This window comes from Zootoca vivipara, chromosome 3 (assembly GCF_965207765.1).
Source record: "Zootoca vivipara chromosome 3, rZooViv2.hap1.1, whole genome shotgun sequence".
Taxonomy (NCBI): Eukaryota; Metazoa; Chordata; class Lepidosauria; order Squamata; family Lacertidae; genus Zootoca; species Zootoca vivipara.
This window is the reverse complement of record NC_142586.1, coordinates 6,300,070-6,372,158: the sequence shown is the minus strand read 5'-3', so window position 1 is coordinate 6,372,158 and position 72,089 is coordinate 6,300,070. Positions and strand designations below refer to the sequence as shown.

General features: G+C 44.0%; 1 long non-coding RNA gene across 1 annotated transcript; it reads right to left on the bottom strand.

Moving 5' to 3' along the window:
• Positions 1-37,537: 37,537 nt before the first annotated feature.
• Positions 37,538-60,920, bottom strand: LOC148686146 (uncharacterized). Its single transcript, XR_015948828.1, has 2 exons — positions 60,270-60,920; positions 37,538-38,989 (listed from the first exon to the last, which is right to left on the bottom strand). It is a non-coding gene; the product is annotated as an uncharacterized LOC148686146 (long non-coding RNA).
• Between the last annotated feature and the right edge of the window lie 11,169 nt (positions 60,921-72,089).

Genomic DNA, 72,089 nt, shown 5'->3' with positions numbered 1-72,089 from the left:
CTATACATTCTTAGGACGGCAGACTTCCTTTAATTTCCAGTTTATGACTCAGTTATAATACGTATATAAAAGTTATTTTTCTTCACAAAACCAGATGGGGCAGGAAGCTATTTCTCTGTAGCATGTTCTGCAGGTGAACATAGGGACATAAGAAGAGCCTGCTGGATCAGTCCATCTAGTCTAGTATCCTGTCCCCAAACTGTCCAATTGAATGCCTGTGGGAAACCAGAAAGCAAGATTCAGGCAGAAGAGCACGCTCACCTCCTACAGTTTCCAGCAAATGGTATTCAGAAGCATTGCACCCTTGTGCAAATGAATTGAAACAAAGCCTGTTTTCTATCTTACTTGTAATCCTGTACTCAAAACAAACATGAAAAATCAGTTGATCATTATGGTGTCGGAAGCCTGCTGCCAATAGAAGGAATGATGCGCTCGCCACAATATGTTGAGGTTCTACAAAAGAGAGTTATTCCAGAGCTGGAAAAGAGGTATCCTGACAGTACTGGGATATTGCAGCAGGACCTAGCCCCCTGTCACACATCGAAAGTGGTGAAGAAATTCATAACAGAGCAGAAAATACAGGTACTTGATGGGCCAGGGAATTCCCCGGACGTAAATCTCATGGAGAATTTGTGGGCTATACGCAAAAGTCGCCTCCATGCTGTAGACCTGTGGTCTTCAACCCCCGGGCCACAGACCGGTACCGGTCCGTGGATCAATTGGTACCGGGCCGCCCAAGGAACATTTAAATACAATTAAATTAAAATTATTAAATCAAAACAATATAAATAAAATATAAACAATCAATGCCCCCCCCCCTCAGCAGGCCGCAGTAAAATTATCAAACGTTGACTGGTCCGCAGCGATAAAAAGGTTGGGGAGCACTGCTGTAGACTGTACGACTATGGAGAAGCTCATTCAGGCGCTGATTCAAGTGTGGTACAGGGATCCAAAAATCAACAGTGATTGTTCAAAACTAGTAGACTCCATGCCAAAAGGTGTTCAAATGCTGCTTAAAAATAGCGGAGGTCATAACCGTTACTAATGTACGTATTTGTGAGTTTTGTTCATGTATACAGTGGTACCTCGGTTTAAGTACACAATTGGTTCTGGAAGTCTGTACTTAACCTGAAGCGTACTTAACCTGAAGCAAACTTTCCCATTGAAAGTAATGGAAAGTGGATTAATCCGTTCCAGACGGTCCACGGAGTACTTAAACTGGAGCGTACTTAACCTGAAGCGAACTTTCCCATCGAAAGTAAAGGGAAGTGGATTAATCCGTTCCAGACGGGTCTGCGGAGTACTCAACCTGAAGCGTACCTAACCCGAAGTATGACTGTAATTGGTTCTGGAAGTCCGTACTTAACCTGAAGCGTACTTAACCTGAAGCGAACTTTCCCATTGAAAGTAATGGAAAGTGGATTAATCCGTTCCAGATGGGTCCGCGGAGTACTTAAACTGAAAGTACTCAAAGCGACGCGTACTTAAACCGAGGTATGACTGTATGTGAGTTTTGTACAATAAACTACATTGTTTGTTTCAATTAATTTGCTCAAGGGTATACTGCCTCCAGCTGTGAAGGCCTAGCCTAGCCATGAGCTAGCAGTCATTGATAGCCTTATCCTCCATGAATTCTCTTTATCCTCCATGGTGCCATCTACGCATAAATTTAGGACTATCTAAATCACTTTAACTACTAAAATATGTACCCTAGCTTATTTCAGTTGACCATTGTTGTGAGTTAAGTAGTTACAACAAAAGGGATTGTGTGTGCATATATAAGGAGAGCATGGATAGCTTAGTTGGTAGAGCAAGAGACCTCTTCATCTCAGGGTCATGGGTTTGAGCCCCATGCTGGGCAAAAAGATTCCTGCATTGCAGAAGGTTGAACTAGTTGACCCTCCTGGTACCTTCTAACTCAACAATTCTATGATATATGTAGCCTCCTAAGCATCTTTCCCATTCAACAGCGGGGACACACTGAATGGGGCAAGACACAGGGGCAGGTCATGTACGTGCTCTCACACAGAGATACAATGTTTGCGTGCCGAGGCACCAAGAGGACCCCCCAATAACTCACACAGACACCATAATTTTTGTTAAGATTTTTGGCATTAAAATTTGGCCACAACTTTTTTATTAAAATACAATCAAAATGTGAGTGGTTGCTTAGTCATTGGTTCCCAGCCATCTGTCTCCCGCCTGGGACAGATCTGACTCCCTCTAGCCTAGTAGGGGAGTCAGTAAGTAAGCACCCCCTGAGAAAGGACGGGGCAGGGGGCACAAGCCCTTCTTTGTCCTCTTCCCAGATGCTCCCCGAGGCTCATGCGTGGTGCTCACCCCAGAGCTTGGAGTGCAGTGACTGAGGAAGGAGCAGAAGGTGAGCTGAGCTTGGGAGACACTCTGTAGGTTTTGTGGTTTTGTCTTTTGGGGCTGTGTGTGAGTAAGTTTGTGTGCTTATTTGTTTTCTTACTTGTTTGTGTGCTTGTGCTGGTTTTCTAGGGCTGCTGCCTCTTGGATTTGGGTGACTGTCCAGGCTTGTGTGGGTGTTTGTTTCTGGCTGTGACCTTGTTTGTTTCTGGCTGTGACCTTTCACCTAGAAGTGTGAGTCAGGAAGTTCAGGTGATTAGCTGTGGGCGGAGCTAGTCAGAGCTTGGAGTGCAGTGACTGAGGAAGGAGCAGAAGGTGAGCTGAGCTTGGGAGACACTCTGTAGGTTTTGTGGTTTTGTCTTTTGGGGCTGTGTGTGAGTAAGTTTGTGTGCTTATTTGTTTTCTTACTTGTTTGTGTGCTTGTGCTGGTTTTCTAGGGCTGCTGCCTCTTGGATTTGGGTGACTGTCCAGGCTTGTGTGGGTGTTTGTTTCTGGCTGTGACCTTGTTTGTTTCTGGCTGTGACCTTTCACCTAGAAGTGTGAGTCAGGAAGTTCAGGTGATTAGCTGTGGGCGGAGCTAGTCAGAGCTTGGAGTGCAGTGACTGAGGAAGGAGCAGAAGGTGAGCTGAGCTTGGGAGACACTCTGTAGGTTTTGTGGTTTTGTCTTTTGGGGCTGTGTGTGAGTAAGTTTGTGTGCTTATTTGTTTTCTTACTTGTTTGTGTGCTTGTGCTGGTTTTCTAGGGCTGCTGCCTCTTGGATTTGGGTGACTGTCCAGGCTTGTGTGGGTGTTTGTTTCTGGCTGTGACCTTGTTTGTTTCTGGCTGTGACCTTTCACCTAGAAGTGTGAGTCAGGAAGTTCAGGTGATTAGCTGTGGGCGGAGCTAGTCAGAGCTTGGAGTGCAGCGGCGCGCGCCTATCGGCGCGCGCAGTTTTACCCATCTTTTTGACCTAGGGCAGCAAGTCTCATACGTTTGTTAGGGGGGACCTAGGCCTCTTCCTCTTTCCCCCTTGACCTCAAGGTTTTCAAGATGGAGGTGGAGGGAACAACCATTGTCACCTGCAATTCCTGTGCAATGTTTGTTTTCTTGCCAAAGGATGTGGGTAGCTACACTTGCAACAATTGCAAGTTGGTTGCCCTACTAGAAAACAAGGTTGCCCTTCTGGAAGAGAAGGTGCAGCAGCTTCAGGGGCGTGTATCTACGCTCCAGAGAATTAAAGAGCTGGAGCTTTTCTTGGATGCAGCAGAGCACACTGTCTGCACCAAGGAGGAGACAGGGGATCTCCCTGAGGAGGAGGTCAGTTCCCCAACACAGCAGCCAGATGTATGGAGGAACGTGACTCATAGAAGTAGAAGGCCCAGGGATCGCTCTGAGTGCTTAGAATTAAACAACCGTTTTGAAGTGCTCATGGAAGACGAGGAACAGACTCCACCTGAGGATCTCTCCCTCATCACAGTTGATGAGGAATATGAAGACGAGCAACCAAGTCAGTCCTCTGGAAATATGCAGGTAACCTTGGAAGGGACAGCACATAGAAGAATCCCAACCAAGCCTCTGAAGAGGCGTGTAGTGGTGATTGGGGATTCCCTACTGAGGGGTACAGAAGCAGTGATCTGTGGGCCTGACAAGATGTCTCGAGAGGTGTGCTGTCTACCTGGGGCCAAGATCAAAGATGTAACAGAACGGCTGCAAGGAATAATAAAACCCACCGACAAATACCCCTTCCTTTTGGTGCATGTGGGAACCAATGACACTGCAAGCCATAGCTTACAGAAGATCAAAAATGATTATGAGGCTCTGGGCAGGAAGTTGAAGCAATTAGATGCACAAATTGTCATCTCTTCTGTCCTCCCAGTTGAACGACATGGCCCAGGGAGAGAGGGAAAAATAGGGGAAGTGAACAACTGGCTTCGCAAATGGTGCAAACAGGAACGGTTTGGATTCCTAGATCACGGTCTGCAGTTTCTTGATGATGGACTTCTGGCAAGTGATGGACTGCACCTCACAAAAGTTGGGAGGAATGTTTTTGCCACAAAACTCAAAAACCTCATCAGGAGGGCTTTAAACTGACTTATGTGGGGGAGGGAGACAGTGGTCCTGAAGGTAGGAGTCTATCAAATGCTGAAGATGATCATCCAAATGTCAAGGACCAAATGGAGCAAGCAGCATGCAGACCTAGTGGTGGGACGAAAATATCCTTAAATAAGAGACATGGGGGAATGATCAACGGTCTTCAATGTCTGTATACTAATGCACAGAGCATGGGAAATAAACAAGATGAACTTGAGCTCTTGGTACAGCAAACTAAATATGACATAATAGGCATCACTGAAACCTGGTGGGATGAGTCTCATGACTGGAATGTAGTAATAGAGGGATACAATCTATTTAAGAGAAATAGACCAAACAGGAAAGGAGGAGGAGTAGCTTTATATGTTAGGGATATGTATACCTGTGAAGAGATCCAGGATTTAAAACTTCAAAGCCAAATTGAGAGTATCTGGGTCAAAATTAAGGGAGAGAAAAACAACAGTGATCTCATTGTGGGAGTTTACTATAGATCCCCAAGCCAAACTGAGGACACAGATGATGCCTTCCTGGAACAGATGGCCAAGCATTCCAAAGGAAGTGAGATAGTAGTAATGGGGGATTTCAACTATCCTGATATTTGTTGGATGTCAAACTCAGCCAAGAGCATAAGGTCGAACAGATTCCTCACTGGCCTTGCAGACAACTTCATTGTCCAGAAAGTGGGAGAAGCAACAAGAGGATCAGCCATTTTAGATCTGGTCCTAACCAATAGTGATGACTTGGTTAGTGGGGTAGAAGTGGCAGGATCATTAGGTGGGAGTGACCATGCTCTTCTGGAGTTTATTATCCAGCGGAAAGGAGCAACCAAGCATACTAAGGTCCAAATTCTAGACTTTAAGAAAGCCGACTTCAGAAAACTTAGGGAAACGCTGGGTGAAATCCCATGGACAGTAATACTAAAAGGGAAGGGAGTTCATGATGGTTGGGAGTTTGTTAAAAGGGAGATATTAAAAGCACAACTTCAGGCAATACCAATGAGACGGAAACATGGAAGGTGCCTAAAGAAGCCAGGCTGGCTATCTAAAGAACTTTTGACTGAGTTAAGATTTAAAAGGGATATGTACAAAAAATGGAAAAGGGGGGAAATCTCCAGAGAGGAATTCAAACATATAGCCAGCACGTGTAGAGACAAAGTCAGAAAAGCTAAAGCACAGAATGAACTCAGGCTCGCCAGAGAGGTTAAAAGCAACAAAAAGGGCTTTTATGGGTATGTCCGTAGCAAAAGGAAAAACAAGGAAACAGTGGGGTCACTCAGAGGAGAAGATGGTGAAATGCAAACAGGGGACAGAGAAAGGGCAGAACTCCTCAATGCCTTCTTTGCCTCAGTCTTCTCCAAGAAAGAAAACAACGCCCGACCTGAAGAATATGGAGCAGATGATTCAGCAGGGGAAACACAGCCCAGAATAAGTAAGGAGGTAGTACAAGAATACTTGGCTAGTTTAGATGTATTCAAGTCTCCAGGGCCAGATGAACTACATCCAAGAGTATTAAAAGAACTGGCAGAGGTGATTTCAGAACCACTGGCAATAATCTTTGAAAATTCCTGGAGAACAGGCGAAGTTCCAGCAGACTGGAGGAGGGCAAATGTTGTCCCTATTTTCAAAAAGGGGAAAAGAGAGGACCCAAACAATTACCGCCCAGTCAGCCTGACATCAATACCAGGAAAGATTCTAGAGCAGATCATTAAGCAAACAGTCTGTGAGCACCTAGAAAGAAACTCTGTGATCACTAAAAGTCAGCATGGGTTCCTGAAAAATAAGTCATGTCAGACTAATCTGATCTCATTTTTTGACAGAATTACAAGCCTGGTAGATGAAGGGAACGCTGTGGATGTAGCCTATCTTGATTTCAGCAAGGCCTTTGACAAGGTGCCCCATGATATTCTTGTAAAGAAGCTGGTAAAATGTGGGCTAGACAATGCTACCATTCAGTGGATTTGTAGCTGGATTACTGACCGAACCCAAAGGGTGCTCATCAATGGCTCCTCCTCATCCTGGAGAGTAGTGACTAGTGGGGTGCCACAGGGTTCTGTCTTGGGCCCAGTCTTGTTCAACATCTTTATCAATGACTTGGATGATGGGCTTGAGGGAATCCTGAGCAAGTTTGCAGATGACACCAAGTTGGGAGGGGTGGCTAACACCCCAGAGGACAGGATCACACTTCAGAATGACCTTAACAGATTAGACAACTGGGCCAAAGCAAACAAGATGAATTTTAACAAGGAGAAATGTAAAGTGCTACACTTGGGCAAAAAAAATGAAAGGCACAGATACAGGATGGGAGACACCTGGCTTGAGAGCAGTACATGTGAAAAGGATCTAGGAGTTTTGGTTGACCACAAACTTGACATGAGTCAGCAGTGTGATGCAGCAGCTAAAAAAGCCAATGCAATTCTGGGCTGCATCAATAGGAGTATAGCATCTAGATCAAGGGAAGTAATAGTACCACTGTATTCTGCTCTGGTCAGACCTCACCTGGAGTATTGTGTCCAGTTCTGGGCACCACAGTTCAAGAAGGATACTGATAAGCTGGAACGTGTCCAGAAGAGGGCAACCAAAATGGTCAAAGGCCTGGAAACGATGCCTTATGAGGAACGGCTTAGGGAGCTGGGTATGTTTAGCCTGGAGAAGAGAAGGTTAAGGGGTGATATGATAACCATGTTCAAATATATAAAAGGATGTCATATAAAGGAGGGAGAAAGGTTGTTTTCTGCTGCTCCAGAGAAGCGGACACGGAGCAACGGATTCAAACTACAAGAAAGAAAATTCCACCTAAACATTAGGAAGAACTTCCTGACAGTAAGAGCTGTTCGGCAGTGGAATTTGCTGCCAAGGAGTGTGGTGGAGTCTCCTTCTTTGGAGGTCTTTAAGCAGAGGCTTGACAGCCATCTGTCAGGAATGCTTTGATGGTGTTTCCTGCTTGGCAGGGGGTTGGACTGGATGGCCCTTGTGGTCTCTTCCAACTCTATGATTCTATGATTCTATGATTCTATGATTCTAAACAGACAAACATGTGGAGCCCGGAATTCCTTTAACGGAATGCTTCTCTATGGCAGCAGCAATCACATGAGGGTCAGGCCCAGCCAAAATCCGTACCCCTTGACCAATTTATTTGAACCAATGACTAACCGCAACCTTACAAGTTGTGACTAATTGCAGCATGGTAGGCAAAAACCACCTGACAACAGCCAATCAGCCAAGTGGCAAAATTCCTACCAGGCCCCTGAATGCAGGCGACAGGCACTGCAAGGTCAAAGCAAAGGGGCCTAAAGAAAGCAGAGGGTGGGCAGGAGATTCGAAGCGAGCAGCAAAGAGATAGCACAAACTGCTCCTTCGGTTTAAACATAGCAAGGGCTGTCAATCAACAAATTGCAACAAGCAAAAATCCCCAGCAACAATCAAACCTCCAAACAAAGCCAAAGATCATCCAAACAGACCCACCCCCAAAGACCTGGGTCGGCTTGTTAGCCCTGCCGCAACCCATGCTCTCTCCTATGGAGAGAACCTGCTTTGTGTTCAGGCCTGAAAAATGCCTACTGTGTACTAAAGACTATATCCAATGAGACATTTGTTTCCTCACCCTGTGCCCCCAAATTTTCCGCTCTGAAGAGACCCCCAAATCACTCTGGGGATGATTTTGAAGGCATGGGGGTACTGGAGGGGGCCGAAGAGGAAGCTCTGTTGTGTCACTAGGTACAGCCCTCACTTTCAGGGATAACTAGCAGCAGCCTGATTCAGTCAAGCATATTGTATATACTGAAGCCCTTATCTGAAAAGTGGGTGTATATGTACGCGTGTGTGTTTGTGTGTGTGTGTGTGTGTGTGTGTGTGTGTGTGTGTGTGTAATAAAACACTTTAAGCAAATGTATATATTGTTGCTGTTTTGCGTCATTCTTTATCTGACAGGTGCTTTAAAAGATACATCTTTTTTGTGAGCCTATTGCTGGGGGACTATCTGGGTAATTCCTATATAGGAAGCAGCCCTCAGTTCAAATTAAGCCTATACAAAACTCCACAGTTAAACATTGCGACCATATTTATGCTGAAAGCAAGTGAGCAACGGTTTTCAAAAATTTCATCTTGTTTTACTACACCTAGATTTATTATTATTATTTTATGGTTTAGAGCTCAAGATATTCCCTTTTACCACCCTGACTGGGGAGATGAATTCCACTGGGAATGTAACTGAGACAAGCACACTTAAGTGTGGGCAAAAGCAGTTTCATAAATCCAAAACGACGCATACTTATGCACTTAATGTGTGACCTCAGTTTTTCCACGTAAATAATGTCATATTTGTGAGGAAGGGGGCCCCTGTGAAATTTTCATGAATAGATCCATTATGTTGCACCTGACCTGTAATCATTTTAGCCACTGCGATTTGTATGTAACCAAATGTTTTACAATGCTAAATCACATTAAGACACTCCATTTCACAGTGAGTCAGGCTGCAATAAGTTTAATCAACTTGCACTGATTCTACCAAGAAGGGGGGGGGGAGTTCCTTCATGAAGACTGAAGTGTCAAGGGATTTTTAGTTCAAGCTTTTCAGCAGGGGAGGCCATTCCAAAATATTTTCAGAGCCCCTCAGCTCCTTACACTCTAAAAAAGTGATCATTTAGGATTTTTTTTAATTGCAACAATATATACTTTCTGGCAGGAAAGAACTGTGTTAATGGTGGCGGGGGGGGGGGGACTGGAGTCCAGAGAGACCTCCTGGAACAATTTGAGGAAGGTCTAAGTTATTTGAGGGCCATATTGGTCTCCAAGAAAAATACTCAAGAGAAACCCGAAGTCCTCTGAGGGGAAATATTAGCAGATAGTCATGAAAGGAAAACTTGATTATTAATTATGCCTCCTTCCCGTTTTATTTTTCAGTTTAATATGTCCTGTATAGTTCGACATTGATAAAAATGACAGGAAATGTTCCTGCTCACTTGAAATTATTGCTGCGACCAGCCCCACATCTGCTTCACGAGCCCTCATGAAATGTGAGCCATGAATATCTAATAATGCTATTCATAGCTTGGGTTGGCACTTGAGACATTCCACACTCCATTCAGGGTGTTTCATATAATTATTCTCCACAGACTTTCACTTCAAGCCTTACAAAAATATAAACTTCAATTTGGTTTTAAAAATCATGGTTCATCCTCTTGGGCATGCCCCTCTAAGGAAGCCAAGCTTCTTTGACTCCTCAGCACGATCATATTGTTACCTCATTGTTAAGACATATGATTTCTGTGTCCTCCCTGCCCCCCCCCCCACCTCATGGTTATGCAGTTGCCAACGTTTTCTGGCAGGGCTCATGTGTCTTTAATAATTGCCTGACAGGCAGAAACACAGCGCAGGAAGCTTTTCCTGGCACGGAAATGCAGCAGGGAACATTTCACCTGCTAAATTTCTCCAGCTGTTAGACACAGAAGCCCTGCCAGGAAAAGGTAGTTGGCAACCCTTCGGGGTTCCGAGCCTGGAATAACAATTCTGAACTCGCTTCAGCTGGTGGTTTGCTTATGCAAACAAAAACTGAACCCAAATGGGTTTGAATTAAGCTTTGCACAGCTTGTGTGTTTAGGGTGACGGAAGGAAAGCAACCTGCTTGTGTGTCCTTAAGAATGTGAGGACATCCATATTAGCGTCACCCAGGCATTCTTCCAAACCGTGGGGGCCATGGATCAGAGCCTTCAATGCCCCTTTCATATCATGGGAAGGTCCTTAAGATAAGATGACCATTCAGCACTCGACGGTTAATGTTAGCAGTTTAAATCTTCGATCTTGGAACCAATGCACCAGACTTGATGGGGGGCAGGACTAGGAAACCACTGGCATAGATAACATTTGAGGGATATCCCAGGTACCCAGACCCTCTCGGAGATCCAGAGAGAGAGGGCCCAGGCCACCTCCAGCTTTGGAGGGCCCTAGCTGTAACAAAAAATAAATAAAATGATGGCACAAAGAAACAAATTTTAAAAGTGAGTGGTCTGTTGAGCTGAGAGGGCACATTCACCTCTGTCGAATCCTGCGCCATCTGAACCAATATATCTTCACTAAACTTTATGTATTGTTAAAGCTCTTTAACATGACAAAAATCTATATTTGTATGTATTTTGCATGTTCACACCTCTTATTTGCTTAAAAATGGCAGCCTCTTGTGACCCATTCTGGTTCGATGTGCATATACAAGCAAGTTTGCAAAACTGACCAAATCTTTTTTTCTTTCTTTAATAAATTGGAAGCCCCCTTTGAGCTCGAGGCTTTGGGCCAAATGGTTCTCCTTTCCCACACTTGCCCCTGCAGCTACTCTACATCGTATAGTAGCAATCCTGATCATTAAGAAACTTGCAGTTGGGAAGCCTTGCGACTATTATGCAGCACAGCAGGGTGGTCATGCCTGATAAAAGTGGTCCTGTAGCTTCTTCTTTTTTGCACTTTTCCCTTTTGTTAACACCCCAGTCGCAGAATAAGTATAAGGCAGCAGCATGCTTGGCAAGCCCTTTTAGTAAAATGTAGCTTTTCAAAGGTTTTTGTGAAAGACAGAACACTCCTTGCATGAGCCAATTTGAGTTTCTGTCCTGTTCTGCTTTATTTATGCAGGAATCTCAACTTAAGCATTATTGTTTTATTATTTATTTATTCAACTAATACCCAGAGGTTTCAGGGCGGTTCAAACAAGGCCACAACATATAAAATCAAACCAAAAGCAATAACCCAATAACCCGCCCCCCCAAAAGCCACATTCTAAAAGGGTATTGGATGTCAATAAGAACAACCAAAAGGTAAAGGTAAAGGTACCCCGACAGTTCAGTCCAGTCGTGAATGACTCTGGAGTTGCAGCGCTCAGGGGCGTAGCGAGGTGCTGCGACACCCGGGGACGTGGCATCACTACGTAACGACGCCTGTGATCCCCTCTACGGTGTACGCATGTGCAGCGGGATGCTGCACATTCGTGCTATGTACAGGGGGATCGTGCCACCCTGCGACTTCTAAACGGAGCCTAAATGGAACGTTCAGGCTCAGGCGCCGATCGCGGGGCGGGGACGCGGGCCCTGAGTGCCACCCCTCCCTCCAGCAGGCACCCGCGCGGCACCCGATCTCTCGGCCGGCGCACCTTCAGCTTTTTTGTTTTTGTTTTTCGAGGCTGCCGTGCAGAGGCGAGGGGCGGGGACCCCGAGTGACACCCCCTCCAGGGCGGTACCCGGGGCAGACTGCCCCCCGCCCCCCACTTGCTCCATCCCTCAACTCACTTTACAGGCCGAGGGAGCTGGCATGTGTTCACTTCCACAGACAGTTTTTCCGGGTCATGTGGCCAGCATGACTAAGCAGCTTCTGGCGAAACCAGAGCAGCGCACGGAAATGCCGTTTACCTTCCTGCCATGGCGGTACCAATTTATCTACTTGCACTGCGTGCTTTCGAACTGCTAGGTTGGCAGGAGCTGGGACGCTCACCCCATCGCGGGGATTCGAACTGCCAACCTTTTTGATCAGCAAGCCCTAGGCTCAGTGGTTTAGACCACAGCACCACCTGCGTCCCAAGAACAACCAAAGGCCTGGTTAAAAAGGAAGGTTTTTGCCTGGTGCCTAAAGGTATATAACAAAGGCGCCAGGTGAACTTCCCTGGGGAGAGCATTCCATAGACAGGGAGCCACTGTAGAGAAGGCCCGATCTCGTGTTGCCACCCTCCAGACCTCTTGAGGTGGAGGCACACAGAGGGCCTCAGAAGATGATCTCAGGGACCGGGTAGGTTCATATGGGAAGAGGCAGCCCTCGAGGTATTGGAGTCCTGAGCATCCATGGCAGATGGCCATCCAAATTCTGCTTTAAAATCTCCAAGGAAGGAGAGTCCACCACTTTCCAAAGGATCCACCACCTTCCGAGGGAAAATGCTGTTATGCAGAGAGAATGTTCCTTGTTAATACTGCAAGCAAAAAAAACCCTTGTTTGAATCAGAAAATGAATGAATGAAAGAATTGGAACTTTTCTGGATCGCTAGTTTGGCTTTAATTAGAATCCAACACGCTGCAAATTATAGGCAGAGGCTCAGTTTGTGAAATCCTAGGAGGGACAGAGTTCCATATGGCAGGCAAAGGTGTGCACACAAAACTCTTCCAACACAGAACGGCAGCACATCTTGAGAAGAGATTATTAATAATGTGAGAGTAATGATTATAGATTCTGTGCAAATGCTAACGGCTCCCACCAAAGGCCCCTTCAGCAATATCTTGCAACATGAATAACACTTTATATTTGTTTCTTTAAAATTGTTTAATTAGTTAATTACATTGGGAAGAAGTTCTTTGGGATCGTTAAGTTCAGGTTTTAAAACACAGAGATCTGAAATAATTGCCATCCGAGGGAGTCGGCAAACGTTTAGCCGCTTGGTGACCAAAACACAAATAATTACTTTGAGCAAAGAAGCTGCACTAGAAATCCATTCAGCAGATGTTGTGATTCAACATCCGGAGCCAGCTAGGCTACAGGTGAATATCCAGAGGCAATTGTTTGTGTCTTTTCCTATTAGCCTTTTCCAGGTGAACAGACATAAAGAGTGAAAACATACACAGAAATTACACACATCACTGAGCCCAATAGGTTTTTCTTCTTCTTCTAATGTCCTCTCAGCATGTATCTGTATAAAGTTGTCCAGATAATACAGTATGATGGAATTAAGTTAAGCTGCCTCTCATCTCAGAAAATGCTGTATTTGTATTTTTGAACTTTCTACCCCAAATGGAATCTCTTTAACAGTCCAACTTTAAAGCACGGCAAATTGGGATCCTTTCTCCCACACACCACACAACATCTATAGTTTCCACACCAGGAACATCCCTGCAGAGGACTAGCATCTGGAAGCAATGACAAGCCAGAGATAAGAGTTTAGAGTTGAAGATGACCACAACTTTACATGGCACATCCCTGGCTGGGCATCACATGAGTCAGGCTGACTACTGGCCAATGTCACCTCCCAACCCACTTGCTAGGTAACTAGGAGGAGATGCATAAGATATGGATCCTTTAAGATGCCTTCTCCCTCCAATGGAAAAGCTGTGACAGAACTGACATAGCCAATAAATCAGGCATCCCCAAACTGTGGCCCTCCAGATGTTTTGGCCTACAACGCCCATGATCCTTAGCTAACAGGACCAGTGGTCAGGCATGATGGGAATTGTAGTCCAAAACATCTGGAGGGCCAAAGTTTGGGGATGCCTGCAATAAATGAACAGACCCAAAGATCCTTGTAATATGGAAGGCACAAAATCTTGGCCCTTCGCTCCATTAGGCTCATGAGTATAATTCCTTCTCAGTGCTGTTAACCAGCAACCCAAGCTGTGCACAGCAAGGATGACCACACTCAAGAAAGGGTGGGTGGGGAAGTCACATCTGCAACCCAGGCCAGACCCCGTGGACTGGCAAGGGGCTGAAGGGAGCAAGATTATGCCCCCCCCAGGTGATGCCCCTGGTTCGCACACCCCAAGAGCCAGATGAAGTTGTCTATTGGTTCCAAACTTCAGTGTGGAAGTGTGATCCAAGTACCAGCTAGTTTCCGCCTGACACTACAATGCAAGCATAGAGTGGAGGTGAACTTGGTTTTATCACCTTAAAGGTAATGAGCTTCTTAAAATGGACAATTGCCGCTACCCTACCCCAAGACTTATATTCACTAGGAAAGGACCTGGGGAACAGAGGGCATGGAGAAAGCAAATCATACAGGAATGACTTGAACAAACAGATGCAACCAGAAAACTCTGGAACATCATGGGGCTCAAGGCAGATGCTATAGGGAGGACATAAAGGTAAAGGTAAAGGGGCCCCTAACCATCAGGGCCAGTCGTGTTCGACTCTAGGGTTGCGGCGCTCATCTCGCTCTATAGGCCGAGGGAGCCAGCGTTTTGTCCACAGACAGCTTCCGGGTCATGTGGCCAGCATGACAAAGCTGCTTCTGGCAAACCAGAGCAGCGCACGGAAACGCCGTTTACCTTCCCGCTGGAGCGGTTCCTATTTATCTACTTGCACTTTGATGTGCTTTTGAACTGCTAGGTGGGCAGGAGCTGGGACCGAGCAACGGAGGCTCACCCCGTTGCAGGGATTCGAACCGTCGACCTTCTGATCAGCAAGCCCTAGACTCTGTAGTTTAACCCACAGCGCCACCTGGGGAGGACATAGAAAACAGTTATTGGTGGCAACTATGGTCAATGCATCTGAACGTAAAACAGAGGTGGAAATCTGGAGAGAAGACTGGTAGCAGGTGAGCAGAGGAGGAGAAACGGGGAGAAGAGAACAGAAAAAGAAAAGGGTAACCATAATATCACCTAAAAGCATTGGGCAGTTTATCAAACAAGAGTGTTAACAAGATTAATTTCCTGCCAACATGCTTTAACCTCTCTTTGGTTTTCACAATGAATTATTGAAAGTATGGCTTTAAAAGTTAGTACACAGGTAGGTTTCTTTTTAAAATGTGAAATGCGGCATCACATTGTAATCTACGTTAGCAATTGTGAATATATTAAATGTAAAGTAAGGCTAAATAAAAGTCTCAGACCACAATCCAGCAGAGTCACAGAGTCGCATAGACATCCGTGCTAAATTCCCACTGGGTCAATGGACACCTCTGAAAGTAAAACCCAAAGTGAAGTTGGAATGTCATATGCTGCCAACCAAACTGCAATTCTATATTTTTAGTCATAGCAGTGAAGACTAACTTCCCAAACCAGTGAGGCAGTTCCTCTGTTCCTAAGTTGCTTTGGGGGAGAGGGTGTTTGTGCAAAGCATCCCTGGACCTAGTGTCACAGCCAGTGTTGGAATATACAAGGGATGCGGAGCCTGTGGCTCTCCAGATGTTTTGGACTCAAACTCCCACTAGTCACGGCCAGCCTGGCCAATGGTAAGGGATGGCAGGAGTTATAGTCCAACAGCCTCTGAAGGGCCACAGGGTCCTCTCCCCTGGAATTCACAAACAATATATTTCTCTCATCTTCATTTTCCAGTTTGCTTTTGTGGGTGCCTAAATAGCTTATTTTTTTTCTTTCTAAAGAACAAGAAAGTGCACTGACATGGCATTTAAGCCTCTAGTGTTTTGTGTTATTCCCCCACCCCACCCTTTGCAGTATTGACATTACGGTGCTTCAGAAAGTTTAGGTGTAAGAAAAGAAACTTGCCAGGGGCAGGATAGAGTCCTCCTCCATGGCTCCTCCAGTTTTTTTCTTTAACCAACTTGTGTAGGGGGGGAATCCGATGCAATGATGGAGGTGTTGGCGCTGCTACCAGCAGAAGCTGATTGAAAGAAAGAAACAGCCGTTGCAGTTCCAGCAGCACGTAATTCCCTCCTCGTTCATCTCAGAAAGTTGCTTTTTCAACTGACTGTGAGGAACTCCTCTGGAGTGTAGCTTTGAATCTGAACAAACACAAACCTGTGCTCATGTGATGTCATGTCCTTCCACTTTCGTTAATTTTACAAGTCATGCAGAAAAATCTCACTCACAACAATTAAAGGGGTGAAAAGATCTAAAGGCTACTAATTAGAAAGAGTACTTACCAGAAGTAGACTTAAATGCACTTGATTTTTAAAAGGGTTTCATAATACATGGCTTAAAGGTGAGGTCCAATTTCAGGAATTAAAGAAAATGTTGGCTCTAAGTACTGTCATTTTTTTAAGAACAGCTTTATCGAAGGGCAACTTTCTATGAGATTAGTCCCACCTGCTGCATTTTTGGGTTGTCAAGTATGTTAAAGGAACCCTATCAGGAAAAGATAACCTTAAAGCCATCATAATCTTTGTTATCACTTTAAAAGTCAACAAGACCTCTGCCCAATTTACGAATCAGAGTGAGCAGCTGAACACTCAATGCAAGGTGGCAGCTCCATGTCAAGTTTGTTAAGTTGCATTCGGGATCTATTCGGGATCAGATCTGTGCTGAACTCTAAAGCGCAGCAGGAGGCCTTGTCATATCTAATCCTAACTTCTTAAAAGGGTAAACAGAGTCACTGCGAACAGTGTGAAAAACAAAAGGACAGCAGAGTGCTCTCCCCAGCAGGAGCTACAGTCATAATTCTCTTCTGTGTTCATATATATTCATTTCTTGAGCCTCAACGAAAGTGTTCAGCTCGATCCTATAGTACAACTAATTTAGCCACAAGGTTGTCCGTTTCTTTGAAAACAAATACTCCTCCCTGCATAAGAGACAAATTGTAGGGTCGGCATTAAACAGGCATCCCCAAACTTTGGCCCTCCAGATGTTTTGGCCTACAACTCCCATGATCCCTAGCTAACAAGGCCAGTGGTCGGGGAAGATGGGAATTGTAGTCCAAAACATCTGGAGGGCCAAAGTTTGGGGGTGCCTGGCATTAAACAACCACCATGAAGGTTAATGGCCAAAGTGAATCTGGAGGTATTTTAGCTCCAATTCCCCATTCATCATCTATAGGATCAACAAAATTGAAGGTGATTATTGCTGCTACAAGCTAAGATCAGTTTTAAAAGATGTTTGCATCTGTAATCTGTAAAACAAGAGCAGCTACACTGAGATTTAGCTTTTTTCCTTAGATTAATATCTGATTTTCTACCAAAGAAGATACATGACACGTTCTGTTAAGTTTCTAATTGTATCTACCATAAACCTCCACTACGCTGAAATATGATCTCTAATAATTTTTTAGCTTGAACTTCCTACACATAATCCATGTGACTACATGGGCTTCACTGAAAACAGTTAAAGCAATTCGTTTCACTTACGTAGAAGAATAAATCAATGCTTAATTATCTGTGGTTTATTATTAACAGCACTGGTGAGCTGACCATATGCCATGACTTCATCTTTTTGCAAAGAAAAATAATAATAATATACTGGTTGTTTTCATTATTCCTTTCAATGCTCAGAAAGGTTTTCAATGAAAGGAAGAGTTTTGGTGTGTTCTTTTACAATGTAACCCAATGATAAAGAATAAAGATTAATAATAATCATTCACTGCCATTGCATTAAAAAAATTCCTGTCATGTTGTTATATAAAGAACATTAATTTCCCATTTTTATAGGTGCTTTTTATAGGTGCAGATGGTGAAATTTTTCATGGGTTCCTTCTCAGGGTACATGTTTGTGTGGCATAACTTGTTTCATACAAACATTTCAGTTCTCAAAGAAGGTGGCACATACAGAGTTCTGAGATATATGAGATGGATATATATGAGATGAATGTCAGGAACAAAAAGACAGAGCTCCGTTTTTATTTTTATTTTAGATTTAATTGAGTCCATGCCACATATTCCTATGAAGTCACTACACTCCCCCAAACAGTTCAGGTTTTGATCTTCTGCCAGCACAGACCTAACTTTTTAGTAGACACTGTGGCAAAATAAAACTTTCTTGAAAACATTAAGGATTGATGAACTGCTTTGGAATATATCCAGCTGCACAGACTTTCTCCATTCCAGAGAGACCCCCCAAATCAGACACAAATTCTTGCAGAGGCGTGCATTTCTGTGGGGGCTGCAACTACTGACCCACCCTCCATTTGGCCAACAACAGGTGGAGCTTCCGAGGAATGTCAGTGGAAGTTTTGGAATCTTAAAAAAGTCAGTTCAGAAAATATTTTTTGCTTAAAAGCAGTTCCAGCAGAACTTCAAATAGAAGGTATTCTATAACTCCCCATGAGTCACATTTTAGATTTTAGATTTTATTTGCAGGTATTCCACCGTGCACAAACAATTCATTACGTTTTCCATATGAAAATTGCCCATTATGCAATTTTGGAAAACACTTAATGGGAGCAGTTATATAATAACAGAAAACCACTTCCGCATCCCAACGAAGGTGGTGTTGTGGGCGGGACCCTTCTGCACTCTCGCGATGGGGCTGGGAGTCCAGCCCCTCGCGTGCAGGGAGTTCCCGCCTACGTCACGTCCGGGCTGACCAATAAGGGCGGCTAGTGGGCGGGGCCTCACCCCCCTTTAAACAGAGCGGAGGCGGGAACTCTGCCTCTTTGCCCGCTTCCGCCTCAGCTGTTCGGATCACCCGCCCACCCACCCTTTAGGCTAGGCTGACGCTGCTATGGACTTCGGTTGGTCGCCTTGGTTGGCCTGGTAGGACTTTTCCCACTTGGGCTAGCCAAGATGGTTTTTTCGCCTACCTCATAGCAATTCGTCACAACTTTGGTTTGGCGGTTAGGCATTGGAAATTAGCATAAATTACGTCATCATCTGCCCAGAGAGTAGTGAAATATTCCGATAAAGGTGTTGGGGGCGGAGCTTGTCCTGAGCCTGCGGAGGTCAGGGCCGTAATGCACGCCCCAACGGCAGCCACAGAAGGCGGTTCCGGTAGATGTACATCACTGGGCACCTTGCTGGTGGTTACATTCTCACAGACTGCAACACACGGGTTGCAGTCAGATTTAGTGGTTAGGTTCCAATGCCTAAGCCAATACCGCTCAACATCCATAACCAATAAAGTTGTGGCCTTTTCGCCCAATTAAAATCTATACAGTGTGTCTTGTGTCTTATTTCATGGGAAGGAGGGTCATGGCCACACAATTAAATAATAACAACAATAAAAACAATGATAGGTTCATAAAACAACAACAGTAATAAATGCATTAAAAGGCAGTTGATCAAAAATTGGGCACAATAATAAATATGTCTAATGAAAGAATTCCTGGAATGTTTCTTATAAATAATTAGGTCTCCTACTATAATATGCTTATGCCACAGGGTTAGACATACCATGCCATGGAAGCAAGTACAACTGGTAAGGGGGAAATGTTCTGCACAGTCGATAAATCCTGCTGAAGGTCTCCTGTGAGGGTGTGAGGGTGACTGCAGGCTCACAGGTCAAAGTCCCCTGCCACCCCCTCCCCCTTGCATTTTGTCAATACTGCAATAATTTAGTATGCTTGTCAACTGACCAGACAAATATTGTCATTGACCAGTTTTGGAATCAGCACAAATTGGCCCAGTTCAGTTTGTGAGTCAGACAAATTGTACAGTATTTGGCGCAACTATAATTGCAGTGTTTGGCAACTTGGGAAAAGGCACAAGCTACAGAAAACATGTGGCTACCCACCCTCCAGGAAGTGTTTTGTTTTATCGACACACCAATGCGATCCCTATTGGAAGCCTCAAATGCTCCACTGAGAAAGAGAGGCTGGGAATGTTGTCAGGAGCCTCCGTGTGGAATTAGGAGTCTCTTGCTCGTTTTAGAAAATCCCACTTGAATGGAAGTGAGCTTCCCCCTCTATTTTCAAAAATTACCTAACCCATTAATGTTAAATAGCCCGCTGATATTCCAATCATCGCATGTCATCAGCTGCTGGGTTGCAGCTCACATTTTCCAGGGATTTTGGCATCCTTGTGTGGAGCTGCCGATTAATAGCAGCAATGTGCTGTTCTTCCAGCGCCAAATGTGCTGGCCAGCACCCTGAGCTTTGGGGTGGCTCATAATTGTTGCAGACAGATACATTTCCAGGGTAATCAAGCCATCAACAATAAGTGAGAGAAAAGCAGCTGCTGTATGGAGAAACGTTTCATATGTTCAGATACACCTGAATTTCAGTGTTGCCAACCGGCAAAACAGGTGTGCCCAGGTTGTTGTTGCCAAAGTGAATGAGAAGCTGTTCCTTCCTCTTGAACCTTCAACCATCCTGTGGTATCTCTGACCAGTCACATTATATAAGCTTTTGCTCTGCTCAATAATGAACCAAAGCTCTGACTGAAAGCTAAACCCACTCAGCATCTAGACTTAGAGCACATTCCCTCCTTTATAGATGTGGATAAAGGTAAAGGGACCCCTGACCATTAGGTCCAGTCGTGACCGACTCTGGGGTTGCGCGCTCATCTCGCATTATTGGCCGAGGGAGCCGGTGTACAGCTTCCAGGTCATGTGGCCAGCATGACAAAGCCACTTCTGGCAATCCAGAGCAGCACATGGAAACGCCGTTTACCTTCCCGCTGTAGCGGTTCCTATTTATCTACTTGCATTTTGACATGCTTTCGAACTGCTAGGTTGGCAGGAGCTGGGACCAAGCAACGGGAGCTCACCCCGTTGTAGGGATTCGAACTGCCGACCTTCTGATCAGCAAGCCCTAGGCTCTGTGGTTTAGCCCACAGCGCCACCTGGGTCCCATAGATGTGGATATGGCTAATTAAATAGGTACACAAGTAACCGAGGGTAGCTGTTGTTGGTTATTTTTATTGAATTAATGCTATCACTAATGGCAGCAGAAGCTCTTGTCCTCAGAAAGGCCCACCGCAGGCTTGAGCTATGCCAGAAGAAGAAAAAGCTTAAGAGCATGCACACTCTTAGCTTCCAGTTAGAAATTAATTAGGTCTTGAATTTTTTTACTCTGCTATTATTATTATATTAATCCATAGCATGCTTTTTCGGGTGATCCAGAAGCAAATTATCCAGCCAAAGATAAGCACATTTGAGTCCTCTTGGCTTTATTAAGAAATAAGTAGTACTTTAAAATTGTTTAACTTTGGCTGGATCATGCCCCGAAGGGTCAAGAGCCGGAGTTCTAATTACAATAAAACAATAAAGCTCTTCCAGGGTCCATTAATCTACATTTTTTAAAAAGTCATTTACTGAGGAGGAATTGGGCTGATAGCTCTTTGTGTTTCGCCGAATTACTATTTGGTAGTCTGTAAAAGCATTCTAGCTAAAAAGCTTGCTGGGGTTCTTTTATATATTTACAGCAGCAAAGCTTGTTAAAAGTACCTCTGTTTCGAGGCTCTCTCTTTCAGACATATGCCTCAGCTTCCAAGGGTAATGAACTCTTTTATAATAAATGCCCAGCCATAACGCGAACAATCCTCCGCTTCCAGGAACCACCTCATAATTACACGGCTTGCTATTGCATGTCAGAGGGTTGCTTCGCCTTTAATATTTGATGAAGAAATTCAGATCCCTGACAGTAAAAGTATTTAACCCAAAGGACCTAGAACCCAGACTATTTTTCTGCAAAGTAGCCATCGAGCTGCGCATTTGAGCGCCACCGCAATCCCTCGTGCATACTCATGCTCTTTGATACTCTCTCTAAGTAGATTCAACCACATGCTGTCCAGATGGAAACCTGGCTGAATCATTACATTATATTGAAATAACCCAATACCACCTGTTTCGCTTGGGGTTCCTGCCAACATTTTCCCATAAAACATTTATTTTGCTAATATTTTAGTTGGTCACCACAGAAGGACACTTGAAGTTAAAGATTTACCATGTGTGCAGCCACTCTGAACCGACCTTCTGAAAATAGAGTGGGGGGGGGGTCAATGGTTGTTCAAATGGCGGCAAATCTTCATATATCTTAAGATCTTCATGCTCACTCAGCATTATTTATTAGCATTCTGCAGATTTTTTTTTAAAATTAATCAAAGGGGCTTTCCCCCTCCCCTGGAATTTTATACTGGATAAAATAGCCCAGCTTTGCAAATAATCTTACTTCGTGTGATAATAACATAAATAATAAAGGTAAAGGGGCCCCTGACCATCAGGTCCAGTTGTGTCCGACTCTGGGGTTGCGGCGCTCATCTCGCTCTATAGGCCGAGGGAGCCGGCGTTTGTCTGCAGACAGCTTCCAGGTCACATGTCCAGCATGACAAAGCTGCTTCTGGCGAACCAGAGCAGCGCACAGAAACGATGTTTACCTTCCCGCCGGAGCGGTCCCTATTTATCTACTTGCACTTTGATGTGCTTCCAAACTGCTAGGTGGGCAGGAGCTGGGACCGAGCAACAGGAGCTCACCCCGTTGCAGGGATTCGAACCACCGACCTTCTGATCAGCAAGCCCTAGACTCTGTGGTTTAACCCGCAGCGCCACCTGGGTCCCTAACATAAATAATAGGCACAAACAATTAGCCAGGAGCTTCTTCTGCACATGCTCTAGATAAATGTGTAGCATTTGCTCAAAAGAATGGATTGTGCACATCGCTCTTTTACTAGAGCTTCTGCAAATGTCTTTGAAGTTTTGAGAAAGAACATAATAACAGTATGCTATTTAAAGTAGGCCTCTGTCTCCATCTTTGATTTAGATTTAATTCTTAATCTGGGATGTTATGAAATTGCCACCCTGCACCCACTGGCCCTATACTTCTCACAGTGGTACAAAAGGAGATCTCAGAAGGCGCAGCTTTTCTCATCCCTGCATAAGAAGGTGTATCTTCCAAAATTCCCTCTTCTGCACAGCTACCGGTATTAAACTGCCTCTGGTCACTTCGGGGGAACCTTCTGCCTTTTAGGAGCAGTTGCAGTTACTCAGAGTTCAAGAAACCTTGTTCCCGGGTAAGTGGTTACAGGATTACAGCCTATGTTCAAATATATCTGCACAGTAGATGAAGAAACCAGTGCAACTGCTAGTGTCCATGGATGAAAGCCAAAGTTGAGAACAGATGCTCAAAGGATGAATGGCCACATTTATAGTAACAGCAGGGTACCATTTTTATTGCAGAGATATTAACAGTTTCGTTTATTATTCAGAAATCCTAACAAACACTATCACATCTTAGGAAGACTAGGATACACAACATTGACAGAGAGAGCAAGATGTGTGACCTGGCGAGCAGACCCTGTGTTGTGGGTGGGAGCGTTTGGATAGCCACAACACCCTATTGGTGGTCCCTCGATCCTGGGTGCAATTGGGCCAGAGGGACGCCAGTCAAAGCGATCAAGGGACCTCTATTTAAGCCCATGCATGCGTCCCTGAGCTTCCTCTTTGGGGCTCTGTGCATCGGAACACCCGCCCACCTCTCCCTATATTTAGGGCTTGCGCCTGACCTTGCTATGCCGTCGTGTGTCGCCTGTCGTTGGGACAGGGGCACGGCAGGAATTTCCCCCATTTGGCTGATTGGCTGGTGCCATTTGGGTTTCGCCTGCCGTGTATCAAATCGTCACAACTTGTAAGGTTGCGGATAGGCTCTGGTTCAGGTGATGGGGTGGCAGGATGCCTAGCCATCCCTATGCGTTGGGTATGAATGAATGAATGAATGAATTTATTTATTTATACGGTCGCAGACCAGCATCAACACGCATAACATACACAAATCATAAAACACAACAAAAATACAAGGCAGTGTGAACATAACAAGGATTCAAACATAAAATTAAACTACTATTTAACGGACCCCCTGTAGTTAGCATTTAGGGGTTGGATCGTTCTGGGATACTACTTGCTTCCTGCGATTGATTGCGGAAACACAGAATTTGGCTACATTTAATGTAGTCTTGGGATTTTTGTCCTCTAACAGTAGTTTTAAACTATGATGTTCGGATTCTTTCAAGGACTTTTGCAAGACAGGTGTAATAAAAGTCAAACGTATATCTTCATACAAACGACAGCGTAAAAGTACATGTGAGGCAGTTTCTACTTCCATAGAGCCGCAAGGGCAGACCCGTGCTGTATATGGTTTACCCTCAAATCTGCCCTGTAGTAAGGCAGAAGGTAGAACATTGAATCTGACGAGGGTGAAAGACCGTCTGTATTTGGGGATCTGAATTTCTGACAGATAGTTAGCTGGGGAGAAACCTCTCCCATGGTCCCTTATTGCTGAATATTTAGTCATTTCACTCATGTGGCATTGTAATTCTACGTCCCAGATTCGCTGGCGGATTAAAGTCCTGGCTCTCTCGTATCCTGCTGCAATCAAGATCTGCGGGGAGAGTCCCAGGCTTCTTATCTTTTCAAACAGGGAGGCTTTCCAGGTAGAATGGGAGGAGTCTAACAATGTTAAATGTGCCAACCCGGTCGGGAAGAAGATAAGTTTTAGCCAAAAATGGATCTTTGCTATCCACAGCCGTGCATTGATGGATAATTGTCCGACTTCTAGTCGGACAGCTATATTGGTTACACAGGGGGGATCCCCAATAGACAGCGATAGAATTTGGTTTGGAATGCCTCGACCGGCGCGAGATTTATGCGTTGGGTATTCCGATAAAGGAATCCACGGACTCATGGTTGGTCTTGAGCCTGAGTCCAGGGGACATCTGGGTGGAGGCCAAACAGACCCCCTGCTTGCCACTGTCCCAGGTGTTCACCCGAGGCTGACCTATGGTTGGTGCCCAGGGTCAGCGCTGCCTGCAAGGGTGCAGGGAGCTAGTCGAGCCAGAGCTTATGTAACCACTCACTTGATTGTAATCAATAAAGTTGTGGCCTAAATTCTGCCAAAAACCAAACCAAAAATTAGAGTCTTGTCTGAATTCATTTCGGGGGGGGGGGTTAAAAGGTATCCACATGCAACTCCTCTTACCAAGGGTCAAATTGCGACTGGGATCTTAGCCTGTTCTGTAATTGCAGTACCGCATCAAAAACAGATTTCTCCCATCACCTACAACCTTTCAACTGGAGATGCCAGGACTTGAACTCAGGGCATTCTGCATTCAAAGCATGTGCTCTACTATCTATCTAGAAACGGGATATTTACCCAATGCCTGCAGGGCTCTGGGCCTTGACATGTGCCTGATCATGCCAACACTTAATGCAAGCTCTGCCGCCAAGCCCATGGTTGTGACTTCTGGTGGCTGTGAGGTACAGCCTCCTTTGAAAGAGAGTAATTTTTTTCTGCACCTATGCAATAGGGATTGCTGACTGATCCAGAGATGAGGTAAAATTGCTAACGCCCAGTGGAGGCTGGCTAGAAAGGAGATAAGGTCAGAGCAATTAATCATGCAGAGATGCAGCGGGTAGCCTCCTGTATAGACAGGTACTTGCCCTCACAGGAGTCTCCCGTTATTTAATTTGTTAATTCTTCACTGCACATTAATGTGTCTCCAGCATCCGATCTGGAAATTGCTGCACCATAAGGATGGAGAAGTCCAGACACTGAAATCAGCAACGTGGCAAGTTTTGCATCCTCTGACTTGATGGGTACTCAAAACTATCAGAGAGAATTATGCAAGGAATCAGAAGGTGAACAATGGAATATCAGTAATTCAGACCCTTTTTATGGCAAAGCATTTTTACACCTAAAACCTAGTTTAGAAATGCAATTTCTATTTATTTAAATCCTCTTGAAACACGTGGCCATTACAGCAACCGATTAAGGATTAGAAGCAAAGGCAAAGTTCTACTGTTTGACAGTTCCTATTCATGGACCATCCTCCCCAAAGACAGATAATTATATAATTAAGCTATCCATTTCTCTGCATATGTACTATACACAAAGGGAACTGACACACAATGAATCCTGCTACGCTTTTGTTCAATGTATGAAATACTGAGTAATCACCTTTTTTTATGAAAGCACTTGACCTTTAAATTGATATTCCCCTCCCCCCAGCAGATTATAATGACTCTTCAAAGAGGTATTGAATGTGCTACTGCCTAATTCAAGGAGAGAATTGCCCATTAGTCACTTTAGAATTTTGTATCCATAGGTGACTGATTATAACAAAGAAGGCCAGAGGTGGGTCATTTCACTTCTGTGAATGCCATTGCATTTCCATCTCTCTCTCTCTCTCTTTCTCTCTCTCTCTTTCTCTCTCTCTCTCTCTCTGTGTGTGTGTGTGTGTGTGTGTGTGTGTGTGTGTGTTATTGTGTCGTTCACATTAGTAGACTGACTGCCAAGTGAGTATCACTTATAAATTTCATCCTTGCTCAGAGGGTCTTTAAACTTTGAATGTTGGGTGATCACAAGAGTTTCCCTTTGTTTAATAATGGGCACTATTTTATTTGCTGCAATGCACAGAAGCAACTTCCTTCCCCCCACAATGAAATTCATGATGAAATTCACAATGCATATTTTAGAGAGAGTACATTACCTTGCAAAAGGAGAACACTAAACTCTACTTCTTTTTATCTATTTGTTGCTTATGTCCAATTTAATGTTATTTTCCCCTTATGAAAATAAAATGGTAAGAAGCTCTTAAAACTTAACAGTTAAACGGACACTAATGACCAAACTCATAAATTTAGAAACTGCCCATCCATTATGCTCTGACATATTAATGGAAAATATTGACACATTTGACCCAGCATATTAATATAAATAGGGATGTGCAGAAACTGTGCTTTGTTGGTTTACACCTAGCTGCCCTAGTCCATTGCCCTATGTGCCTTTAGATGTGTTTATGAAGTTCCTCTATGATCTGGCGTTCACATTCACTTAAATGGAGTGGAAGGTTCTCCCAATGAGGGGAATGGAGAAACCTTTGTAGTATTGGGGTGTGTGACATTAGTCAAGATCACCAGGGGTTAACCAAATTCACAAAACTCAGAAAAGCCCTTTTGGAGAGGGCAATTCAGAGCAGAGAGGGGTCAGAGTAAGGTGTGCTTCACCCTTTGCCCTCCCACCATTTCCATGCCTTCATCTGAGGCTCACAGGGTATTTTACAATATAAAAAAAACACAAAAATGTAATATAAAAACAGTAAAGGACCCCTGACAGTTAAGTCCAATCATGAACGACTCTGTTGCGGTGCTCATCTCGCTTTACTGGCCGAGGGAGCTGACGTTTGTCCGCTTCTGCAGACAGTATTTGCGGGTCATGTGGCCAGCATGACTAAGCCGCTTCTGGCGAACCAGAGCAGCGCACGAAACACTGTTTACCTTCCCACCAGAGGGGTACCTATTTATCTACTTGCACTTTGACATGCTTTCAAACTGCTAGGAGCTGGGACTGAGCAACGGGAGCTCACCCCATTGCGGGGATTCGAACCACCGACCTTCTGATCGGCAAGCCCTAGGCTCAGTGGTTTAGACCACAGCGCCACCCGCGTCCCTATAAAATGTAATATAGTAACTAACAAAAACAATATCCACCCACCCCCATAGAGTTTAAAAGGCCATCGGGCATTTAATTAGCCAAAGGCCTGGGAGAAGAGGAATGGGTTTTTTGCCTGACGCCTGAAGATGTATAATGAAGGTGTCAGGTGAGCCTCTCAGGGGAGAGCATTCCTCAAACACGGAGCCACTGCAGAAAAGGCCTGTTTTTATGTTGCCTACATATCGTATCATGCATTGCAGGAGTATAACCTAGAGGTTAGTTATCTGAGAGGGAGCTTTCCTGTTTATTTTTTACAACCCCCTTAGGACATTAATGGTCAATGCAGTGCCCTCCAGATGGTGATGGAACGCAAGTCCCATCAGCTCCAGCCACCATAGCTAATGGTCAAGGATTTAGAAAGAGCATGTTAGCTATGCCTGCTTTGGGGGCTGTGTCCCCTTCTGTTGCTGAAGTATAGCACTGGCATGATCAGACAGCACTCATCCAGCAAGAAGGGCTGTGAAAAAGGGAGCGTAGGTTGCAGCCAGGGATGGGGGGGGGGGGAATTCAGTTCAATTTGCTTTTTAATGTGAACTGACCTAATGCACACCTCCCAAAACAATGTGTATACCAAAACGTAGCTCATCTTTTGAAATGCAGGCTGCTCTGAATTTTCCGGTGCACCACTCCAACACAAAATGTGTAAAGAGAGAGAGAGAGAGATTAAGGGAAATTGTGCATTAAAATTCATATATTAGCGAAAGTAACATAAGAATGCATTATAGGGGAAATTGCTTGCAAACATGGGCACATTAGGAGAGCTGTGTACAAAAATGCTGACAATCTTTGTGATGACCTTTTATGAAACAAGATGCAGACTGATGCAGAAATGTGGTGCACTGAACTTAGAACTGGGGGAAATGAGCAACTAAAACTGATAGATTCACCCGTTCCTTGTTGCACAACAACTGCTCTCAACCCCACCCCCCACCCCCCCGGCTACATGCGCAAATGGAGGCCTCGTTCATTATATCACTGCTGAATAGAGACCATGGCACAAAGGAAATATGTGCCTGGGTTATGCCTCGTTCTGATGGCACGGGAAAGCCTGCGTGTTGAACAGCTGCCACCACAAGCTTCTCCAAAACTGGCTAAGTTTCAGAATTGCACATTTCATTATTAACAAGCACCATGTTTTAAAAGAAAAACAAGATCAGGATGAGGTGTGACAACAGCGCTCTGGAGGGAATGATGAAACTCTGGCATCATGCGTGTATGCTGTTTCCTGAATGTTATATTCTAAACTGCACCATTAGGCTCTCACTTTCACAAGAATTGGCAAGGGTTATGTTAACAAACACAACCCCAACAAATGGGATTCCAAGAGACATGTAGCCCAGCTGAATCGGTCTGTTAACTGCTCTTTTACTCCTGTCCACTGTACTAATCAATGCAGCCAGCTGCCACTAAGGACAAAGAGACGATTAAAGCAGATGACCTGATTTATTGCTTAAAATAGCAAAGTTCATATGTGTGCTTTAATGCTATCCATGGCAAGTCAGATGGCATCCTGGCTAGCCTATCTGAAGTCAATGGAGTTGCACTCATTTATGCCAGCTATGAATTTGTCCCAGGAGATACATAGCAATATGACTTCATATTAACGGAGACAGAAAGCGCTTCTGCTCTGAAATTAACAAATGGGTTGCATTCTCCAGCAGTAAGGGCATGCCAGAGCGATCCTACGAATCTGTGCACTTTGATCCTGAAGGCCAAAGAGACTTATTATGATGGATGCAATAGGAAGATATCTGATGCACCTTTCTGGAAATACTGGAATAATTCAGGGATTTTAAAGGAACCAGACCACAAAGGCCAGTATGTGCTGGAGTTGCCAGAATGTTGGGGGCTGGGCAGAGAACGCAATGTCACAAGGTTATGAGGCTCTCTAAGTAACTTTCCTCTAAGTGTGAGGATGGAGAAAATCAGTCAAATTAGGAGTGCTTACCATCCTTTCCACATCTTTTAGTAAATTTTGAGACACATCTTTTTTTTTATAAAGGCCACTTTTTTATAGGCCACTGTGTCAGAAATAAGGTAACATTCTGCCCCCACCCTTAATAGTGTCCGGGTGAACAGTGCTTTAATCTCTGTCTCAAAACATGATGTCGCCAGAAATTTAAACACTGGTCTTGTTAGCATGTGGTGAAAACATTATGAAGGCCCCTGGCTTGTACATTCACCCAAACTGGATTTCAAACAACACAAACATAGAGGTGTTGAGTTTTCAGACACCAAAGAAATTAAGCAATTAACTTAATTTCCATAAAGCAGAAGCACATAATTAAAGCCAAGGGAGGCATCAAGGATTACACCCAAACTCTTAACGGAAGGCACTGGCAATAATTGAGCCCCGCAAGAGAAGGGAGTTGGTCCCCCAACCCTATACCATCTCGACCCAGCCAGAGGACCTCTGTCTTCGAAGGATTTAATTTCAGTTGGCTCCCACGAAGCCATCCAGCCACAGCCTCCAAGCATCTGGTCAGTGTGTCCGGGGCCAAGTTGGGTGGGCCGTCCATCAGCAGATAGAGCTGAGTGTCGTCAGCATATTGGTGACAACCCAGCCCAAAGCTCCAGACAATCTGGGTGAGGGGGCACATAAAGATGTTGAAAAGCAGCGGGGAAAGGATTGCGCCCTGTGGCACTCCACACACCAAGGAATGACGCAACGGCATCTCCCTCCCTAGCGCCACCCTCTGTCCCCGACCAGAGATGAAGGAGCGCAGCCATTGTCGGGCTGTGTCCTGAATCCCCACATCAGCAAGGCGGTGGTCCAGAAGATCGTGATTAACCATGTCAAAGGCTGCTGACAAATCTAAAAGAATCAGCAGTCCCGACCCACCTCGGTCCAGTTGTCTACAGAGATAATCTGTTAGGGCGACCAGAACCATCTCGGTCCTGAAATCAGGACGGAAACCGGACTGGAATGGATCTAGAGCCAATGTTTCCTCCAGAAACCTACCAAGCTGTTCAGCAACTGCTCTCTCAATTACCTTACCCAGATATGGAAGATTCAAAACTGGGCGGTAATTGGCTAGATCTAAAGGATCTAATGAAATTTTCTTTAAGAGCAGACACACCACTGCTTCCTTCAGCTCCTCTGGGAATGTCCCCATGCAAAGGGACAAATTGATGATTTCAACCAGGGGAACCCGCACGACGTCTGGACACGTTCTAATCAGCCAAGACGAGCATGGGTCAAGGAGGCAAGTGGTGGGCCTACCGGCTCAGAGGAATCTGTCCACATCAGCGGGGAGTATCCAATCAAAATGGTCCAACACTGGACCTGAAGACAGTTGAGGGGCCTCCAGTTCCGTTCCTGTATCCAAATTGGCAGGGAGGTCACGGCGAAGCAGCAGGACTTTCTCCGCAAAAAAAGCTCGCACATGCTATGCTTTCAAGATTGAGCACCTTAGAACTTGGAGAGCATTCGTGAACAATTGTCTTCATACCACAGGAGCATCGTTTGTTGGGGGGGCATGTTTGTTGTATTTATGGCAGCCTTCTGTAATTTGATGGGCCCCCCAAATATTTTGGACACCATCTCCCATCATCCCTGACCATTGGCGAAGCTGGCTGGGGTTGAAAGGAAGTGGAGCCTATCAACATCAGAAGAGCACCAGCTCTGGGGGGGAAGGACAGGCCAATTCAAGAGGCTCCTGGGATGGATTTTTTTTAAAAAAAAAGTAAAGCTGGTTTATACTGAGTCCATCCATTGGTCCATCTAGCCCAAAAATGTCTTCTCCTGACTGGTAATAGCTCTCCAAGGTTTCAGACAGGGGTATTTCCCATTGCCTGGAGATGCTTGCGACTGAGCCTGAGAACTACCTGTGGAACATGTACTCTACCACTGACTGTACTACTGTTAGGGAATTTTATAGGGGGGGCACCCAAACAAGGCTTCATTTGGGAATCAATATTGGCACAAATGCCCTCAAGGGGACCCCGTCTGATCCTACAACACCACTCTAGTATCGCACCAACACAAACCCCTCAAGACCAAGCCCTGTGTAATAAAGGCTCCCTTTCCTACCCTTTCTCTGTTGCCTGAGACTCTATGTAACCATATTTCTTTATGAATGAATACCGTGTATCTGTATTTCTAAATGAAACCCCCTTTTGCTACTCTGGCCAAGGGCTCTCAGGGATGCAGGGAACAGCCATAATCCTTTAAGCGAGAGGTCACGTAGCTATGGTGGTGCTCCTCTGCATATCTATAATGCATTCAGGTACCATCTCCTGCCATTCCCGACCCTCCGAAGCCAGAGGCAATACACACACCTGGACCCATTGCCCCCCCCCCCGCCAGATACTCAAGGATCCCCTCCCAGATACTTACTGGTACTTGCTTATCAATGTCCTGGGACATCGTGCATTGTTACCTTATGTTAATCCTGTTTACCTGTATGCTAATGCCCTTTGCACCTTCCCCTTTTCTGACGTTTTACCCTGTCACAAGTGATGTATGTATGATGCTTTCGATGTGCATTATGGGATGGTGGTGGGAACTTTTAAAAGTTCTTGCAGCCCTGTTCACGGTGTTCAGTCTGGCATTGAACCTGCTGCTCAGTAATAAACCTTGCTGTTTGCTCCGGATCGTGGCTGGACTCCTTCCTTTTATACTCCGCAACGACCACAGGCCCTTGCCTGATGAGCTGGGTGGCTGAGCATTCTCGCACCCAGAATTTTGCCCTAACAACTACTTTCCATGGTTATTCCCAGACAACACCCTTCCTAGTTTCAAGACTAGGAACTGCCTACTTTAGACCTTTATATTTTTGTCAACAGAGGTCCCCTGAAAATTACCTGCTTCTTGTTCCTCCTATATTTATCCAACACATCTTGGGAAATAATGTCCTGGACCTTACTTGGAAAGCATGGTGATCTATATAATTTTCATTTTCCGCAACGGAAACAGGGGGTGTCATTTTTCTAAGTTTCGGAAGGGCCTACAGCTTTAATGCTGGTTTTGAGTGCTACTTGGATGTAATGCTGGATCTCATTTAACCCGAAACAACCAGTGGTGAAATGCAAGGTTGACAGATGTGGTGCCAGAAAGGGTCCAGCAGGAAAATGGCTTTGGAAACCAGAGTCGGCGACAAGGGATCTATGCAGTGGGGAATATAGGATGTTTGACTTCGTGGCTAATGGGCATGCAAAATCTTTAGCAGTATAAAAAGAGGGAGAGAGTTACACAGCACAGTGATTCAACTTTGGGCCGTAAATTTAATTTTCATTAAAATATCTCTATCGCAAGAGGTTACGTTTCCTATAGCTTTGGGTTTGTTTTTTTGTTTTAAAAAGGGGGTTGTTAGCTTACCTCAGCCAGCCTGTTTCGCCTTTTAAAGAAACCAGCCTTGAAATAAATCTCAATTCCCTGAAGTCCGATCTTTCCTAAACCAGATCCACAGCCTTTAATTGAATTATGCAGGCTAGAAAATGAGAAATGCTAGAGTGCAAATGGTCAAAGTAATGTAGTGCTCATTAAACTCTTCTGAGGCAGGTACTTCCAGGCCTGAAACATACTAAGTTGTTTTTGTTTGAAATTGCCTTTCCTGAACACAGAGACAATCCTTTAAACCAAGTCAGGTATATATTAGGACAGCTAGGGCTATAGAGGAAGTTAAGTCTAAGTATATATTCCTAGCCCATGTGGCGATACAAACATGCAGTCATTTCCTTTTTAATCCCAACAGAACATTCAGAAGCAATGAAATCACTTCACCTCCGTAATTTATTATTTCCACCGCTTATTCAAATATTTGTCTTCAGGTTTAAATGTTAAATTTAACCGAAACATGGATTTGCTTCATTTATCAAAACACATAAAAACACAATGAATCAATTATGCCAGCCAAGTTACAGAAATCAAAAATTCGGCTGTCACCCTTCTGCCAGCTCAGAAGCAATTATAACTTCTATAGGGGTAACCGCAACACTGGGTACAAGTTAAGATTTAGCAAATGAAAGCACAACATTGTGGTACTTTGGAAAAGATGAGAGGGATAAGAGATGACGTGTCTGAAAGTCTCTGCCTGCAGTTTGACAAAGGGTACATATTGTTTATTTATTTGATTTTTAGTTTATTTATTTTCATTTGAGGATCACAGAGCGGCTCACGATACAAAAACACAAAAATACAGACTTACCCAAAGCCCGGTAAGTCTGGGGACCCCTGTACTAAACTAACGAACAAAACCAATACCCCCTCCCACACACACACACAGTTTAAAAAGCCACAGGTTGCTTAATGAGGCAATGTTTTTGCCTAGTGCCTAAAGATACGCAATGAAGGTGCCAGGTGAGACCCCCTGGGAAGACCATTCCACAAGTGAGGAGCCACCACATTTAACCCCCCCCCCCCCGATTTTGAATGTTTCCAGTCAGTGTTTGCAGAGACAATTAATTAGGAAAAAAAATCCCGTTAATAGATAGGTGATGGGGCGTTGAAGTTATACGTTTAATGTACACGACATGTCATGTTTGAATATAGTGTGGTTTAAAATGTTATAATGGGAAGCCTACTGCTAAAGGCTGGTGCTTTTCCATTGAGGGCGAGGTAAGCAACTTCATGACTTGTCACGAATTGTTCTTCTAATACCACAGTTCAAGAAGGATACAGACAAGCTGGAACGTGTCCAGAAGCGGGCAACCGAAATGGTCAAAGGCCTGGAAACGATGCCTTATGAGGAACGGCTTAGGGAGCTGGGTATGTTTAGCCTGGAAAAGAGAAGGTTAAGGGGTGATATGATAGCCATGTTCAAATATATAAAAGGATGTCATATAGAGGAGGGAGAAAGGTTGTTTTCTGCTGCTCCAGAGAAGCGGACACGGAGCAATGGATTCAAACTACAAGAAAGAAGATTCCACCTAAACATTAGGAAGAACTTCCTGACAATAAGAGCTGTTCAGCAGTGGAATTTGCTACCAAGGAGTGTGGTGGAGTCTCCTTCTTTGGAGGTCTTTAAGCAGAGGCTTGACAAGCATATGTCAAGAATGCTTTGATGGTGTTTCCTGCTTGGCAGGGGGTTGGACTGGATGGCCCTTGTGGTCTCTTACAACTCTATGATTCTATAATCTATGACATACAGCTCATGAGTTGTATCCCAAGAAGCTGTATGTGTGTAGTTAACTCTCTCTCTCTCTCTCTCTCTCTCTCTCTCTCTCTCTCTCTCTCTCTCTCTCTCTGTGTGTGTGTGTGTGTGTGTGTGTGTGTGTGTGTGTGTACAGAAAGGCAGAGAATTTCTGTTTTAGTGCAGATGCTCACCCTGAAGAGAGTTTGTAGGTTTGTAGGACTGGAACTTCTTGCTTGTTTGCAAAGGATTTCTTTTGTTCTTTCTGCAACATTTCTCTTTTATCATTAGTATTTAAGGCTGTTCTACATCAAAACTTTAATTCTCCTTCTTAATTTCTGCACAAGGTTCAGACAAGGGAATTTTGTTTTACGACTCTGACATGGGGAACCTATAGGCCTTCAGGTGTTACAGACTAGACTCCAGTTCCCATCAGCCCCAACCAGGATAGCCAATGGTCAATGATGATGGCAGCCACAGATTTCCTCTTCTTGGCATGAATGCTCTCTTGCACTGTTGGTTAGATGGCTGATCACACCCTATGTCATGGTGTTGATTTTGATAGCCTGTTTGAGAGGTGGGCCCATGTCACTTTCAGATATTTTTATCTGGAATTCCGTTCCACTCTGTTTCATAGCTGCCAAGTTATCCCTTTTTTAAAGGGATTTTCCCTTATGCTGAATAGGCTTCCTCGCGAGAAAAGGGAAAACTTGGCAGCTATGACAGACTCTGTTTCCAAATTAAACTACAGTTTTCAAGAAATCTTATCAGGATACATATTTCAAGCAATATCTTGATACATGTAAGCTACAGAGAAGGAGGAGGAGTTTGGGTTTGATATCCCGCTTTATCACTACCCGAAGGAGTCTCAAAGCAGCTACGTAACATTCTCCTTTCCCTTCCTCCCCCACAACAAACACTCTGTGAGGTGAGTGAAGCTGAGAGACTTCAGAGAAGTGTGACTAGCCCAAGGTCACCCAGCAGCTGCATGTGGAGGAGCAGGGAATCAAACCCGGTTCACCAGATTACAAATCCACCACTCTTAACCACTACACACCCACAAGAAGTCCATGAGCATAAGCTATGTGCAGTATGCTAGCACCTGCTTGGCCACCAAGATAGCTACGCCCCATGGTTTGTTTTTAAGTGGGGTTGGCAATTCAAACTAAAAATGAAGGGGGCCACAGTTCAAAGTAAAATAATCTGCCGTAGATGGCTTGTTTATTACCATTGGTTTTTTTGTGTGAGTTTTCTCAGATTGACCAAAAAAAAAAAACCCTGCAGCTGAGCTTCTGAAAGCTCCTGCCGAAGTCAGTGTCAGTCAAGAAATGAGATGCAGGCACCTGGGGACTTGGAATTCAATGTGCCATTTGGAAGTGGCATATGCTAAGAGACATTCGGGAGGATAATTCTGCAAGTGGGATGCATAGAATAGTCTGAAGGTACAAAAGTACTGCAGGAAAGGTGGTAGGAAACAGAGAAGTTGTAGCAAATGCTCCTGAAGACACCATGAAATATTTATCTTTGTACTTTGCCTCATATTCCCACACAGTCTTGGTAATTTGGTTTGATACTCTCCAGTGCATAAACTGGAGGCACATTTCTGGACATGCAACATATTGGGATAGAGCTAGCACTTTGAAAAGGAAAGTTGCCCGAGGAAACCAATTCACATCTCATGTGGAACCTGATGGTGTTGTTAATTATAGTCCTAGGAGCAAGTTGAGAAGTTCTGCAGCAGGCTCTTGGGTTCTTCCAGAACTTTATCCTACAAAAATGTATGTCTCTCTGCCTCCTCTGCCTGACATGCAGTACTGCTTGTGTTTTATTTTCAGCTAAAGAAATGGGAAAGAACCGCAAAAGGTCAAACTGGCACCAATACTATGTATGAGTCAAGTTTCTGAGGGCCATTTCCAATGGCATTTCGTTGGACACAGTGAGAAGAGGGTGGCAAACCAGATGGGCCTTGGGCTTGATCCAGCAGGGCTGAGCTTTAGCTAGGCCCCAAAGTAGACCGCCGCAAAGAACCACAGCACACCAGAAAACATTTTATTTTAATAATAATAATAATAATAATAATAATAATAATAATAATACAGTGGTACCTCTACTTACGAATTTAATGCGTTCCAAACGCACATTTGTAAGTAGAAAAAATTTGTAAGTTGAATCCCATAGGAATGCATTGGGAGAAAAAAATTGTAAGTAGAAAAAATCCTATCTAAACCGCATCCAAGATGGCAGACGGAGCTCCATTCGTAAGTAGAAACATTCGTAAGTAGAGTTATTCGTAAGTAGAGGTACCACTGTAATAATAAATTTTACTTATACCCTGCCCTCCCCGGCCAAGACCGGGCTCAGTGCGGCTAACACCAAATATAAATACAGTAAAAACATTTTTTTAAAAAAACACCAAAAACCAAACAAACAGTTGATTAAAATATAAGTTAGAATACAGTTTAAAATGCAGCTTAAAATGCAGCCTCTTTTCAAAGCCATAAGAGGAGAAAACGTCAAATATTCACTGGGGCCAACTATCCATGCTACATGGGCCAGCAAAAAGAGCCAAGGGGAAATTTATATACAAAATCCCATGTACAGTGGTACCTCGGTTTGTGACCACAATCCGTTCCGCGGAGGCGGTCACTCGCCGAAGCGGTCGCTCCCCGAGGAAGTCGTAAGCCGAGGTTTGACTGTAATGGGTTCCATCAAAAAATAAATAAATGAGAGGGGGGTTTAGACTGAGTCCAGCCCAAAGGCCAGGCGGATCAGCTCCATCTTGCAGGCCCTGCGGAAAGATGTCAAATCGCGCAGGGCCCTGGTCTCTTGTGACAGAGCGTTCCACCAAGTCGGGGCCAGTGCTGAAAAGGCCCTGGCCCTAGTTGAGACCAATCTAACCTCCTTGAGGCTTGGGACATCCAAAGTGTTGTTATTTATGGACCTTAAGGTCCTCTGCAGGGCATACCAGGAGAGGCAGTCCCGTAGGTACGAGGGTCCTATGCTGCCTAGGGCATTAAAGGTCAAAACCAGCACCTTAAACCTGACCCTGTACTCCAGCAGGAGCCAGTGCAGCTTGTATAGCACTGGGTCACTGTGATTCCTGTCCTTGGCATTTTGGACAGGATATTGTGATTTTTATATGCTTAATATATGCCTATTTTCAGGAACTGGTTAATTAAAAGCAATACTGTAGCCTTATTGGCTTAATAATGGTTCCTTAAGTTGCGCCCAGGCAGGGACAGAGACAGTCAGTAACGACACCGAGGGTTGAATTCAGAGAAAGAGTTTAATCTCTATACAGAGAGACTCTTGGTGATCCATATTTCACAACAAGAGTAAAGAAAGACGATTTTGCAAAGATTCTTATACACTTCTTGGGCTCCTTCCCCCCTACTCAGGAATCCACTCTATAAGTGTGTGCATGCAAGAGGGTCATAGGTTACAAATACATATACGGATCTTCCTGTGTCCTGTCCTTCTCATGAACACATGCTGACTCAACAAAGCCTTCAGCCTTCAGTAAGCCTAGTTTGTGCATCAAGCTAGCAACTTCCAGCATCAGGCTGGAAATGCATCATCTGCTGATAAGCCCCTCCCTCTATGCCTCTCGTTCTGTCTTCCAGACAAGGACAGCTATTCGGCCTTGATAGCAAGCTGTCTCACTGCTCCTTTTGCTTACATTACACTTTGACACACAGAGAGGCAAGGAGAAAAGCATTTTAAGGAGAAAAGCATCCACGGAATATGGGGGCTAAGCCACACAGTCAGAATTATACAATGCAGGCAATGCAAACTGTAGGATCAGATTTAGCTCAGTAATACAATTAGCAATTCTCTCCCTACAATACCTTTTCAGCTTCGAGTTTCATGCCTTGGATGAGAGGTTTCACCAGCCAGAGTTACTGTATCCAGTTAAATTGTGTAGACCCAGTTTAGGCATATCCATTCATTTTAATGGCTCTACGCTTAGTATTATTAACACAGGATACAACCTAGTGTTAGGGTTGCCATAGGTCCAGAATTTCCCTGACATATCTGCAATATTGCAGAAGCAAGCAGTGCCCAGGTAGAAATAAAATTAATAAATATATGTCTGGGGAAATTTAGGCGACAACCTTTCTTTCTGTATTTTCACTGTTTGAAATACGGCAACTCTACCCAGTGTTCTCCCTTCACCATAACTTTGTAGATCATCAGGTCCACAACAATATCCTTTATGGTGAGCTGGTATAAACTGCCCCCCCCCGGACAATAATCCATGGGGAAATTAATTAGGAGACTTCATCCAAAGGTAGAGCCATCCTTTTATTCTCTCTTTTCTGTTTTGCATTGAGTAGTAGGGCCTGAAGGGGGCTTTCAAACCTTCTCACAATCATGAACCCTGGCAATGTAGAGTTTACTGATGTTCTAAGTTCAACCACAGTTAAAGCCACTATTGATCAATCACCTCATAGGAACTTCCACTGGAATATAACGATTAGTCCAAACCAAACTGTGGGAGGTGACGTGCATCACAAAGTAATAACCATCAGATCCGTCACATCTGGGGGTAATAATTTCAGAATATGAATTTTGTAGAAGTGGGGGGAGACCCAGCTGCCTCAGATTTGTCACTGCACTAGAATCCTCCCAAGTTCGAATCACCAGAACGTCACTGATTATTCATCGTAATAATGCAGTTACATATTCAAATAGCCAGCTTGGATTTGGGATGTGAACCTAGGAGAAAGAGAGAGAATGAAAAGAATCTCAGTGTTGCTGAAAATTAGTAACAGTTCTCTTAATGTTGAAAAAAATTCAGATGTAACCCATATGTATACCTTTGATGTCTGTTTTACTGACTCAGCTAGGCATCGTTTCAAACATGGAATGACAAAGCTTTTTGCTGTTTTCTTAATGAAATCTTCTCTTCGGTGGTTTTTGTCCCTTAATAAAAAGGCACGGTTTTACGTTCTATTCCTGCTCTACAACAGCTGTCACGAAGAGAAATGTTTTCAGCGGTATCACAGTTAAGCAAAATATGAAATGCAACTTTTTGATCTAGGTCACCTTCCTGAATTTAATCACGATGTCCAGAAATGCCAAAAAGGAGTCAGTGGGCAGCTTTTCCATTAATTCAGAAGGATTCATATTGACAATGAACCTTATCAGGCAGTTCCCATTGATCTAACCTCATTTCAATATGGTTTATATGAACAGTTGATGAAGCTGACTCATACTGAGTCAGATCATTGGTCTACCTAGACTAGTAGTGTCTCCTCCAATTGACTGCTGCTCTTCTTGGCTTCATTCCGGAGTTCCATTCAGAATTATCTTCCTTTCAGAGAATGGCTTAGAGCATCTAGCTTCCTGCACACTAAAGACTAGGAATGCCAAACAGTGATTTCCTGTTCAAGGAGCTCAGCAAGTGGCAGCCACTTTAGGTAAAATGCACACAATGCTTGAACTGGGATAGATGTGATGCTCAAAGTGGCAAGCCATTGGTCTGCAGGGAATGACCAAATGGGTCAGTCACTACCACACTGTTTGTTTCCAGTGCTGCCACAACATATTAAAAGCCTGTAGCTTGTGGAAAGGTGGGGGGGGTGGTAAAAAGGTAAAGGGACCCCTGACCGTTAGGTCCAGTCACGAATGACTCTGGGGTTGCGGCGCTCATCTCGCTTTACAGGTCGAGGGAGCCGGCGTACAGCTTCGGGTCATGTGGCTAGCATGACTAAGCCGCTTCTGGCGAACCAGAGCAGCGCACGGAAACACAATTTAACTTCCCGCCAGAGCATGGTTTCAAACTGCTAGGTTGGCAGGAGCTGGGACCAAGCCACGGGAGCTCACCCCTGTCACAGGGATTCGAACCGCCGACCTTCTGATCAGCAAGCCCTAGGCTCAGTGGTTTAACCCACAGCGCCACCTGGGTCCCTTTTATATGCTTAATATATGCCTATTTTCAGGAACTGGTTAAATAAAAGCAATACCTTTTCAGCTTTTTCAAGTTTCAAGCCCTGGATGAGAGGCTTCACCAGCCAGAGTTACTGTATCCAGTTAAATTGTGTAGACCCAGTTTAGGCATATCCATTCATTTTAATAGCTCTATGCTTAGTATGATTAACACAGGATACAACCTGGTGTTAGGGTTGCCATAGGTCCAGAATTTCTCGGATATATCCAGAATATTGCAGTAGGAAGCAGTGCCCGAGTGGAAATAAAATAAATAAACATATGTCTGGGAAAATTTGGGTGACAACCTTTGTTTCTGTATTTTCACTGTTTGAAATACGGCAACCCTACCCAGTGTTCTCCCTTCACCATAACTTTGTAGATCATCAGGTCCACAACAATATCATTTAGGGTGAGCTGGTTTAAACTCCCCACCCCCGGACAATAATCCATGGGGAAATTAATTAGGGGACTTCATCCAAAGGTAGAGCCATCATTTTATTCTCTCTTTTCTGTCTTGCATTGAGTGGTAGGGCCTGAAGGGGGCTTAAAAACCTTCTCACAATCATGAACCCTGGCAATGTAGAGTTTATAAGGCATCATTTCCTCATAAGGCATCATTTCCAGGTCTTTGACCATTTTGGTTGCCCTTTTCTGGACATGTTCCAGCTTGTCAGTATCCTTCTTGAACTGTGGTGCCCAGAACTGGACACAGTACTCCAGGTGAGGTCTGACCAGAGCAGAATACAGTGGTACTATTACTTCCCTAGATCTAGATGCTATACTCCTATTGATGCAGCCCAGAATTGCATTGGCTTTTTTAGCTGCTGCATCACACTGCTGACTCATGTCAAGAGAGTGCTGTTAAGCAAATACTCTGTAATGTTAAGCAAATACTCTCTGTTAAGCAGAGAGTGCTGTTAAGCAAATACTCTGTAATGACTGACTATACTGAGGTGCTAATCAGAATTCAAAAAGCAAGACCACATAGAAGACTGTCAGTAGGAGATACCATCTAGTAGTTTAAGAAAGTCTCATTTTCTAAGCATATAGCAGCCTTGCCAGTTTTTGCGCCTGCCATCTGACTATACATAATCTATTAGGATCACGTGCAGGCAGTCCGGCCAGTTGGCAATATTTGCTTAAATGAGAAAGTCTGCATATTACCAGGACTATCATCTGAAACAGGAACTTGGCAACCACATATTCCAGGCAAGTCCAAAACAAAACAAAAATCATCCTCGTGATCTGATCAGCTTTGAGAATTAATCCTAGGTTTATCTGGTCCTGAACTTTAATCTTTCCATATTTTACAAATACAAGCAGTTTGAAATAAATCTGCTTTTCCCTCTCATCTCTCTTTTTTAAAATCCACTTGAGATACCTATCCGAGGTTATCTACATCCAGAATACGCATTAAAGACTTAATTTTGTACAGTTTACAGTACTAAAAATCAGGTTATTGCTTCATCTTTATTGAGACAAACCAAAATTGAAAACAGAAAGAAATACTGCCGGAAAAAATGTGCTGATGCCAGTAAAGTAAAAGCAGTGACTTAAGAGAAAGAGAAGAGCACGCCGTACGACTCTTATGTTTCTTATTTAAAATGAAGTCTGGAGATTCAGTTCATAGAAAACTTCAGTTAGACTGGCAATCAATCACTGGATATATGTGTTCTTAAAAAGAAGAAAGTAACTCGGATCATGTGTTCTTTCTTCTTTGTGAATTAAACGCTACAAAAGCCAGCAGTATATGTCACTTCGTGACAGTATGAGTGAAAGAATAATAAGGGGATATCTATGATGTTCCAACACAGAATGCTGTTGTTCAGGAGTCTAGCCACTCCATCCCACTCCCACTTTCTGTTCCACCCACCTGGCCACTCTGCACACTCAGTTATAACACTGGGGTGTTTGGAGTTTACTTTCCCCCCTCCTTAATTGTTCTCTAGATGGCTTTGGTTTTCAGTAAATCATAGCATCCCCCAAAGTCTGGCAGTAACTTTCTCCTGTGCATGATTTGACCTTTAAGATGCCCAGGTGCCCTCTTTCATATCAGGCAGATCGGCACTTCCAGCCCTGTCCATGCCAGCTTCCCCCTTACCTATACATCCAGTAAAAATGCCAATAAACTGGATCCTCGGGGAACGGGGTTCGCATAGGGCCACAGGGCCTCATAGAGAGCCTTTGGGGAACTGCATGTCAGTGGTAGCTGTGCCAAGAAGCAAAACTGGATGGCACCATGGGCAGAAATGGGCATCGCAATGGATTCATGTGCAGAGTTGGCCACTTTCCAGCCATGCAATAGCCAGAGGTTTCTATATCTCCATACACCCATCTCTTCGTCCTCCACGCAGGCAAGTGAGAGGCAATACCACAGATCAAGGACACATTTGAGCCAGGCGAAACGGCTTGAGAAGGATTCAGAGGACAGCTGGTGAAGTATCCCACCTCGGCCACAGGGGGCAGCAATTTCTATACAGTGTTACCTTGGTTTATGAACACAATTGGTTCCGGAAGTCTGTTCATAAACTGAAGCGTTCATAAACTGAAGCGAACTTTCCCATTGAAAGTAATGGAAAGTAGATTAATCTGTTCCAGACGGTCCGCGGGGTACTTAAACTGAAGCGTTCATAAACTGAAGCGAACTTTCCCATTGAAAGTTCCCACAGGCGCAGCTGCGCAGCGGACCGGCGGATCGGCCGGCCAGTGGGCGGGCGCAGCTCGCGGCGCCTTTCTGGCGGGCCGGCGCAATGGTGCCCTGCGCCACCGGGGGTCTACCTAGAGCCGGGCCTGGATACGGTGGCATTATTCCACATGCACAGCTTGCAGCCCGGTTGCACGGTGAAGCTGTTAAAAATCAGAGCTGCATTCCACTCCATAATATCATGTAAGCTGTACAATAGGGTTAGTGATGCCATGGTTATTTTAGAGCACCTCAACTGGGGAGAGTGCTCCTCTCTTGTTCCTTGTTATTTCCAGATGCCTTTATGAAATGGCAGCCAGGGAGTCGGGTGGGGGAGAGAGAGAGAGAGAGAGGGTCTGTTCACATACGAGGCAGAAAGCAAGCAGCTTAGCGCACTACAAAAGTTCAGATAACTTTCATTTGATGCGTAGCCCCTTTTACAGAAGCTCTGAGCTGGATGACTCAGGAAAAGACAGCTTCCCATGTATAGAAACTTCAGCTATTTATCTACCCCTCTCAGACCTCTCCAACATGGATGGAATAATGGATTATTAATCAATGCAAAAAAGCAAATGATCAGACTTGCATACACGGCATCTACATGTATTTAAGCTGTATATGCACAGTTTCAGATCAACAGATACAAGTCAAGAGCAGTGGCATCACTGAATTCCCCCTCCAGGAGCTGATTCTCAGTTAATGTACGAATTTTCTCACAGTTTTGCCACACAGTCTCCAAAGGCCGTATCCCTTGTGCCGCTGGAGTGTGCAGCCTCTTTTGTGCCATACATCCTTGTTATTTAGTGAAGGCTCCAGCTGCCCCTCTCTGCATAAAAAGCGTTTATTTTGAAACCAGTCCGCTACAAAGATCTGTCTTGTTGGCAGCAATTTGCCAAGGAATTTTGTACTACTGGCTTCGAGATGTTGCAAACTGAGGATCAAAGGGGAAAATGAAACTTCACTAACTAGGCTTCTCTCCCTCTCTCAAAAGATTATTGGAGAGTGATGGCCTTATTGATGGTTTCATTGATCAACTGGAGAAATTTAGATAAATCTGGCATTTGAGGAACCACAGCTGCTGTTCTTTTTGGTACAGTTCATCAGCCAGATAAAAAACTTTGCACTGATTTACCTTTCGCTTCTGTCATGAATCTAAACGGTGTGAATTAAATTTCTGTTATCAGCTATCTTTTAGATTCTACCACTTTATTTTCCTTTGGAATTCAAAAAATTTACATTTCAGAATCGTGCACCCCCATCGTTCTTCAGCTTCACTGGGTGTTGCTTTTCCAACAGACAATTGCCAACAGAACATTATAGGAATTGTTTCTTGTGAAACCACAGCTAGTTTGTTTGTTTTTTAATTTGATTATATATCCGATCTTGCTGATGATATTCAGGGCTCCCTTCAGACTTCCTTTTATGTCATATTTCTAGACAGAGGTTCATACTTTAAAGCATTGAGTCCGAGAGCCTCCCCCCCCCCCGAAAATCCGCCCTTTTACCACTGAATTGGAGCAAATGGAAATCCACAGAAATCTGAATTGTTCTTTGTTTTGATTCAGCATTAAAGATTGAGTTTTTGCAGGGAAAGCTCAGACCTGTGCCTGTAAAAACAGGGGGGGGGAGAGAAGCTGAGTTTGAATAAACCTTAAGATGAGCAAGAGCCTGACTCAGTATCCTAGTGTGAATTAAATAAATCTCCAGCTGTTTAAAAGGAAAGAAAAAGAGGGCAGATTGGGGATCAAAAAGGGAAAGCTGAAAGGGGTTAGGCAATTCTGCATGGCTCATCCATGACCAAAGGTTTTAAGACCAATTAATGACAAATGGTGCTGTCTGATTTAAATCAAGCAATTAATTCATCCCCCACCTCCTTCAGATTAAAGACTCACAATTATCTGGACAAGGAGAAAGATACCACACCCTTTCCAAGACCTGTTTCCTTTTAGCCTTCTAAGTGCCTTAATATGATACAGGTCTCTGTGCAGTTTCGCATCATTCATAGAGAACTGGGCTACCCTCCTAATTGTGCAATTAGCGTATGTTTTCTTTTCTTCCTATCATGATGGTTTAAATGCCTGCCATGATTACATATCATTGTGCTGCCCACCAGATGACAATTCATCTCTTAGCACAAAGTTCACCCTAAAAACATCACCATGGTTCATTTTCTTAATCTTTCATCATTAATACAGACAGAGTTTTTATTTTGTTCTGGGGCCAAATAATGAGGTGTATCAGGGTAATTTGGGGTGCTTTGGGTGGAATTGCAAGGTCAAAAGACTGCCCCAAGTTAGATCAGGGCCCCCCCAAAAGTATTGTGCAACTCTGTTGCATTGTTTTCCTCTACCCTATCTCCACAAAATATATTATTAGGGACCCAAACTGGTGAAAGATTAATTTGGTCATCAATTCACTTACATTTTGTACTGTTTGTTGCTGCTTACCCCTCCTTCACCCTAAAATCCCATGGCAGGTTACAACAATTAAAACACAAATTAAGCACAATTAAAACACATGACAACAATGCCTTGATCTTACACTAGCTGTGTTACTCATTTTATTGCTTTTTTAACCTTTGCTTTATTGCTTGGTTCCCCCACACACAGCCAAACCCTTGTTGTACTTTTATCCTTGATTCTGCTTTTAATTTACGGTGTTTATATATATATATGTTGTATTTTCAGTATTTGTAATCGCAAATATCATTTGTTTGTAGACCTTTAAGCCTGTCTGAATTTTTGCAAAGGCCTTTGACCATAAGCAATAAAAGTTTGATTTGAGTGCCTGCTTTCAAACAAAAACAAAAACGCAGGAGATCACAATCACAGAACTGCCTAGTTTGGTTATTTGCAACAAAGCTGCAGTGAGGCAGTCCCTTTGCCTTGATTTGAAGGATTCTGCAAACGTGTATTGTTTTGAAAATGCAGGGAGGCATTTTAAAAGTCCAACTACCCCTGAAAATCCATCCCCTCTGCATATCCTGCAATGCTGAAGTGGGAGAGTAAGTGGTTGGAATAGTTGGAAAGTGAGAGGCAGGGGAAACTAAATCTGCTGTGTCTTCATGAAGCTGATCAGACTTTAAAGGTACAGCACCATCCCTATCGCCCATTAACCTACCGCCTGATGCTTAGGGCTATACATGGTTCACAAAGTCCTTAAAGCAATGGTCCTTGATCCACAAGCTCCCCATAACATTCTCAAGGTGCCCAGGCCACAGTCTCTCTCTTTCTCCCTGCCTCTTCAAAGCACACCGGAGTATGAAATGTGAAAACAAACTTGTGCAGCTGCTCTCTGAGCTTTTCCTTCCTCGCCGCAGCTGCAGCCACAAGAGTTTTCGGAGCTTTTGTTTCTCTAAAAGCACATCAAAGGCTGCTATATCTGAACTTTGGTTAATGCAAAGCTACTCCAGTCTCCTTACCCATTTCTATTTGTATGCGTTACATAGTGAACCTGCGGGAGGCCAGTCTTCTCATTCAGTTCACAGCCTTGGTTCTCCAGATGTTGTTGGACTACAACTCTCTTCATCCCTCGCCACAGTTCCTACTAGCAAGGGATGGTGGGAGTTGTAGTCCAACAAAATCTGGAGACCCAAGGCTGTTGCAGAATGTTCCGCTAACATACTGAATATGGCATGGATTCTATAGTTTCTTATTTAAGTCATGTGAATTAAATCATTTGATACATGGACTAGGATCCAAAGAAGGGACATGACCAGCGAAGACAGGAGTGCCTTTGCGCTGCGGCAATTACTGCTACTAGTCCTCCCAGCATCCAAGACCACTAGAGAGAGCAGAGCATTTAGGACTGCTGTGTTCCTCACCTCCATCTACTCCTACTTAGACCCAAGCCATGACCATTCTTCTTATTTACGCTGAAGGACAATATGGAAATTAAAGTAGCTAATGAACTTCCCAGTGCAGAATGTAGCCTCATGCATTATAATGTTGTAGTGTGGCACCGCTGCACTCCCAACAGAGGAGCCACAGTTGTTTACCAGGAGGGAGAGAGGGCAGGGCTGCGCAGGCACATCAATATAGAGCATGAATGAATGTGTGCTGCAGTGATTCTGATTTCTCTGCTCCTCTCCTCTCATCCTCACTCCCTTGCCTCTGATCCATGTTTGCCATTTTGTTTGGAGCTAGTTGGTACCCTTTGCAGGAGCCGCACAAGCTAGTTTCTTCTAAAAGGGAGCCTTTTTCTATTTTTAACTAAGCAACTACTGTATAAGGCATCTAAGCAACTACAGAAAACTCTTAAGGACTGGTTTTCAGCTGTCCTTCCTGGATTTGGAGAGGGAAGTTCTGTTTGCACTTTCCATGGAACTTCTAAGCCAACATGCAGCCATTTACGAACCTGTGACATTGATTAACACAACAAGCTTGAGTTTAACCTCTTTCTGGTGTTCTCAGCTTCCCCAGGACAGGTAACTGTTGCATTCCACTCCTCACTTTTCTTCTTACGTATCTTTCAGATCTTACCCACCTACAACCCATGGGAGACCCCAAACCCCAATAATTGGCTGGTGAGCTTTCCCCTTTGTCATTCATTTACTCTCCTTTTGGTTCTGTGGGATTAAAACACCTGCCCCAGAGTCTCTCTCTCTATATACCTCTCTGTTAGAAACTGCTAAAGTGTATGGTCCAGGCAAATGTGGGGTGGGTAGCCTGTGTATTTGTAACCCCTAATCGTTTTAATTCCTTTATATGTGAGTACTGCTGCTTCAAGCTCCAAGGCTATTTGATTCTCTGCTAGCTATTTTGTGCAAAGAAATATTGTCATCATATCAAACAGCGTGGGTACTGTATTGCTAATTCATTAAAGCAAGAAAAGATAAGACAGGAATTAGTTAGTCAAGGCTAATTCCCCCAAATCAAACAAGGGAACTCTAGTGTTTCTAAATATCAAAAACACCTCTAGTGTTCCATTGCCTCCAGGAAAGATCCCCAAATTTGAAGTTCCATGAAGAGCTGGGTTAGATATAGATTCTCTTGGTTTAAGCATCTGGTAATTGCTCAGGTGGGGGAAAAAAGGAGTGGACAAGGTAGAGTTTTCTATTTACATTGCAAATCTGATTGAAGGTGATTGTGCCAAGAGTTTGCTGCTTGTTGTATGTGTTTACCACTCATCACCCCTTGTAAACAGGTTGCAGGGTTTGTATTGCTTCAGAAACCAGCAAGGCATGTTGAAGCAGAGGCAACAGTAATGAAATGCAGTCCATGATGAGAGGTGATGCCTCCTTCACATCACTTCAAGTTCCAGGTCCAGCAGAAATCCTATGCATACTTAACTTGGAAGTAAGACCCACTGGTTAAAAAAGAAAGGTAAAGGATCCTAGACAGTTAAGTCCAGTTGTGGAGGACTCTGGGGTTGCAGCGCTCATCTCGCTTTACTGGCCGAGGGAGCCAGCATACAGCTTCCAGGTCATGTGACCAGCATGACTAAGCCACTTCTGGCAAACCAGAGCAGTGCATGGAAACACTGTTTACTTTCCCGCTGGAGCGGTACCTATTTATCTACTTGCACTTTGATGTGCTTTCGAACTGCTAGGTTGGCAAAAGCTGGGACCGAGCAACGGGAGCTCACCCCTTCGCGGGGATTCGAACCGCCGACCCAGGCTCAGTGGTTTAGACCACAGCACCACCCCCACTGGTTACTTTTGGGTAAACATGCTGTTAAAAACTATTTTATGTTCTCAGCTTTTGAGAGAAGAATTAGACTCAGGAAACGCAGTGCAGTAACTGCCTGGCTTGCATTGGCCCTGTCTGCAAGGAAAGTGTTAAAGCAAACTTGAAAATGAGGCTGATATTTTATTAACCTTTTGCAAAGAGAATTGTTAGTTATGGGCAAGAGGCATTAGGAGGGAAGGAAAAGGCCAGTTGGCCTAATAAGACTTGCCCCTTGGGGGCAACCTTGATCTCTGTCTCCATCCAGGAATAAATTATGAAGAGGCTCTTCCTGAGCTCATTTATAAAATCTCATTTAAGGACCTGTCTTGGCAATTTCTCTCCTATATAAGCAATTCTAGGAATTCAGAGGCACCAGTCCACGGCCCAGGCTGAGAGATTCATGGGTACACATATTTCAATATATGTACTGCATTCTGCTAGTGCTTAGCATTGTCTGATATGCATGGTGTCAGCAGATGGGGAGGTGTGCTGGAGCACAAAGATTTTTTTTAAAGACAGATTTTGTGTGTGCATGTGTTAGAGAGATATGATCAACTGTGCATGTGCATGAAAGAAACAGAACTTGGAAGATCACTCCTTTGTGTGAGGGAGCGTGCATCTGCAAATGAAAAATATTAAAACTGGTCCATGAAATTTTGCATGGCCAATCAATTTCCTTTTTCCTTTTCTTTTTCTAGTAATACCTGATTGCAATGTGCAATTCTCCCAAGCCATTACCTGACCTGACAGCAGCAACAGAGGGGGAACCATTTAAATTTTGCACATGGCCCAGGAGCAACAGCAGGTGGTGGCCCAGGCATGGGATCAATTCCAATGGGCTCAGTTGCATGACTGAGACCTTGGCAACTCCCAGAGGGTGCTGAGCACTGAGGTCAAACTTGAATATTGTTGATGTTTAGTCGTTTAGTTATGTCCGACTCTTCGTGACCCCATGGACCAGAGCACACCAGGCATTCCTGTCTTCCACTGCCTCCTGCAGTTTGGTCAAACTCATGTTCGTAGCTTCGAGAACACTGTCCAACCATCTCATCCTCTGTCGCCCCCTTCTCCTTGTGCCCTCCATCTTTCCCAACATCAGGGTCTTTTCCAGGGAGTCTTCTCTTCTCATGAGGTGGCCAAAGTATTGGAGCCTCAGCTTCAGGATCTGTCCTTCCAGTGAGCAATCAGGGCTGATTTCCTTCAGAATGGATAGGTTTGATCTTCTTGCAGTCCACGGGACTCTCAAGAGTCTCCTCCAGCACCATAATTCAAAAGCATCAATTCTTCGGCGATCAGCCTTCTTTATGGTTCACCTCTCACTTCCATACGTCACTATTGGGGAAACCATAGCTTTCACTATACGGACCTTTGTCAGCAAGGTGATATCTCTGCTTTTTAAGATGCTGTCTAGGTTTGTCATCGCTTTTCTCCCAAGAAGCAGACGTCTTTTAATTTCCTGACTGCTGTCACCATCTGCAGTGATCATGGAAACCAAGAAAGTAAAATCTCTCACTGCTCCATTTCTCCTCCTTATATTTGCCAGGAGGTGATGGGACCAGTGGCCATGATTCTGTTTTTTTTAATGTTTAGCTTCAGACCATATTTTGCGCTGTCCTCATTCACCCTCATTAAAAGGTTATTTAATTCCTCCTCACTTTCTGCCATCAAGGTTGTGTGATCAGCATATCTGAGGTTTTTGATATTTCTACCATCTTAATTCCAGTTTGGGATTCATCCAGTCCAGCCTTTTGCATGATGATTTCTGCATATAAGTGAAATAAATATACCAACAAGCAGTTCCTCATTTTCTAGCAGTAGAAATGCCACAATGTTCAGCTTTATCTGCCATGGGCTGTGATTGAAGTTAGATTTTATTTTATTTTTCAAAATTGTTTACCAGCCAGTTTGGAATCAGAATTTCCAGAGAGCTTGAATGCCATCCCTCCCCTTCCCAGTGCAATAGTAGACTTTTCAGACTAAACGTAGCTATAACTTTTCAGTAGAAGAGAAGTTGGGTTCATTAAATAGACCAGTGTCTTTGTACTTCTGCTGAAAGCTGTGCGTTTTCAAACAGGTGGCGTGAAAATTCTACACCACAGACATTAGCCAATAGGTGCCCATGACGTAATTTCTATAGCTCGCGTCTGTGACAGCCATCACAACGGATGCACTAACTGGGGGGAAGAATCTAGGTTTCATCATGACAAAATATTGTTCTTTGAGTGCTGAGAAAAAGCAGGATCTCCGCCACAGGAATGCAACCTCGAGGGAAGTTGTCTGGGCTGCTAACAATAAATGGAAACGATGGGGATCCAAAGAACCACACAACTAGTTCTCCGTGCCCAAAGGAGCCTTGGACCCCCAAGAATGCAGGCATGGCAAGCCTCTTCTGAAACCGGGGAAGGTATGGAAAGCCGCTTCTGAGGCTGCATGGGAGTTTGCCTTCAAAGGGGAAAGTTTTTAAACAGACTCCCATTGGGCCTGCCCAAACCATTGGGTGCCCCTAAAGTAGCTCTTTGGACGGCAGCCAATGACTCTGCACGGATCAATTTACAAATGGAAAGTCTGGAAGAGGCCTGAAACACAGATGTTGCAACCTTAAGATTTGTATCTGATTACCGAAAAAAAGGAAAGCACGGGGAATGCATGGCAAGTTTCCCGCACGCTCCCCATTGCAAGACTTGAGCGCTGATTCGAACTCCTTCCTTTCAGCTTCTCACATGCCTTCTCATGACCCCAGCCAAGCCAGCCAGCCAGCCACATGCGTCAGGTGTGCTATCCCAGCAGGCTGTTGTGACGCTGCTTCCGCCTCACCTGCTTTGCTGGGGGCTTCTGCTCAGGTTCAGGGCTCACGTACCAGCCTGCAAGCTTGTCTCCACCTTGGGGGAAGATCTCTGCAAAGTCTTTGCAACTCCCTGCCACAGAGTGCCAGTCAGGAAGGAAATGTACTGCCCAACTAGTGATTAGCAGAGGTTTTTGAAAAAAAACGAGTGAGCTCTTTGAGAGAAATCCCTACTGCCCCTACACCCCTCAAATTCCTTTCACTCAAGCTAAATGCATATCCCCTATAAATGAAAAGGTCATTTTGCTTACATAATTTTGGAGACACCCTTACAGGTGGTCTACATTAAGAAGGGCGGCTCACCTCCAGCTAGCTGCCAGCACCAGCAATGGTCTTATACTGCCCTCTGCAGTTCCAAATTCTTCCTGTTCCTCATTCTTAAAACTGAGAGCCGGTGCAGAGCCTTGCCAGCAGATCTGTCACAACCTGTGACATACTAAAGATGCCAGAGTGTCACATTTCAGGTACATAAGCTCATAATTGTAAGGCTCAGCTACACAGCAGGGGGGGGGGACGGGACTAGGAGGGGATCACTCTGCCTGAATTCTCCATCAGAGGAGCTAGGATTAATTACTCGTTACTGATTGTGTTGGGCAGGGAGGGGGGAAAGAGGCATTTAAAAAAAAATCCACACCTTCTGGTCTAGAAGCCAATTTACAGGAGCAACACTAGGACACATGGCAGAGTCCTATAAGTGTCTGATGAATCTGTCAATTTTAGTTTCTCTCGGGTCCTCATTTTCCCCCTCTACATCAGTTTGCAAAATTCAGGGGCAGGGGAGACTTCCCCAAAACAATATGGTCTGCTTCTTAAGGTGTCTGTAGCATGGTTTTCAAGCTACAGTAACTGGACGCAGAAATTAAGCAGATGAAACTTTTGTACTGCACAGTTCTGTATCAAGAAAAAGCTTATCATTTAAATTTCTGTGCAGGGGAAATTTCTGTTAAAAGCCTAGGAGCAGAACCCATACAAAAGTAGCAAACCTTTTGCATACGTACAAAAGCCCCTCTGTGAGATTACATATTTTAGGGCCACATCTTGGTAAATCGGCTCCTCCCTGTAAGGAAGGGGACGTGTTGCGGTGGGATCCGGGCAACCAGGACTGAGTTGGGACTGTAGGAGCAGCCACAGTACCCATTGGTGAGCCACCGGGAGGGAACGTAATTGGCTACAGGCTTGTCAATCAGACGATCCGGATGGCCCACTATTTAAGCGCAGCGCGAGTCGGGAGCGTCCTTCTTCTCCAGCTCTACACATCGAAACACCCATCCTCCTCTCCCTAATTTTAGGTCTTTGCTTGACTTTGCTGTGCCGTCGTGTGTCATCTGCCGTTGTTGCAGGGGCACGGCAGGAATTTTCCCCACTGTGCCATTTGGGTTTTGCCTGCCACATAGCAAATCGTCACAACTTGTAAGGTTGCGGATAGGCTCTGGTTCATGCTGATAGGGGTGGAATGAGACCTTCTCACCCTATCAAAACAGGTATTCCTCTAAAGGAATCCATTTGACCAATTGTTGGCATTCCCCAGTGGGTGCCCTATCCAGTGTCTGGGCACATGCGGGGGAATCAGGGCCCGGCTGGCCTTGCCAGACGGGTTCCCCGTCCCAGGTGTGAACCTGTATGCTGACTCGTGGGTGCCCTGAGTCAGCGCTACCTAGGTAGCTTTGGGAACCAGAGCCTATGCAACCACTCACTTGATTTGTAATCAATAAAGTTGTGGCCTAAATTCTGCCAAAAACCAAACCAACAAGATGAGTCATGTCTGAATTTATTTCTAGGCCTAGGTTCTAGGGTCTCCACACGCAAACTCTAACACTAATTCAGTCCATGTGAAAGATGGACTAGATTTCTAAGGCCAAATTATGGCGGCCTTCCCCAACAGCGGGCTGGGGAGGAGGAAATGGGACAGGACCTCTTGGGAACATCAAGGGAACTCTGTTAGCACTGAGTTTATAGAAACACATTTACATATGAGTAAGCAAGGGTGTTTGGTTCTCCTCATGGATTCCTTTCTAATATTTTTAGAACTAAATTCAGAGAATGCTCTGAAAGTACATGAAGTCACCAACTGGCTGAAGCTAAGCAGGTCTTGGTCTGGTCAGCAACTGGGTGAGCAACCTCCTGGGAACAACATCTACACTTAGGTTTCAGGATATAAATCTAAGAAATGAATGAATGGACGAACGAATGCAGTCTATGGACATCACGCGTAGAATCGACACTTGCCATGTTTCTCTTACTTTCAGCAAAATTGCATTTCAGATCATCGCCTCCTTCACACAAAAGAGGTGCCCCTTAGGAATGTGCAGCACTTTTGGATAAATCATGAGCTGAAGCAGAAATGCCTCCCATAACTTGGTGACTCAGACCCCAAAAAACATGCTGTAGGCAAGTGTCTATCCAGAGGAGAACCAGGGTGAGGGGGGAGAAGAAGAAGCTTTGCAAAAGTGTAGTGTATAGCTCTAGCTTAAGGAGAATGTCAAGGTGTCTCCTTTGTGACTGGCAAAGTTTGTTAAGAGAGTGCATTCTACTTTGGGGGAGGACTGTTGATGGATATTATTAAGCATGATCTCATGTGCTTCTTGCACTTTTGCAAGTTCTGTTTTATGAAGCAACAACATTAGGCAGTGTTTTGGTAGACTGTGGTAGCAGTCAATTATGGTCCAACTTGCTTCTTTAGTTTGTCCAGTTTTGATCCGGTGGGCAGCTCCTCCTCCTCCTGCCGTAGAAAGAGGCTGAGTGCAAGAAAGGAGGAGCTGCCAGCCATTGAAGCCATGCCATGCTTGGCCTCCTCCTGACAATGCAACATTGTACGCATGGCATCACACGTGCGATGCCGGGGGCCCTAAATCTTTGGCGCAGGTTGGCATCCCTGAACCAATGAATGATATGCTCAGAAGGCCTGGTAACTCCCCTGAAAAAGGCAGCAGCATTTCCTCTGCTCATCACTCTCAAACCCTCCAAGTGTCCCTGTTTCCCAGCGACGTCCCTGATTTAGAGAAGCCATCCCAGTTTCTGATTTGATCCCAGAATGTCCTGCTTTTCCTTAGGATGTCCCCCTTTTCATTGCAGAAATGCTGGAGGGTATGGAGTTATCCAACTCCCGAGCCTTCTAAAGGCAATCCTGTATAGGGAAGGTTTTTTTAAAAAAAGTTCAATGTTTTATTATGTTTTTCTATATGTTGGAAGCTGCCCAGAGTGGCTGGGGCAACCCAGTAAAATGTGTGGTGTTTAAATAGTAAAATTATCATTATGGAATGGGATGTCCCTATTTTCATTGGAGAAATGTTGGACGGTATGCCCTCTTAGAATGAAGGCAGAGATTGTGTGGCCCCACATAAGTGGCAGCAGGGGCTTGTATGGGATTCCAGCTGTGCCACCTGCCTGCATTGCAGGAACCAGCTGAGCAGGGGGAAATGTGTTGGGGCAGTGCTTCACCAGCGATACCAGAATGCACCTGCAAAGACAGCCCCAGTCTTACCTTCCAAGTCCCGGACTGCAGAATCCGGGACCGGCAGCCGTGTGACACCGGAAGTTACGTCGACGTAACGTGCGGTGTCGCTTTGCCCTTCTATGGGCACCAAAAATGGCCGCCGGCGGCTTCAAAAGTCGCTTGTACGCATGTCAGGAAGTGCATCGACGCAACTTCCGGTGTCGCTCCACCCATCTATGGGCACCAAAAATGGCCGACACCGGAAGTCACGTCTATGCACTTCCGGACATGCGTAGATGCGACTTTTGAAGCCGTGGGTGCCATTTTTGGTGCCCATAGAAGGGCAAATTGGAAAGAAAAAAATGGCCGCCGGAAGGAGAAAATAACGGAGAAAAACGGGAGACGAAGTGATACGGGGGATCACCGGGAAAAGGTAAGTAAAAACGGGGGGTTCCCGGGGAAAACGGGGTACTTGGCAGCTATGGCCCCAGTCCATCACTTGGGGAAGAGGCAGAGCCTGAGAAGTCAGGCAGGAAAGGCCATAGGGGCGCAGGGCAGGGCAAGGTGTGATCTCTCTCTCTTGCTCTCAAGTTTCACCCCATCCTACCTACCAGGGAAGTTTGAGGACTCACAGCTCAGTCAGTACTCTTGGAGCAAGGATAAGAGGAGTCTCAAAGTACACGTTTGCAAGGGAGTTCTGGAGCCCTCCCCCCGCAAGTAGAATCTGGCATCGTACAATGTATGCCTATGGCAGAAGCACATCACTGCCATTAAGACCCCACCACAAACTGACACCACACACACAATCCCAGCCCAGCTTGGCTTCCCCTTGCACAGAACAGTCACGAGGAGTCCTCTGTGCCGACCGACCGGAATTTCTATTGCATCCTCACAGGCCTGGGTGATGAGAGATGCGCTCATCCACCTTTCAAGCAGAATTTTATTGTTCTTGGAAACCTATTTTAGCTTGTGAATAGGGTACAGTTAACCTTTTTGTTTCCAAGAGATGGGATTAGCACCCTTGGCAATGGTTCTGGGTCTGAGGAGAGATGTCCTGGCTGAAGGAATGCTGAAAGACAACCAATCTCTCATCCTCTACTTCTGTTAGGTGGACGAGGTGATGTGGGACGGGAGAAATACTGAGAGGTTCGGGCTTTAAAAAGCTACCTAGTTCTGAACCATCTGCCACAATGAAGCCACAGGCCTCAACCACTTACCCAAAAGTAGTCCCAATCAGACTCAGGGGGCTGCTCAGGTGGAAGTGGTTTGAGAATGCTAATGAACGTGCATAATCACATTATCCCAATAGTCTTAAGAAACCACATGTTATTGAATGCATTTAATGGGCTGGTTTGAAACACATTATTTACAGTAATGAATTCTATTTTTAAAAAAATAATTTTATTGAGTTTTTCATAAAGAAAAAAAGAAAAAAGAGAAAAAGAAAAATTTAAAAAAGAGATACAAAAATACAAAAAAACAAAAATGACAATATTATCACACCTTATCTCTTCAAACTTCTTCACTTCCCCCTTCTTACAGTCCTTGTTAATAATTAACTCTTACCATTTCCAGATCTTAGCTAAACATCATAGAATTACGTCCTATCTCCCAATTCATGACCTTGTTCTTAAATAATTCTTATTCATTTTATATAGAAAAGTGGAAGAAGAATAGAAAGAAAAAACCAAAATAATAATAATAATAATAATAATAATAATAATAATAATAATAATAATAAAGACATAATCATATTATCCAATTTCTAATCTAAACATTTCGGACTTCCTCATTTCTCCTTGATTTCCTTATTAATAACTAATTGTTGCAGTTTCCAAATCTAGAATTACATTATTTCTCCTGATTTAAAACTTCTTTTTAATCATTTACCCTTCATACTTCTCTTTACCTTTATTACCCAATATTCTCTACCCAAAAATATTCATAATTAATTTTCAAAATCTTCCCCCCCCCTTTTTATTCCCACCCTCGAAACTAAATCTACCCCCTTTCCTTGGAATCGATGTCTCCAGAGATTTCAGCCAGCTCCTTAATACTTTCCGAGTTCAGACCATGTTATATCCACCTATAAAAATCACCCCAATTCCTCCTCACCCCACTCCTGCTCTGTCCCAGTCTAAACCTTGCTCAGCCCTCCCCCCCTGCTGTATTCCCAACATGTTATCTTCAATCTCATTCTCTTTCTGCCCCCCACCTGCTTCCTTCTGCCCCTCTCTCACTGGGGTAACAACCTTTTTGTTTTTCCCTTTTTGGGGGGACTTTTGAATCGAATCCCTTCCCTGTTCCACCCCTCCCACCGGTGAAACAGTAATTTCTTCTTCTTCCTCTTCTGTCTCAAAATTCAGTTCTGTTGGTTCAGCAGTCTTCTCTCCCGTAGTTATTGCATTTCCTTCGGGATTGCAGTTCTCCTCTGTCATTTCCAGAATTTTCCCTAAAATCAAATCACAGCATGCATCTTCTTCTAGTCCTTCCCCTAGTCCTTCTCCCTCTTCTTCCTCCCTGTATTCATACGGATCATCTATTTCAAAATTCAGTTCTATTAGTTCATCAGTCCTCTCATCCATGCTTGTTGCGACACCTTTAGGATTGCGGATCTCCTCTGTCATTTCCAGAATTGTTATCAAAATCAAGTCCCACTGTGTACCATTCTTCTCACAGTCCAGAACCTTCTCTTCCTTCCTGTTGGTGCTCTCCGCCTCCATAATTGTGGCAGAGCAGGAAGTGGTATTGTTGTTGTCCTTGTTTTATATTTTCCAAATATAAAAAGAATGAAGTCCCGTCTGAACTGGATCCAACCTCTATTTCTTTACTTTTTCTCTTATTATTCAGTCTCAAATTCAACACTGAGTAGCCTTGAGATTTATTTTTAAAGCTTCCTCTTTCACTTGTCTGCAGCTCTCAGTCTCAGACTCATACAGACAATCACATTCCTTTCTATTGTGACTCCATAAAGACGGCTAGCCGGTCCTTCCTTTGACCCGACTCCAAGTTCACGGGGGGGTTTCCCCTTGTCAAATCACAGTCTTTTGCAGAGATTTATGCACACTTTATCTTTTTCCCTTACTCTGCATCAGGAAAAAAGTTTTTTAAAAGAAAATTTCTGAGCTTTCCACAGCTTTACTGCATCGTTCATTACTCAAGTGGGGGGGGGGGGCTGACTTCCCTTTTAAGCCTCCTCCCAGCGCCAATTACCCAGTCCAATTCACAAATTTTTGACTTACTTAATCCAAATCTCTTCTTTTTAAAGAAAAGAATACGCCGCTTGCAGGCTGTAGGCTCGGTTCCAAAAGTCTGTACTTAACCTGAAGCGTACTTAACCTGAAGCGACCTTTCCCATTGAAAGTAATGGAAAGTAGATTAATCCGTTCCAGACAGGTCTGCGGAGTACTTAAACTGAAAATACTCAAACCGAGGCGTACTTAAACCGAGGCATGACTGTAAATCTAAATCAGTGTTGGAAATGTAAAGAGAAAGAATGTTCTTTTTAATCATATGTGGTGATCTTGCAGTAAGGTTAATGCTTACTGGGAAATGATATACAATGAAATGAAAAAGATATTTAAAATAACATTGGTTTTTTTTAAAAAAAAAACCAGAAGCCTTTATCTTCGGAATTATAGGGACAGAACTACTTAAATTGTATAGAAACTTATTCATGCATGCGACTGCAGCGGCAAGAATGTTACTTGCCTAAAAATGGAAAGAAGCAGAAGTCTCAGCAAAGGCAGAATCGATACAAAAACTAATGGAATATGCAGAAATAGAGAAACTTGCCGGAAGAATAAGAAATCAAGATAAAAAACTTTTTATAAAAGAATGGAAATGGTTTATTGAATATTTACAGATAAATTGTAAACAGATAAAAAACACTGGCAGAATTATTGCTGCAGTTACATAAGAGTATATATTTAAAGAAGATAAATAAATAAGTTAGGTGAATTTGGATATGTAGAAGATATTAAAAGTAAATTTAAGGAACCGCAGAAAGAGGGGGAAGTCAAGTTTTAAAATGTCAAAATGATTGTAAAATCAGTTACAGGTAGGTAGCCGTGTTGGTCTGAGTCGAAGCAAAATAAAAAAATTCCTTCAGTAGCACCTTAAAGACCAACTAAGTTTTTATTTTGGTATGAGCTTTCGTGTGCATGCACACTTCTTCAGATACACTGGAAACAGAAGTGTCAGACCCTTATATATATATATATATATACAGAGGGTGGTGGGGGTGGGTGGGAATGGGTGATGGGCTGATGGGAGTGGTAAACCTGTGGATGGCTGTTAACGACTGCTGATGGCTGCAATTAGTCCGGGGGGGGGGGGGGGCAAGGGCTGAGGCGCTAAAGAAAGCTTGATCATGCATAATGAGATAAGAATCCGATGTCTCTATTCATCCCAGGTGGCTCCATGGTTTTATGCTTGGTAATGAGTTCCAATTCAGAAACTTCTCTTTCCAGTCTGTTCCTGAAATTTCTCTGTAATAAAACAGCTGCTTTGAGATCTTGTATAGAATGTCCTGGGAGATTGAAGTGTTCTCCTACTGGTTTCTCTGTCTTATGGTTCCTGATGTCAGATTTATATATTTATATATAGATTTATATATTTTCACTGTAAAATCAGTGAAATTTATATATCTGAAAAGTATAAATAATTTTTAAAAAAACAAATAAACAGAATGGTGTAGCAATGTTACTACCCCCACCACCACCACTTTCTATTCCGGCCCTGTACTCAGGGTGGGTGTAGAAATGGCCCCTCCACTCTACAATTCCCCACCAGTCCTTCCCCACCCTTGGAACATCCCATCTGGAGGGGAGGGACTTTTGCTGGCAGCCGCAGACAGGGATTTCACCAGCAACCTCCCCTCCCCCACACACAGATTCAGCAGGCAGAAATGGCAGGTCAGTGTGATGCCAGCTTAGACCCAAGAGACAGACCTTTTTGGGAACTGCCCATTATCTCTGAGCATTGGCAATTGCTGGCTGGGGCTGATGGGCATTGGAGTCTGAAAACATCTGGAGGATATTGGTGAGCAATGATGAGCCCACTCAAATAGAAGCCCACTACATGAACCTAACAACTCTAATCTATTAGAGGTTTTTTAAAAAGTAAACCACCCCTGGGCAGTTAAGTCCAGTCAAAGGTGACTATGGGGTTGTGGCGCTCATCTGGCTTTCGGGCCGAGGGAGCCAGTGTTTGTCCACAGACAGCTTTCCGGGTCATGTGGCCAGCATGACTAAACCGCTTCTGGTGCAACGGGGCACCATGACAGAAACCAGAGTGCACGGAAATGCCGTTTACCTTCCCGCCACAGCAGTACCTATTTATCTACTAGCACTGGCGTGCTTTCGAACTGCTAGGTTGGCAGGAGCTGGGACAGAGCAACGGGAGCTCACCCCGTCACGGGGATTCGAACCACTGACCTTCTGATCGGCAAGCCCAAGAGGCTCAGTGCTTTAGATCACAGAGCCACCCGCGTCCCAACCTGTCAGAATCCAGAGTTCTACTTGTTGTTGTTGTTGTTTAGTCGTTTAGTCGTGTCCGACTCTTCGTGACCCCATGGACCATAGCACGCCAGGCACTCCTGTCTTCCACTGCCTCCCGCAGTTTGGTCAAACTCATGTTCGTAGCTTCAAGAACACCGTCCAACCATCTCGTCCTCTGTCGTCCCCTTCTCCTAGTGCCCTCCATCTTTCCCAACATCAGGGTCTTTTCCAAGAGAGTCTTCTCTTCTCATGAGGTGGCCAAAGTATTGGAGCCTCAGCTTCACGACCTGTCCTTCCAGTGAGCACTCAGGGCTGATTTCCTTAAGAATGGATAGGTTTGATCTTCTTGCAGTCCATGGGACTCTCAAGAGTCTCCTCCAGCACCATAATTCAAAAGCATCAATTCTTCGGCGATCAGCCTTCTTTATGGTCCAGAGTTCTACTACCCAGGTTTTATTGAGTGCTCAAGCTCTCTCTCTCTCTCTTTTTCTCAGCACAAGCTAGTGGGACAGCCATGGCGCCTTCCTTTACAAATGCCAGACCTCTATTTGTAGAACTGTCAGAGCACAGTCCTCTATTTGAAAGCACCCTCTGGTTAAAGGGCTGGTAGTAAAGCAAATTATTTGCATAAGCACGTTATTTGCATAAGCACATTATTTGCTTAGGCAACGGTTATTGACACAACCACACATCCAGACTTTCAAGCAAAATTTCCACTATAGTGACAAGAAGTTTAAATGGCCAATTGTTTTACTTTTAGCAGCACTATCCAAAATGTGGGAGTTTAAATTTATAACACAACAGAAAAGGGGTAAGTGATAAAAGGACAGGGCCAGAAGGAATAAATCACTGTGAGAGAATATATATATATATATCTCACTCTCAGGCACGAGTGTTTCCAACATATTAATTTATGGAGGGCCTCCCATTGTTTTAGTGTAAACAGGAGTCAAAATCCGTTGACAGTTGGAAGAGGCCAGCGAAAATATTTTCAAAGAAAGCTCTTTAGGAAATAGCTGTTCCATTCACTGAAACAGTTCCTGTATCACAACCGCAGCGCTGTTCAAATATAAACAAATATTTTCACTGCCATGCCACAAAGGGACTTCAGCAGAAAGCTGGCTAGATATGAAAACAAACTTTGGCATCTAAAGGGCTTTTGATACACATGACTTGCTCTTATGACAAGAGGCTGTGCAGAGGAGCGCAAGAAGCTTATTTAATATGGTACAAAAGACTTTTGTTTACCATTTCTCTGGACATCTTGGGAATTGCAAGCAGCAACACGGCTGGTGTCCTCGCTTTATGGCTTCGCAACGTGAAGGGATTTAGAAAAGACTTATGGGTTCAGCCACAAAGCAAATGGACTATCCCAAACAGTAGCCCTCTGAGAGCAATATGGAAAAGTAATGGAAAAATCTATACAAGGAGGTTGTGGGGGGTTTTTTTTTTTAAGTTGGCATATTCCCCACTTCCCAAAACTATCAAGGCAGTCGTTTTGTCCTTCTCAGTTTCACTTCTTTATTAACCCCTCAACGTTATCCAAAATTATATTCCTGCTTTGTCCTACTCCTTTCTTTTCTGCCAGAGAAATGTAAGTTTTAGACGTCAAGGACTAAATTGCAGTGTTTTCAGTCCCTACAAATTCATAATGAGCCTTACACTATTAGAAGTGGGATCAGGGACGGTACGTAGTTTATATTTTAAGAATAAATAATTTTACCAACTTCTGAGGGGTCATGATAAGATAGGATTTGGCAACCAGGTCCAACTTTCCCCAACCCTTGTGCTAATATCTGCATAGCCAACAAAAATCCAACAATTACATTTCCCTAGCCTGCAGATACGGTGATGAGGAAAGCATCATCTCCTGAAATTCTGCTCCTTATGTCTGTGTTAAAGGCACAGGAGCGCTGCCCAGGAAAAAAAGCTGGCAACATTTCTCCCACAGGAACAGGGATAAGTATGATCGGGTCGGATGGCAATGCTTTTATATTCCCAAGTCTAGTATGCTACAACGGCGGCAAGAGTATTATTAGCCAAGAACTGGAAGACCCAAGAATTACCAACAGTGGATAATTGGCAAATGAAAATGATGGAGTACATGGAACTGGCTGAGATGACCGGGAGAATACACGGCCGGGGAGAAGAAGCGACAGAAGAAGAGTGGAAAGATTTTAAAGTTTATTTGAAAAAATATGGTAAAATTGTATATTGAGATTAGATTTAGAAGTTTATAGAAACTGCGGGTTTGAGAATTATGTTAAGTAAATTGATGTATGAGAGATTTGAAATTGCAAGGAGTTTGAAACAATGAATTGGAAATTGCTAAAGATAAATGAGAAATGAACCGCAGATAGAGGGAACTCGAGGAAGTCCCCTCTTACAATGTTAAAGGAAAAGGATTATGGTACTTTGATTTTTTTTTGTGTTTTTTATTGTTATTTTTGTAATGTTATTTTTTCTTGTTATTTTTGTTTGTATTTGTTGTGTTTAAAGTGTTGTGTTTTTCTGTAAAACCAATAAAAATTATTTTTTAAAAAAATATTCCCAAGTCTACCCCATTTACATATAAAGTGTGGGGCTTATGGGATCGATCGGATTTCATAACAAAAGTTTGCATAGGTGAGAGGAGCTGAATCTTTCCTGCCTTGCCTTCCCATGTCTCATTGCAACAGCAGCATCACCACAATACATATATAATGGCAAAAAGATAAGTCCCCAAATGCATTTTGGGGGTTAAAGGTGGTGTCCAAGTCTGAGAACACTGAAGACTACTGATCAAAGAAATTGCTCAATATACGAAGAAAGTTAAGTGGCACACAAATGAAGATCTTTGAGGCTCTCGCAGGCAATCCAGCAAGAGACACCGTCCAGTTTCCCTTCTGTCGCTCCTCGAGAGGATTTTAAGTTCCACTTTATTAGCGTGCTTTTGCTGAGCTGAAGGACTCGCCATATTTAGTCACAGAATATTAGTCATGGAAATAACTGAGTGACGGACTATTTCTTTTCCTGACAGATAAAGTCATATTATACAGAAATGTGAGGGGGCCAGGGAAGGCCGGGAGAAGGCGAGAGGAAGTTCAATAAATAAAAGAAAGGAACGGACCTTTTACATTCTGAAATCTAAGCATGCAGATTCTGCATTCTGGGAAGAAAATTTACTTAAGGAAAACAAAATAACAAAAGGATGAAAAAAAACAGACCTGCAGTCAATTCCTCCGCTCCACCAACCCAGTTCATACAAACGTCTTAATAATTCTGCAGTTATACCCTGATCTCAAATCTCTCACCTCTCACCTCTGGCTTGGCCTTTGCATATCCAAATTCTGAAAGGCTAATTGCTGGTCAAACCAAAAAGCACAACTGTATATTCATGTGCTACTAGGAATGGGAAATTCTGTCAAATTTGGCTTTTCTCAGTTTTAATTTTTCCAATCTTACATTCAGTTTTCCACATTTCCCCATCAGCTTGCTTTTTTAAAAAAGTGCTCATGAGAATCTGCCAGCATTTTAGTGCCAACTTCTCATATACACATTTTATATGCACATTGGGCGAATGTGCACACTTTTGCAATGCACTTTCCCCCAATATAATGCATTTCTATATGCTATTTTCATAAATGTGTGCATTTTGATGCACAGTTTACTCTGGTATATGCTTTAACTTCTTTTTTCATGTATAACGAGGCTGGATAATTACAGTTCCAATTCAGCATTCAGCATCCAATTCATTACCAAGCTTAAAACCATGGAGCCACCTGGGATGAACAAAGACATTGGATTCTTATCTCATTATGCATGATCAAGCTTTCTTTAGCGCCTCAGCCCTTGCTTCCCCCCCCCACAGGACCAATTGCAGTCATCAGCAGTCGTTAACAGCCATCTACAGGTTTACCACTCCCATCAGCCCATCACCCATTCCCACCCACCCACCACCCACCCTCTGTATATACATAAGGAACTGACTTCTGTTTCAAGTGTATCTGAAGAAGTGTGCATGCACACTAAAGCTCATACCAAAATAAAAACTTGGTTGGTCTTTAAGGTGCTACTGAAGGAATTCTTTTATTTTGCTTCGACTCAGGCCAACACGGCTACCTACCTGTAACTATCTATCACAAGTAGAGGTGGGGGTGTATCTGGTTAGGTTAGCATTTCAAGGTAAACGTACACCATTCACACTCTCTGAAACAACATGCAGACCAAACCACAGCCATCCTTTAAAATTTGCACTTCTCTGAATCTTGTGACGCAATTCTCCAGCCCTCCCCCCCCCCAAAAAAAGAGTACAAAAACTAGCATATTGGAGGAAAGTGTGCATATGATGCATACATTCGTGAAAATAACAAATGAAAAATACATTCTATTAGCGGGAATTGCTTTGAAAATGTGCATATTAGGGGAAATGAGCACTAAAATGCTGATGCGGTTTCCTGAGAACATTTTTTTTAACGCAAACTGATGCAGATATGTGGTGAATGGAACTTAAGAATGGGAAAAGAAATGAGTAGTGGGGAAACTAAAATCGACAGAGTTGCCCAACCCCCATTATACGCTAGCATCTGTGATTAAAAAAGGTAAAGGGGCCCCTGACCATCAGGTCCAGTCGTGTCCGACTCTGGGTTGCGCGCTCATCTCGCATTATTGGCCGAGGGAGCCGGCGTACAGCTTCCAGGTCATGTGGCCAGCATGACAAAGCCGCTTCTGATGAACCAGAGCAGCACATGGAAACACCGTTTACCTTTCCGCTGTAGCGATCCCTATTTATCTACTTGCACTTTGATGTGCTTTCGAACTGCTAGATTGGCAGGAGCTGGGGCCGAGCAACGGGAGCTCACCTCGTCACGGGGATTTGAACCGCCGACCTTCTGATCGGCAAGCCCTAGGCTTTGTGGTTTAACCCACAGTGCCACCTGCGTCCCTAGCATCTGTGATACCTTATTATTATTATTATTATTGGCCCATCATGTCCATCGGCAAGATTGGACCCTGCTAGTCCAATAAGACCTTCATATGATGCAGCTACCTAGGAGGCAAGTATAGGAACAGGGGGAGGAGGCTATCGTCTTTGAGTCTCGTCCCGTGTGCCTTGGCATTCCTCCAAAGGTGAGACCATGAACACGGCTTCAGCTGAGAAGTGTTATCTGTGCGCTCAAAGACAATGTAATTTGTAGGACTGCAGGGTACACAATTTTGCTACGTCTTTTTTTAATGGCATTAGAGTGCAATCGGCAACACCCACTTCCACATGTTGGTTGCGTTTGTGCCTCGGAGAAACCAGAACATTTGTAACATCAGATCTGGCAAAGGGCCAGATTTCCACAGGGCATTAGTAACAAACTGGTGAAGCTCATTAAAAAAAGAGAGAGAAAGAGAGAGAAACCTATAACCATTAAAAGTCCATTAAGCAGCATGTCATTTTGTAGAGCTAAATAGCCCACAGTAATCAAAAGCATATGAACCCCAGCTGGGTTACCCAGCGAATTGTTTCGATTTAGGGGGAGAATTCATCAAGAAAGATTGCTCTTCAGATTGGGTTGATTTTTCTCCTTCAGTTGCTGGCTCTATGTTCCATTATAATTAAAGTGATTGATGGATCTCGCAGGCAGAGGTGAGGAGTGACCGAAATAGCCAGGAACTTCCACTCCAGCCAAGTCAAGCAACAGCAGCGACTAAATGCGGAACTCCTGCAGGAAAGCACGTAACTCGAAGTTCTTCTCCCACTGTCAATTCGATATGGAGGGGAGAGAGGTTTGCCTTCCTCTCTTTCCTGAGTCATGTGCGAAGTTATAATTTTTGACTCACCAAAGGAGAGAATTATTAGGAAAGCAGAGGAAACCGAAGTCCACCATCTACACACTGAAAAACTGCAAACTGAGTCAATACAAAACAATAATAAGAATGTCATACCCATTTCTTGCACCATAGCAAGGCAAAAGACACAAGTGGTGCTTGATTGGGACCACCTGACCTTCCTACCCTCAGATTTAGTGCTCCACAATAGACAGAGAAGACAGAGATGACCAGTTAAATACAGTGGTACCTTGGTTTAAGAACAGCTTAGTTTATGAACAACTTGGATTAAGAACCCGGAAGTAGGTGTTTTGGTTTGTGAACTTTGCCTTGGAAGCAGAACATGTTTCGCTTCCTGTTGAGTGTGTTCCATTTGTAAATTGAGTCCCCCGCTGCTATAGGAAAGCACGCCTTAGTTTAAGAATGCTTTGGTTTAAGAATGGACTTCCGGAACAGATTAAGTTCGTAAACCAAGGTACAGAGCCATGAATCAGATGCTGCTGGTTTCTGAACTGAACTCTGTCATTTGTTGCCACTTATGTACTCCAAATATCCAGGAGACTATTTCTTTTCTTACTGATGCTAGGCTTTAAACACAAGCGAATACCTACTACACCTTAGCCAGTTTGGAGTGGTGGCTAGAATGCTGGACTAGGACAGGAGAGACCAAGGTTCAAATCTCCACTGAGCTTACTGGTAACCTGCAGGCCAATATTTCTCAGCCTAACCTAACACTTTGGGTTGTTGTGAAGGTAAATGGGGGGGGGAGCGAGAGAATGATGTATGCTGCATTGAGATCCTTGGAGGAAAGATGGGATATAAACAGTGGTGGCCGGAGAAGAGGCATGGGTGAGGCATCACTGTTGACCTTCAGAGTCCACCTACAGGGCACCTGCTGCCCTACGTCTACCCATTCCGGTAACCTTCTAGATATAAATGGAATCAATCAATGAAATGAAATGAAATGAAATGAAATGGTGCATCAATCTGGAGGATGGTGCCAAGCCAAAGTCTGCTGTTAGCAGATGACAAGGTGGTCGTTTCTTGGTGAGTGCAGAGCAGAAGACTCGTGCAAGTGAACCTAATCTCAAAAAGTCAAAACAGAACCCATCCACCACAAAACATCACCCCCAGCCAGTCTGATGTGGGGAGATGCTGTAACGCCTCTTTGCGGAAGATGTTCATTGACTACTACTGAGCATGCCATTTGAGAATTCTGATGCCACTGTATCTAATAAGCAGATGGACACGGCAACTGAAATCAGAGTTAGGGCATCAGTTCTGTGTAGCATCTGAAATTATACAGCCTGGATCCAAAGTGTTGTGTTTGTGTGTGTGTGTACAACCAAATATGTCTATGTGCACAGACAGTCTTTCTAAATTACCCCTTCCAACTGTAGCTCTTCGGGATCCAGGTTTTTCTCTGTTAACAAGGCAGCCAAGATGCAGCCCCTCAAACTTGATAAGTATCTCACAGTGAGTCCCCTGTGTTGTTTTATGGGGCTATTGTACAAGAAGAACAAATTCAGGGCTTGTTGTGCAAGCTGCAGCTTATGAAATGGCCTCTTCTACACAACTACTAAAGTTCCAGGAGACTTGCCACCCTTTCATCTCTTATTTACCATATTTCTTGCCTTAGGGCAGGCACGTCCAACAGGCAGATCGTGATCTACTGGTAGATCACTGGATGCCTGTGGTAGATCACTGGTAGATCACTGGCTCCTCCCAAAGAAGCTCAACATCTTTGGCTTCCCCTAAAAAATGCTCAACATTTTAGCCCTTCACTCCCAGAAAACAGGGCTTTCCTCCCGCCTCAGAAAAGCTCAACAACTCTGACCTGAACCCCTTAAAAATGGGCCTTCCTCCTTCCTAAAAGAAAGCTCAACAACTCTGACTTGAACCCCTAAAAATGGGCCTTCCTAAGAAAATCTCAACAACTTTGACCTGAACCCCTAAAAAATGGGGCTTTCCTCCTCCCTAAAGAAAGCTTAAAAACTTTGACCTGAACCCCTAAAAATGGGGCTTTCCTCCTCCCTAAAGAAAGCTTAGCAATTTTGACCTGAAACCCCCCCCCCCAAAAAAGGGGGTAGATCACTGCCAGCTTTTAACTCTGTGAATAGATCGCAGTCTCTTTGGAGTTGGCCACCACTGCCTTAGGGGAAGCCCTCATTTTTCCTCTTCTCCCCTTCTCCCTCCAAGTCTGATGCCTAGTCATAAGACCAATGGCCCATCTAGTCCAGCATCCTGTTCTCACAAGGGGCAACCAGAGGCCCATAGGAAATCCACCAGCAGAATTTTCCCCACTTGTGATCCCCAGTAACTTCTGGAAGTGGAGGCACAACATTAGGCCACTGAGACCCTAATCTGCCGTGAATGTCTCTAATACTCTTTTAAAGCCTCCATAGTTTAACTATGCATTGTGTAAAGAGGTATTTTCTTCATCCTGAATCTTCCAACATATCGCTTCATTGGATACCGCAGGTGCTAGTGGTATGATAGAGAAATTTAAAAAAATCTTTCTAGCCCTTGCTCCACACCCAGTATAATGTTGTCCCTACCCTCTTACTTGCCATATATATATATATATATATATATATATATATATATATATATATATACTAAAAAGTCACTGTTTCCAGCACTGGTGTGGGGACAGGACTGCCTCACTGCTGCATTCCTTCCTCTGGCTCCCTGCTTTGTTTTCTTGCAACTTCCTGGACGTAGCTGAAACAGATCTTTTCCCTTAGCCAGCAAAACCTAGGGTTGTTGTTTATAGGTGGCATCTAGTCTATGGGCCACCAGTTATCAGTCAGTGTTCTTTATCAGTCATTGCTTTTCAGACCATCACACTCACAGGACTGCAGCTGAACATCTTAGGAGTAATAATAATAATAATAATAATTTATTATTTATACCCCGCCCATCTGGCCAGGTTCGCCCAGCCACTCTGGGCGGCTTCCAACAAAATATTAAAATACAGAAATCCATCAAACATTAAAAGCTTCCCTAAACAGGGCTGCCTTAAGATGCCTTCTAAAGGTCTGGTAATTGTTGTTCTCTTTGACCTCTGGTGGGAGGGTATTCCACAGGGTGGGTGCCACTACCAAGAAGACCCTCTGCCTGGTTCCCTGTAACTTGGCTTCTTGTAGCGAGGGAACCGCCAGAAGACCCTCGGCACTGGATCTCAGTGTCCGGGCAGAACGATGGGGGAGGAGACGCTCCTTCAGGTATACTGGACCAAGGCTGTTTAGGGCTTTAAAGGTCAGCACCAACACTTTTAATTGTGCTCAGAAACGTACTGGGAGCCAATGTAGGTCTTTCAGGACCGGTGTTATGTGGTCTCGGCGGCCGCTCCCAGTCACCAGTCTAGCTGCCGCATTCTGGATTAGTTGTAGGTTTCCGGGTCACCCACGTAGAGCGCATTGCAGTAGTCCAAGCGAGAGTGGACACAAATGCATGCTGGATTAATGGAGTAGGCACCTGATAACCAAATGAGGAGCTGGCTGTCTCTGGCACACCCACATAGTCAGGAAAATGTTACCAGCACCATAGGCATGTACTGATCACCATTCCAAGGAAGCAAGAAAACATTGCAATTTGTCCTCCAGCTACTTCCATAGAATGCCACCGCTCTGTAAATGACCATCTGTGTTTATCCTGTGAGTTGAATACAGAACAAAGCAAACTTCATCCATTCGCAGGCAAAGGGTTCCAACTGAAGAACTGCACTTTACATGCAGTGCAGCAGAGGCTTCTGCTATAAGAGGCTGACTTCTCATGTCCTTTTCAATATATATATTTGTGTGAATTGCCAATGGCCGAGATTCATTACAAAGACCTTTTCGGTTTCCCTATTAGCTACGTATATGACACAGAGCAAAGATCAACTTCACTGTGCAAAAGCCTACAATTTCCCCCTAGTATAGTATCTTTGAAGAGCTGTTGCTGCTACATTAGTCTAGGAAGCAGCAATGGTAGCTGTAATGGTACTTTCTAAATAAGGGGTCAGCAACTGTGTACATATGGTCCCTTGCTCATTTCTCGGCGTGTGTTGTTAAAAGTTCCGGATTGTAGCAACAAGAACAAAAGATGGCAAAATCCCAAAGGATCTTAAACAAAGAAGGCATGTAAAAAGGAGCCAGAATTCACTTGACTGAAATGCATCCATTTATGGAGGCTTCGTGTTCCACACTTTTAATTAAGCTCTTGAGGATTATCACCTAATTCAGGGAAAATAGAGAGAGTTGGCTGCATGATTCTGTCGGATAACATAAAAGGAGACAAACACAAGTTTCGGACCCTTGGGGTCAATAGCAACTGGTGGAAAGAAAGCGATTGTACAAGAGAGATAAATCTGATTGTTAAAGAAAGAAACTGAATGAGAGAAACAAAATGAGGGAAGGGGTTGTTTTTTCTTCTCTCACCATCTCCCACCCCCAAAAAAACCCAACTTTTTTTTAATGGGGATTCCCATGGGAATTGGACTGATGCTGAGGGATTATTTGAACAAGAAAGCCAAGGTTAGCACCAGTTAATGACCAGTTTGTTAGCTAACAGGCTGTTAACACTCCAACAAACTGGTTGTTAAAAGTGGTTACTGCCGTATTTTGTTGGGAGATTTATTAGAAACTTGTTTCAACCATTTAATGCGGGGAGGGAATTGCTTTAATGTGCACACCTGGAAGCCCACAAAGCCAGGCAATGGTCTGAAAGTGCTCTGCTTGGATTTAAATGAAATTAATGATAATAAAAATAAACCTTACCCAGCAACAGTTCTCTTTCCACCTTTTTCCCCCTCCCCATTCCCAGTAATAGAGTATGAGATGCGTACTGATTCCTTAATAGATTCATAGCTAATAAGACCCACTTGAACGCTCATTATTTAGTAGTATCATTATGGTAAGTGGGTCTGATCGGTCTGCAGCAGCCCAGTCCCAGTGCAAATCTCATAATTATTAGACAAAACTTTGATAAAACTCATAACAATCTCTCAGGGGGCTTAATCCATTTGCAGATTCTGGAGGAGAGAGAGAGAGAGAGAGAGAGGGAGAGGGAGAGAGAGAGATTAAAATAACTATTTAAAAATGCAAGGAAATGATTTCCTAAAATGGAATGCTGAGGGCAAGCGGTTAGAACTAAATTCGTTTTGATTTCTTCCTCTCATTGTACCCCAAGAGGGAATTGCTGTGCAACCCATGGAGCTTTACCTCACAACAGCTTTGTGAGGTAAATGAGAGGCTGTGGAGTTACCAAAGGTCTTGATTTTTGCAATAAAAGTTTTGGTGGGGCAGGAAGAACTGATCTCTCAGAGCCAGTTCCAGCTGTGAGAGGTCCTTACAAAACACTGCTGAACCTTTTGTTACTTAAATACAATACTGGTAATGACACACGCGACGTAACAGACTGTATAATAATAATAATAATAATAATAATAATAATAATAATAATAATAATAATAATAATAATTTATTATTTATACTCCGCCCATCTGGCCAGGTCTCCCCAGCTACTCTGGGCGGCTTCCAACAAAAGAATAAAACACAATAATCTATTAAACATTAAAAGCCTCCCTGAACAGGGCTGCCTTCAGATGTCTTCTAAAAGTCTGGTAGTTGTTTTCCTCTTTGACATCTGTTGGGAGGGCGTTCCACAGGGCAGGCGCCACCACCGAGAAGGCCCTCTGCCTAGTTCCCTGCAACCTGGCTTCTCGCAACGAGGGAACCGCCAGAAGGCCCTCGGTGCTGGACCTCAGTGTCCGGGCAGAATGATGGAGGTGGAGACACTAATTCAGGTATACTGGACCGAGGCCATTTAGGGCTTTAAAGGTCAGCACCAACACTTTGAATTGTGCTCGGAAACGTATGTAACAGTCTAATGTCACAATATGTAATTCCATAGACCAAATTATCATATGAACGGAACATATTCTGAGAGATTAAAGTCCAACGGATTGATCAGGAG